At 42.5% G+C, this 72089-nt stretch overlaps 1 protein-coding gene across 1 annotated transcript; it reads left to right on the forward strand.

Moving 5' to 3' along the window:
* The first annotated feature begins 3410 nt into the window (after positions 1-3410).
* On the forward strand, positions 3411-41280 carry GORASP2 (golgi reassembly stacking protein 2). The gene is made up of 10 exons (XM_024209173.1): positions 3411-3566; positions 14888-14968; positions 17663-17866; positions 22755-22841; positions 23452-23582; positions 24657-24789; positions 24913-25036; positions 26029-26115; positions 39216-39326; positions 40260-41280. Exons 1-10 carry the CDS (start codon positions 3504-3506, stop codon positions 40550-40552), a joined length of 1314 nt encoding a protein of 437 aa, XP_024064941.1. The 5' UTR covers positions 3411-3503; the 3' UTR covers positions 40553-41280.
* The last annotated feature ends 30809 nt before the right edge of the window (positions 41281-72089 follow it).

Here is a 72089-nt window from a genome sequence, read left to right on the forward strand (position 1 = left end):
GGGAAGCAAGGGAGGGTCTTCAACTACAATGCAGCTTCTGCCCTGGCCCTTATGCAGCTTTCCTGTGTGCAGGAAAGGTCCCCTCGCCCCTCAAGGCACAGTGGCACGGACATGTTAGCCTGACTGGGACAAGGACCACAGTGGCTCTCTCAAGAAACCTGCGGAAGCACATTGCCCAAATTCTGGCTGAGACCTTTGAAGAGATCACTGAGGCCGATTACTGCGATGTGAGAGAGCACATCAACGCCCTATTTCGCATCTCAGCATGCATGCAGCCCTAACCCTCCTCACCCCAAGAGCCCGCACCGAATAACTTCCTTCCTGAAATAAAAGCCGCTTACCGGGAACATCCTCTGGTGTTTGTCCTTCCCCAAGCACCGGCCTCCATGACTGGCTACCTTCCTCCTGGCTTAAGAACAGCTCCTGGCTGCATGCATCTAGGGATTCTGGGGTGTCTTCCTCTGCCTCAGCACCCTCGCTCCCGCTTTGCTCCTCCTCCTCCTCCTCCTGCCTTGTTGGACTGGGCTCTGAAGTGTCCATGGTGGTACTCAGAGTGGAGGTGGGGTCGCCCCCAAGTATCGTGTCCAGCTCATTGTAGAAACGGCAGGTCGCGGGGGTAGCACAGGAGCGGCGGTTTGCCTCGCGGGCTTTGTGGTAGGCATTCCGCAGCTCCTTCACTTTAACCCTGCAAACCCAGTTTCTGAGCAAAAATTGGATGGTTTACTCCCATGCACTTTGTTGCAACTACTGGTTGATTGTTATAGAGTTCCTCCACATGAGTTATAGATTTAATTGATTTGGATCTGCAAATTTCTTCCTCTGTAAACTTCCGTATGTCTGGATGAACCTTCTGAGCTTGCCCCAAGCGCAAAAATCCTACTTTGAACCTGGCTAACTTCAGCAGGATATTGTCAACAGCAGTCATGGCCCCTTTCCATCATGTCCCTTGATATCTGCCCAAAGGTATCGTAATTCCTATGGCTGGAGCGCAGCTGGGCTGCTTTAATGCGCTCTAACTCGCAAGTGTAGCCATGCCCATAGGGAGGAAAAAATCAAATGCACAAATACAAAATGGGGAATAACTCTCTAGGAAGTAATACTATAGAAAAGGATCTGGCAGATGATAGTGGATCACAAATTGAATATAAGCCAACAATGTGTTGCAGTTGCAAAAAAAGGCTAATATTCTGAATCTAGGATGTATTAACAGGAGTGTGGTGGAGGAAATAATTGTTCTGCTCTACTCAGCACTGGGGAGGCCTCAGCTAGAGTATTCTTTCCAGTTTTGAGTGCCACACTTTAAGAATGATGTGGACAAATTTGAGAGACTCCAGAGAAGAGCAACAGAAATGATACAGAGTTTAGAAAACCTGACCTAAGAGGAAAGGTTAAAAAAGGGTTCAGTCTTGAGAAAAGAAGACTGAGGAGGAACCTGATAACAGTCTTCAAATACATTTAAGTGATGTTATAAAGACAATAGTGATCAATCGTTCTGCATGTCCACTGAATAAGGGGCAAGAAGTAATGGGCTTAATCTCCAGCAAGGCAGGTACAGAGTAGATATTAGGAAAAAGCTTTCTAATTTATAAGGATAGTTTAAGAACTGAAATAGGTTACCAAGAGATGTTGAGGCAGCCCCATCACTGGAGATTTTTAAGAACAGGTTGGACAAACGCCTATCAGGGATGGTTTTAGTATACTTGGTCCTGCCTTAATCCAGGGGGATGGACTGGGTGACATCTTGAGGTGCCTCCGAACCCTACATTTCTATGATTCTATAAGTGAACAATTTATCCCTAACCAATTTCATATTCATGTGCATCTATAGGCCTTACCATCTGAGTTCTACTGTAACTTAATATGTATTAAGTAAATTTCAGACCATGGAAATTTATGATGATGGGTTGACTACATTTTACTTTTATTCTAAATGTCCAAACTTAATTTTTCACTGCAGTTTCGCTAATTAGAATGAACTCCTGACCCCACTGAAGTCAATGGTAAAACTCCCATTTGTTTCAACTAGGCTAATATTTTACCAACATTTATTGCAGATATAATTGTTACCTGAAAATGTTACTAAACTGGGGGATTTTCAGATATTTGGGAGCTCAATCCTTTTCCAATCCTGGCTTGCCAACTCACTACTCCCTTTATTTAGATTACTCCTCAAAACTCTTTTTCACAATACAAGCAAGACATGAGCCAGCATTTTAAAAAACACTTTTAATTTAAACGTCGAGATGAGCACATGTACTTTGTCCTTCCCCATCTCCTCCCTATTAGTTGTTAGACTAGACTGGTCATATCACATCTAAAATTAGATTGTAAAATGTTCTGGGCAAGGCCCACACCTTCTCTTTTTTCCTGTAAGGGCCCTAGCACAATTATGGGTGCTTTAGAAATATGTCTACAGCATGGCTTTTGCTACTGGTGCCACGGTGCCACTCCACTTTGCATTACACAAAGACTCAAAATTCCTGGAACAATAATTCCATTGTCAAAGCCAATGAGGATGAGAACTAGACAGAGCTGCGGCCAGCAAGGGGGCCTTGGAGACTTCGGCGCAGAATGCCAGCGTGGAAGCTGGACTGGAGCGGCTGGGCTAGCACTGGAGAGAGACCGGGCAGGGAGGGCTCGGCATGAGAGCTAGCGATGAAAGGGAGAAAGGAGCTGGGGCGGTAGCTGGAGAGGCAGGTGCGGCCAAGGAGAGCCGGGAGAGCCCAACCGTGTGTGTTGTGCAGACAGAGCCAGAGCGAGGGCTGTCGGGAGAGGGGTTGGGATGGGGTCACTGGGGCAGCTGGGGGCCCGCAAGCGAGCAGAGGCGAACCCTATGCAGCCGGGCCAGGAGGAGAGGTGCGGGGCGGGAAGCCGAGCGCGGCGGCCGGGAAAGGTCATGCCGTATCTCGACGTCACTTTTCTCTCCGCAGCGAGGGGGGCGGTCCCGGGCCGGGGGAGGGGGCGGTGGGATGCGGCGGCCTGAGGGGCCCGGCAACGCGGGCTGGGGGGTGCAGGCAGGTGCCCAAATTCCGTTTCCGCCCCTCTGCCCCTCCCGGCAGTGGCCGGTGAGAGAAGCGGGGGCCACCCACTGCCACGCCAGAGCTGATGCTGCGAGCCTGGGGGGTGCGGGCGGAGACACTCCACCCCGGGGCGGGGCTAGGGGAGGCCGATGTTCAGCCCTGGCAGCCCCTTCCTTCCGGCAGCGCTAGCGGGCGCGCTGCTCCGTGACAGGAATGTCCTGCGACTGCCACCGTAGGTGGGAAGAGGGTGGTGACGCTCCGGCTGTCCAGCAAACCACCGCGCAGCTCGTGCCCACTCCGGGCGCTGCTGCCCGCCAGGCCCAGCAGGTGGCGCTGTCCCGGGAGCCGATGGCTGGTACCTGTGACTCCCAGCATCCCCCGCGCCTCGCCTCCCCGACAGGGGCGGGGCTGAGGGAGAGAGTGCCACGTCCCTAGTGCGGCGCTTTGTGAGGAGCAGGGCCGCCTCCTCCGCCGGCTGGAGCCATGGGCGCCTCGCAGAGCGTGGACATCCCCGGCGGAGGCACCGAGGGCTACCACGTCCTGCGGGTACGCGCCGGGCCGGGGGCAGCCCGCAGGGCCGGGCCCGCCTCCCCAAGGGGCCTAACTGCAGCCGCGCCGCTCGGGCCGGCGGGCTCCGGGCAGGGGTTCGGGCGGGCGTCTGTCACGCGTGGGCCTGGCTTCGCTGGCCCCTTGGGCGGGAGGAGGTGGCCGGAGCTGCAGGGGGAGGGCGGCCCCCCCGTGCCCGGTTCTCTCGGGCGGCCCCGGCGCTGGGCCTGGCTCTGTGAGTTGCTGCCTCGCGCCTCCCCCGCCCGCCTTCGGGCCCAGGTGTGTGGAGCCGCCGGGTCTGGCCAGCTCGCCAGGGGCGGGCAGAGAGGCAGTTGCTGTGCGGTCACTACAGGAGCGACCTGCCTCCCAGACCTTCACGGGGGTCTCCTGGTATCCGAGCCGCACGTTGCAGCTTGAGTTTAAAACACTGCCTATGACTGCGGCACGATTTCGCAAAAACTGCGTTGTGTTTGTTTAAAAGTGGCGATAACTCTGCCCCCCAGCTTAGGGTTTGTTATGGCTTGTCCATGTCCAGCTTCAGCAATATTAAGTGCATCTACCTTTTCTGATATTACAAATGTTCAAAAAGCCATCTGCGGTGACAGACAGTACCCAGTTTTTCATTCTTTGAGAACTCAGTGTCCTTTCTATTACTGCAAAATAAATGGAAGAATAAAACTGTAGTTATACAAGTAAACGATGTCACTTCATAAATTCTGGTGTCTTGATACTGTATCTACGATACATCTGTAGAAGGGGAGGGATAGCTCAGTGGTTTGAGCATTGGCCTGCTAAACCCAGGGTTGTGAGTTCAACCCTTGAGGGGGCCACTTAGGGATCTGGGGCAAAATCAGTACTTGGTCCTGCTAGTGAAATCAGGGGGCTGGACTCGATGACCTTTCAGGGTCCCTTCCAGTTCTAGGAGATAGGTATATTTCCATATATTATTATTATTTATTGGCAGGACAACTAACCACTTACCCCTTGCTTGTCCTTCGTTGTGTAAGCAATGTATGGTGTTATGCTCCATTTGGGGTTGTGTTCAGGGGCATAGACCATGCCTACAACAGGAAAAAAAAGATGTTTTTACTGTGTTAAAATCTTAAACTCTCGTTCTAATATGTTAGCTGGTTGCAGTGAACCCTAGGCTCCCCCGGGCTTTAATTCAACTAGTTAAACTGTACTTTAGAACATGCTAATTTGTCTTGACTAGAGTTTTAGAAGGTGTTCATTAGATCAAGATTGCTAACATCTTGCCTTTAAGACCTATTTGCATTAGGGAACCTTTCTAAGTATTTTTCACTGTTAATAATGTTAGAAGCCTTAGTGTGGATGTGCTACTGGCATTTTTAATGCTGTCACAAAGCCCTATTCAGGCCAGGTCTAATGAACACAATGTTTAAAAACACCAGCAGGTTGGTGTCCAAGAGCTCTCAATGTTGTAAACACCAGTGGAGCTGAAGCAGAATGAGCAATGGCGGAAAACTTTTTTTAAAAGGCCCTGTTTTCATAAGGGAAGAAAACTGTCTATTTTAAACACTCACCCCCAGTACATTGTATTATTTTTCATCAAGTTCCATATTTTAGTTATCACATTTTAGTCGGTGGAGACATATTCTGATATTTATACAGCTTGGAATCTTGGTATATTACTAATTGTTGTTCCCTTAATTCTAGCCTTTTTATAATGTTCTTTTCTTCACAATTTAAGGCTATTCCTTTCTTTAGGCGAGAACAACAGTCTTTATTTTCTCTGTAAAGTAATACGTAAACTAAACAGACGACACGAGAGCATACTATAGTTTGGACAACACATAGTAATTAGAGGTGCCAAATTTACATAGCATAAATAAGGGAAAGGGGGAGGGCAAAGACACACGGTCCACTTATGTATATCTTCAAGGTACCACTGTAAATTGAGGACAGGAATTAATCTCAGAAGATGGAAGGACAAGGAGGGAAAGTTTATAACATAATGCACAACTGCCTGGTCCAAAACATGCCAAATATTAAAACAGAATGTTTCCACTTGGCTCTTCCCTTTTAGGCTAGCTTTTTGCTCCAGTGAGGTTCGTTAGTTGTTGTGACATCAACAACATATTGCATGCTGAATTGTCAAGTAGAAAAGTGCAAATTAGTCACCACAAGGGCTGGATATGCCATGACCACAGGAGGGTAGGGGGGCTGAATATGCTTATTTCTTCTCATAGCCCAGTTGGCATGGGGACAGATGTTCAGTACTTACCCTTAAAGTTGATGTTTTTATTATGTCTATTTGTAGGCACTTGTAAGGATGGTAGTGTTAAAAAGCTTAAGGAGGGTGGGTGGCCTTACTCTGACTTCACTTGTCCTTTCCTGCCATGGTATTGTGCTTGTCTTAATGTTCAAATAATTACGCACAGTTCTAAAGATTAATACATTGAGTTTCTGATAAAGCGGCAAATTTGTGACTTTCTTCCATAATTCTGATCACTGTGTTTTGATTAGCTGTTGTGGTTTAGATTATGCTTGTATGGGTTTATCAGATACTTGGAAATTGACTATGATTTTTAAAATTTAATTGATTTGTTAGTAATATGATTTATATAGGCTCTGGCAGATTAAGGAAAGTGCAGAGAGGAAAATGGTGAGAAAGCAGTACAGGAATTACTTTTATACAATCTGTATCTTCCAGGCAGGGAGGGAAACTCTGGATAACTACAGCTACAGTTGCAGTTTCTTAGTATCCCTTCATATTTCTCTCCTCTTTTTTTCCCCAAAAACCTTTGTTGTTTATATTCATCAGTGTGGTCAAATACAGTCTTCCACTGAACTATTGACACGGTAGAGGGTGTACCAGAAACATGGGGTAGTTCTGAAGATGGCTTTTGAACCATCTACCTGGTACATTGCGCAGCACCTGTATCTGTTTGCTGGAGGAGTTGTGCTATGAACATTGATACAATAAGTAGCTACTATGCACAGGGTGTGAGAAGTTTATCAGGCAAATGCTAGCTAGTGATAGATAAGAAAGCAAACTTGGCTTTTCACTACTAGGATTTTTGGGAAAGCTTACTTTAGAACCCTACCATGGGCAGTAGCAACAGGGGCATCACTTTTGTACACATGGTATGCTTGCTTTTGGTACCATGTCTTAGTAGAATTCCACTCTCTCCATAGAGGGGAGAAATTCAGAGATGCTGAAGGTTACCGGTAATTACTATATGGGAGACTCAGAATTCCTGACTGATATAAAGGGGACTTCCTTGTATTCATTGTACTTGTGGAGTATACCCTTAAAAAAAATCAGAAGGGATTGGAGTATCATCCATTGATATCTTTCACTATATATATGGCCTGCATTTAGCAGCCATACCACATTTAGATATGATCTCATGTAACTTTCCCATATTGCTAACTGACTAGGTCTAACCATACTTAGCTTAGAAGCATCCAAGATAAACTCATCCTACAGGCTGGTGATTTTGTACAGAGCCAGTGACCCAGTACAAAGGAAGTGTTTCTAGAAGTATATATTGAATACTGTGCTGAGCCAGGGTCATCTTGCAGAAGAACTGTGAATCTTCTTTTTCTCGTGAAAATCCCCTGGAAAACCCTGGAGCACTGGCCAGATCTCAATATGGGTAATTGTGTTCTGTGTACCTAAAATTTTCTATGCAGGATTCAAGTGGGTGTATGCTTCATTTCTCCTACTGAAACAATTTAGTATTTCAGTACAGAAAGGCTGCTGTGTTTCATGCCAGAGGTGGTTGGAATTTGAGAGGAGGAAAACTGGTATGTTCAAAATGGAATCATTCTTTAAAAAAAAAAAAAAAGACATGCTTTAGAATCAGCCTAAGTGAAGGGCACAGTATAACTATCAGGCACAATTTAGTACGATACATCTCTAAAACTGCGATCAGTATTAGTTCATAGGTTAATTTACCCTCTGATTAAAGAACACGAACAAATTGTTGACTGTTTGTCATCCATGTGGTATAATCCACTTTGTTATTGGAGTTGCACTCTTGTTTAAGTGTGACATGTTATGTTTTGTTTCTAATCAGGTAGACACCTCTTCATTTTAATTCAATTTTGTTATAGTATCTTCAAACAGCAAAATGTAATGTATGTAATGTTATCTGTAGAGGCATGTCAGAAATTCAGGATAATGAGGTTTGGCATAAATATGGATGTCTCATCACTGTAAATTCAGTTTATAGGCTCAGGCAGACATGATTTTTGTATTTCTCACATTTTTATTCTCGGTTGGTAGCTTCTTCTGAAGACACCATAATATACTTTCTTTGCTACTGTGGTCAAACTTGTATTAAAAAAAAAAAATCTCTTTAAATAGCACGTGACCTCAGGATTGAATGAAACCTCTCTCCATGTTTCTGTGTAGTTGGGAGTTTAAGTTAATGCCGTGTAGGAAAAATAAAATGAAAGCTTTTCACAACAGTAATGGAATGATTTAGTTACAGATGTGTAATATACAGTGACAAGAAATATTGAAGAGCTTTTTCTGTTTGAAATATTTTTTCTAAAATGAATATTTTAAGGCCCATATCCTGCAATGAGCTTTGTGCAGGCATAACCCTATTGACTTCATTGGGTCTGCCTGCATGGACCAGCTTGCAGAGACCTAAAATGTTAAGTGTTTCTTAACTTATCTTCCCTGAGCTCAAATTTTTTTTTTTTTTTTAAATAAAAGAGGGCAAAGTATGAAAAGCTGAACTGTAGGTGCCTTCTGTTATGGATTCAGTTCAGATAGGGCGGGAATACTGCCTCGTGAAACTATATCTGTTTGGCTACTGGACTGTAGACGGCTTTGTCTCAATTAGATGTTGACAAATTGGAGCAAATTCAGAAGAGAGAAACAAAAAATGATTGATAGTGTTGGTGAGAATGATGGAATGAATTTATGAGGGAGGTTCAAAAGAAAGTAAATGTAGTTTGGGTGAATAAAGAGGAAGAAAAGTTAGAAGGATGTTTAAAAAAAACCCAAACAAACCAATGGATTGTTTAGAATGGCCCTAAGGGTTGACTGGAAGTCATGGGAGGAAATTAAGCAAAGATAATATTAAGATTAGTATCCGGGAAAACTGCCTTATGGTGAGACCTATAGACTATGAAATAATCTCCCAAGAAAACTGATAGAAGCACCATTATTCAGGCCATTTCAAACTAGACTGGAAAAGTATTCGGAGTATGCATCCTTGGAAAAGGAATGGCTGGATGATCTAAAATGCCTTTTGTATTTCATTATGGTGGTTCCTGCCGATTCTGCTATATTTAATGTCATATTTTCATTATTTTTTTTAATTAATGGCGATATCCCATTTCCTAGAACTGGAAGGGACCTTGAAAGGTCATCGAGTCCAGCCCCCTGCCTTCACTAGCAGGACCAAATACTGATTTTGCCCCAGATCCCCAAGTGGCCCCCTCAAGGATTGAACTCACAACTCTGGGTTTAGCAGGCCAATGCTCAAACCACTGAGCTATCCCTGGAAAAACCCGGAAAAAGAAATATAGGCTTTGAATATATTGAATACTCAAGCACAAGAGGGGGGAAATGATCTGTTCATATGCATGCTAAGTGGGAAACATTGCCGGGGGTTGTCTTTCTAGGGCTGTCCAGGAATATAAATTTAAAACTAAAAATTATATTGTAACTTTTTCTTTTTGTGGTGAGGAGGAGAGAATCCTCAATTGTGATAAATTTGTTATAATTTAAAGTACCGTATATACTCGTTCATTAGCCGATTTGTTTATAAGCCAACCCCCCAAAATGGATAGGTAAAAATAGCAAAAACTGTATAACCCTTTCATAAGCCGACCCTATATTTCAGGGGTTGGAAAACTTTGACTCCCGGCTCGTCAGGGTGAGCCGCTGGTGGGTCAGGACGTTTTGTTTACTTGGAGCGTCTGCAGGCATGGAGCCCCTTAGCTCCCTGTGGCCGTGGAGGCGCTCCAGGTAAACAAAACTACAATGTGTTAGATCAGGGATCGGCAACCTTTGGCATGCAGCCTGCCAGGGTAAGCACCCTGGTGGGCCGGGCCAGGCCAGTTTTTACCTGCCTCGTCCACAGGTTTGGCCGATCGCGGCTCCCACTGGCCGTGGTTCGCCGCTCCAGGCCAATGGGGGCGGTGGGAAGCGGCGCGGGCCGAGGGATGTGCTGGCCGCCGTTTCCTGCCACCCCCGTTGGCCTGGAGCAGCGAACCGCGGCCAGTGGGAGCCGCGATCGGCCGAACCTGTGGACGCGGCAGGTAAACAAACCGGCCCGGCCCGCCAGGTTGCTTACCCTGGCGGGCCACATGCCAAAGGTTGCCGATCCCTGTATTAGATATTCAATTCAATGATTCCATAGAGGTTAAAATCATCAAATTTTGGTGTAGACATGTTTATAAGCTGACCTCCGCTCTTTGGTGCGTCACATTTTTACCAAAAATATTCAGCTTATGAACGAGTATATACGGTAGTTAACTTTGGGTTAAATTTCCTTGTGTTACCATTAAACTCAGCAATATTTTCCCAAGTATGCTTTATGAACCAACCTTTTGTTGGAAAATTTCTCTTCTCTGGTATGCCCTCTAGGAATGGAAACTTCCTCACATTTGCCATTAGCTTTGTATTTGCTGATTGTATAACATGCTCTTAGATTTATTAATTTATTAACCCCATTCACGTTGACAATATTCAACCTTATTTACCTCTATAACCTCTCCCCAGTAATGTTTGTCTTGTTATTGGAATGCCTACTGTGTCTTTTCCCTGGAAACAGCGTCAGGCTTCTAATTTCTTTCGTGCACTTAGCTAATTAAGGCAACAGTCTTTTCTGTTTTGATTGATTATGTATTCATTTCTGCACTTTCAAGATGAAATGGAGAGTAAATGTCTGAAAATAATATAAAAAGAACAGGAGTACTTGTGGCACCTTAGAGACTAACACATTTATTAGAGCATAAGCTTTCGTGGGCTACAACCCACTTCTGGGTTGTAGCCCACGAAAGCTTATGCTCTAATAAATGTGTTAGTCTCTAAGGTGCCACAAGTACTCCTGTTCTTTTTACGGATACAGACTAACACGGCTGCTACTCTGAAACCTGAAAATAATATATTCTCTCCATTTTATTACAGTTGCTCGGTATCCTTGCACGAGTAATCAATTTGGATATGTGGTTGTATTGATTCAACCAATTTCTTTGTAGCAAATAAAGATATTTAAGTTGGCCTCAAGTGATTTACAGGTTACTATATTAGAGTACTTTTTCCCCTGCCTTAGTGCAAACGGAATCTGAGAATAAATACTCCCAGGGGTTAGGAAGAGCTTTCTATTTTTTTTTTTAACGCTTCTTTGCTTTCTTATAGCAAGGCAACAAATAGATGGTTATAGAAAGTCACTTTTTAAAAGGCCAGTCTATATGAATTGTACTTCGAATGAAATTCAGTGCTGAGTATGGGGATTTATTTTCTTAAAACCTCTAGATCAATTCACTTATGAAGCTTTTTCTCTTGAAAATTAGGTGTTTCATAAAGGAATTCAATAAAAATGTGTACCATGTAAGTAAAAAATGTGTACTATGCAGTAAAAAAGCTGGCAGAGATAAAATTGACTCTATCAGCTCTGAAAAATTGCTTTTAATACAAGCAATACATAATAGTTTTATTACAGCCTACATAGCTACAAAATTTTTTGCTTTACTTTGTGTCTTGCAGGTGATAAACTGGATACTACTTTAGCAGGGTTCCCTGTAAAAGTCAATTCAAACTTTCCGCTACTGAATGTGACTTACAGTCCATGAATTTGAACTAAAATGTTCAAACTTGGGTACATGAAGTTAGGCTCCCAATCCAAAGTTAGGAACCTATATAAATTGCCTGACTTTCAAAGGTGCTGAGTGCCTACAGCTCCCATTGATGTCAGTGACAGCTGTAAGGACTTCACACCTTTGAAAATCAGACTGTTTTAGGTGTAGCTATATGGATTTAGAAGCCTAACATTAAAAATCTAGAACTGAAAATCTTGACCATTCTGTCATACAATACCCTTATAATAAAAAGTTCATCACCATCACAGAGAGGCTTCTGCGTAGTGTGGAGAAATGAGCTCAGCAACTTGAGTAAACTTCTCTAAGGCCTTATCCTTGCTGCTGAAAATAGGTGTGCTTTTTATGTTGGGGTAGCTAACATGTATGAGCTATCTCAAGGTAAGAACAAAATGAAAACAAAGCACTTTAGTTTTACCATGAGGTCAACTTGGTGAATTTAACCCCTGATGTGGGTATAATTCTGACTCCACCTAGTTTAATGTGTGGAAAAACTGAAGTTCCTTGGCTTCACTATGGTTTTTACCTTGGGATAGCTCATGCATATTGGTTACCCCAAGGTAAAGAACAGGCATTTTCTAGCTAGTGAAGACAAGGCCTAAGCCTGCAATGAAATGAGTAATGATGATTGTCTGGAGCAGGGGTCTCAAACTCAGTTTATCTTAGAGCCAGTGCCAGTCCTCAAATCCTCCCATCGGGCCAATGTCACTCATGCCCCCCAAAAAACTCCACCCCCCACCTGCCTAAGGCTCTGGGATGGAGTTTGGGTGGGGGAGGAGGTCTGGGGTAGCGGATTGGGGTGCAGGCTCTGGGAGGGAGTTTGGGTGCAGAAGGGGTGAGAGGTTGGGCTCTGGGAGGGCGTTTGGGTGGGGGAGGGTGTCTGGGGTGCAGGATCTGGGAGAGAGTTTGGGGGCTTGGGGAGGGGGATGCAGGCTCTGGGAGGGAGTTTGGCGGTGGGAGGGGGCGTGGGGATGGGGTGCAGGCTCTGGGAGGGAGTTTGGGAGGGGGTGGGGGTGCAGGCTCTGGAAGAGGGTCAGGGGTGCAGCGCTTACCTGGGACTCCAAGGCAGGGCAGGCGGGGGGCCTCCATGCGCTTCTGCCCCCAGGCACCGCTCCCAGTGTCCCATTGGCTGCAGAGGCACTCGGGGCAGGGCGCAGAGGCACAGCCCCAACCCACCTCTGGGCTGCAGGGAGGGGCCGGCAGCCACTGGAGCGAGCAGGCAGACACTGCCCAGCTCCGCTGCACTGCCAGGGCCCCTGAGGGGGTGAGCCCGGGGGCGGCAGGTGGGGCCAAGGGAGAGACCCAGCCCCGAAACTGCTAGAGCTCCACGGGCCACATTGGGGAGGTTCGCGGGCTGGGAGTTTGAGACCCCTGGTCTGGAGTGAAGAAGTGAGCATATTGGCATTCTGAGGTGGGCCCAGAGTACAATACATTTAAGTGCAGTTCTGCACAGGAGAGGTGGCTAAAGCAGAGGCAATCTGAGACCAGCAAAAGACACAGAAATGCTTCCAGTGGTTCCCATGTACATATCTCTCACAGCCAGTTGTTCAGTGCCTCCTGACATGTTGGCTGTGTTTGTTTTTGCCAACCTGTTGGCTTGCTTATTTCACTATTGAATCATGACTGACAAAGCTCCATGCTCAGCACCCTACTGGTTCGTTGAGTGCTTCCATCTCAACAACAAACCACATTTCTGTGGGCCTGAGGCAGCTGTTACTAAAGGAATAATCTGCCAATTTCCTGTAGTGAGACAATGTTCTTAATGCACTTAGGTGGGGAAAAAATAGTTTCTGATTCCTTTATTTAATAACCTGTTGGCCAGATAAGTATTTCTATTCATAATCTTTATAATAAACAAAATTCTCTCACTACACACGTACTTCAATAGGTCTACATAGTGTACATTATACAGGCATACTGTAAGTTCATAAGTTAAAATGTGTGCTTTAGACAAGCCACTAGCTACTAAGTTGCTATATTGTGCAATTCAAATAATAAATGGTGAAACCTGATTGCAATTGAAAACAAATTATTAGTTTTTGATTAAGCTTGTTGAGATGCTGCTTTGATGCTCAGTGATTTTTCTAGTCAAGGTTGTGTGAAGAATAACCACTTTTTGGCAGAGCATGGTGAGGTCTAACACTCTACCCAATGGCAATTTGGTTTGTACATAAGAACTTTTGATGGCCACATTTGATCAATTCAAAAATTTAAGGGAGTGTTCTAGGGCTCAGTGGCCAGAACCCTATTGATTTTGGTGGAAATCAGGAAAACTGAAAAGGGATGGTGAGGATACAGCCTCTGGCATCTGGTTAGTAATGGGAGCCGTTTCAAATACCTCTGTAATTGTCTGTAGATCAAAGAACTGGCTGCTGACAGCCATAACCACGTTCCTGCATAATTGCCCCCACCACAATCACCCCCAGTATCATCTCTGCTGATCCTCCCAATAGTTTTTAAAAAGTTGACATCCTGAAAGAGAGGACAAAATATGAGACTGGAGGAAGTGGAGAATGGGAGTGCACCCAAAGCCCCTGGCATGGGGGGAAGAAGAACTGGGGGCACTCAGAATCCCTGGTTGTTGGGAGAATGGGAGACGACCATGGTGTGGAGGAGGAGGGAATGGTAGCCATGGGGGAATGAGGGGCTACACAGCTCCTGGCAGGGGGAGATTGGGGTCCTCTGGTATGGAGTGCAGTGAAGGGTATGCATAGCTATTGGCATGGGAGACCCAGAACTACTGGGGGGGGGGGGGAAGGGAGTATGGGAGACCCATTACCCTGGTATGAGGGAACATGGAACCCCTAACAAGGTAGGAGAATGGGAACCCTGGTATGTTGGGGAATAGAAGGGTCATTCAGAGTCCCTGGCATACTATGGGGGGTGCATGAGGGAGGCAGTGGAATGTTGCAGGGAGTCCCTGAATTAGTATTTTTACTTCCCTAAAGCGAGACTCATAGGTTATATTATAAACTATTAAAACTAGGGCTGTCAAGCGATTAATCAATAATAGAATACCATTTACTTAAATATTTTTGTATGTTTTCTACATTTTCAAATATATTGATTTCAATTAGAACACAGAATACAAAGTGTACAGTGCTCACTTTATTTTTATTACAAATATTTGCACTGTAAAAAAGAAAAAGAAATAGTATTTTTCAATTCACCTAATACAAGTACTGCAGTGCAATCTCTTTATCATGAACATTGAATTTACAAATGTAGAGTTATATAGAAAAAATGCACTCAGAAATAAAACAATGTAAAACTTTAGAGCTTACAAGTTCACTTAGTCCTACTTCTTGTTCAGCCAATCACTCAGACAAACAAGTTTGGTTACAATTTGCAGGAGATAATGCTGCCTGCTTCTTGTTTACAATGTCACCTGAAAGGGAGAACAGGCATTTGCATGCCACTTTTGTAGCCAGCGTTGCAAGATATTTAATTTTAATACCCATAGAATTGTAATTTTTCCACTAAATCCCCTTCTATTATAACTTTTTTGATAGGTACAAGAAAATTCACCAGGACATAGGGCTGGACTGGAGCCATTCTTTGATTTTATTGTTTCTATTAATGGTTCGAGATTGGTAAGTTCATTGCATATTGTAGCAGTCTAGTTGCATGTAAACAATAAGTTTTTGTTGTGAGAATCTGTTTTTGCTAAACTTTGAGTTCATATTTTACTTGAATTGTTTTATCTAAATTGGCAAATCTAAATATTTAAAAAGTTAGTGTTGAATCACTTACCCAGTAGCTTGACTTTCAGCAAAACTTACACTGGAGAACAGCATTTGTCTTGATCAAAACCAGGGTGGATCGTTTTAAATCGCTAAGTAGAAAGCCTCCATCTAAATCATCCATTTAATCATCCATTTGTACTTCAGTTATTTTCTAAAGAAAGGTGCATTCTTGTTGATTGACATAACCTTTGAAACATTGTTTATTTACAGCTAAATAGAGCCTTTACACTAGATTTGGTACATCTTTGTGATACTGGGGAGGGTGCATAATAACAATATACATTTATTTAAACAACTATATAGCTTATTATTTTCACATTCCTATTAATTGTACATTTTAGTATGTTAGATTTTTCCAATCACCATTTTATGATTTATATATATTTTTTAATTATTTTTTGGAAAACACTGATTTTTATCCACCCTGATCAAAGCTGCTGAACTTTGGTGTCTTGACATGCAAATATTATCGAACAGGAATGAAGGAGAATTCAGTGATCCAAGCTCTCTCTCTCTCTCTCTTCCTCCCTCAGAGGGCAGGGTCCCTTCCCATTTTAACAGATCCTGAATCTTCTGTGGAGAGGAGAATAGGTGAAACATACATTAGAGTCCCTCTGGCACTGGATTTTGGCAGGGTGGAAGAGGAAGGCCTGTCTACATCTCACTGAGACTCCTCAAACTCTGCCAGAGCAGAGTTTAACTAGGGGGGAAATAAGAATACTTGGTGTACCTGAACTCACTTTTTCAGATCTGTAATTTGATCCTGGCACCTCCCATGTGGTACAGGCCACTTGCCAGAGAGGGTAACAGGTCCTGTGGGACACGCTGGGTAAATGGAACTTTCCACAGAAAAGATCGCATGCATTCTGCAATCACTGAAGTGAATCTTGTGCACTGTTTTGATGCTGCTGCCATAACTAAAGAAGAACTGCACAGGTGCTTCTCTCTGACTTTGAGATAGCAGGTGATTGAAGATCAGAACTTCTAAAAGGAGAGATAGGGCAGCCTTAGTAGAGCCACATCTTCCAGGGTTTGTAATGCAGGATAGTGTAACTGCATCTACACAGGCTTTTCAGCGCAGAAGACTTCTAAGCCTATGGGGGAAATAACAAGGAGCTTCTTTGATCAAAGTGCAGTTCTGGTTGCATTCTTTGTAGGTCCAATGCAAGCAAAGAAAATAGGCACTTGAAGTCAAAGTAAACTGGAAATATAATTCAGAAAGTTTTCTGAACCACAAGGCTTGTTTTTGCAAAGGGACACCATGTGCTAACATTGTATTGTAAATGTAAACATTTTACAGCCTTGAACTAAATGTCTGGAATAGTTACTTTGCATATTTGGATTATTGTTTACATCTGGAAGGGCTAGCTTTTGGCTATTGAATTGCTATTTGCAATACCCTGTTGTTAATTATGGAACAACTCTTTTCCCAAAAACTTTAAAAACATTTGTTTTAAGCTAAGTCATTTTGGATTCCAATGCTTTTATTTTGCAACTAAATAAGAGCTAAAATTTGGAGCTAGATTTGGGCTCAGTAGTGTGTTCTATATGGTTTTTGAATAAACAAATTAATGTAAGATTACTTGGACTGTTTCAGATCCTATAGCAGTGATACTCAGACCTAAGTGGTTTAGGAGCCAAATTAGCAATCCGCATTACCCAAAAGAGTCACAGTAATGTGAATATGTTTAATTTATTATGCTATATATATTCATATTTAAACAGTATGATGGGGAAATAGTTTTTATTTATATATAAATACTTGGTCAGTCATTATGCTGTGAGAATAATTATATATATTATAAATGCAATTATATATAATTATTCTCACAGCAAAATGACTGACCAAGTATTATTTTATCAACTACAATTTGTTAATAACATTAAAACATTCTGACTGGTTAATAATTAAATCAGTGTTTTAATATCATGTGCTACAAAAAGCCACAGGAGACACATTAAAAAGCCACTTGTGGCTTGAAAGCCTCACTCTGAATATCACTATCCTATAGGAACATTAGTCTATCTAGAAAATGTCTATTGTGAAAGCTTGCTTACTTTCTCAAGTCCAGAAGAAACTCACTCTGCACTTCTGGAGCAAACAAAAAGTAACCCTACAGTTAAAGACTTTTGTATACAAAGTGATTGGAAACTTAATAATTACTTACCATGTTATGTTTATGTACTGCATAAGACAAATCATTGCTTACCAATGCTAGATTCCTACCACATTAAAGCGCAAAGAATTAATTTCCTTAATGTTGAATTGCTTATGTTTGGGTGATTTGTGTGTGTGAAAATCAAGACAAAACTTTAGGTATATTTCTTACTGTGAATATAGAAGTTAAGGAAATTACTTGATAGGAAACTCTGAGGAATTGAAAAATTTTAATATGAAAGCTACTGTAGAGAAATCCAATAAATTCTTCCTAATCTCGGTGTTCTCTGTATGACCTTTGAAATGCAAACTTGGTGCTATAAAATTGAACGCTTCTTTTGTTAAACACTATAAACCACAGTAATTTGTATGTATACTTTCAGAATAAAGACAATGACACACTCAAGGATCTGTTGAAAGCAAATGTTGAAAAGCCTGTAAAAATGCAAGTGTACAGTAGCAAAACGCTGGAACTGAGAGAAACATCAGTAACTCCCAGTAATATGTGGGGTGGACAGGGCCTGCTGGGAGTGAGTATTCGTTTCTGCAGTTTCGATGGAGCCAACGAAAATGTATGGCATGTATTGGTACGTACAATCTTTTCAAGGCTTCTCTACTGTAAAAAGTCATTGCCTACAACTTATCATATTGCATTTATTGTTAATTTTTAGCTGAAAATAAATAACAAACATGCCCCGTGGAGTGGGAAGGCTAGCTATTCAGTGCCAAGTAATTTATCTCCAAAATTACTAAAAAAGGTTGTCTAGAGAAACAAGAAATGGTAAGCCAATTTAGGGATGTGGCTCCCACTATTTTAGTCACAGGGGTTCTTCTGCATACCTTAGTAGTCACCGCAATTACAAGTAAGCAGAGTCACAGAATCAGAAATGTAGGACTTCCAGATGTCATCTCATCAATCCCCCTGCACTTAGGCAGGACCAAATATACCTAGACTTTACCTAATATACCTAAACCCCCTGATAGGGGTTTGTCTAACCTGCTCTTAAAAACCTCCAATGACAGGGATTCCACAACCTCCCATTGGTGACTTATTCCAGTACTTAACTATCCTTACAATTAGGGTATGTCTACACTACCCACGTTACAGCATGGCCGTGGCAGCGCTGTGACATGGGCAATGTAGACACGCTTTATCACTGGGGGAGAGCTCTCCTGGCGATTAAAAAACAAAACAAAACCCACCCCGAATGAGCGGTGGTACCTTTATCGCTCCTGGCGATAAAGTGCTGTCTATACTGGTGTTTTTCAGCACTAAAACTTTTGTTGCTCGGGTGTGTTTTTTCACACCACTGAACGACAAAAGTTTTAGCGCTGAAAGTGGCACAGCCTTAGAAAGATTTTCCTAATATCTTACCTAAATCTCCCTTGCTGCAGGTTGATCCAATTACTACTTTTTTGTCCGTCCTTAAGTGATCCTGGAAAACAGTTGATCAACATCTTCTTTATAATAGCCCTTAATATATTTGAAGACAGTTATCAGGTCCCCCCTCAGTCTCCTTTTCTCAAGACTAAACATGCCCAGCATTTTTAACCTTTCTTCATAGCTCAGGTTTCCTAATCTTTATTTTATAGTTTTATACCTCTCCTCCAGTTTGTTCATATCCTGAGAGTGGTGCCCAAACTGAACACAGTACTCCATTTGAGTCCTCATGAGTGCTTTGTAGATCAGGACAGTTATTTCCTGTATCTTGTGTGACATTCCTGTTAATGCATCTTAGAGTATTAGCTTTCTTCACAACTGTATCACATTGTTGACTGATATAAAAGTTGTGATCTACTATACCATTATTTTATTAAAGAAAGGAAAAGAAACATGAATGTGAAACAGTTATTCTGTTATCTCTTCGTGGAAAGCTTTAAACTAAGGCTGTCTATACTGCCACTTTCAGTGCTAAAACTTTTGTCGTTCAGGGATGTGAAAAAAACACACCCCATGCGCAACAAACTCTCCCCCGGCGATAATGCATGACTACACTGCCTACGTCACAGCACTGCCATGGCCACGCTGTAACATGGGTAGTGGAGACATATCCAAAGATCATACCTTTGAGCTAAAACTATTTCTGGAGTGCTTTTATTCTTGGAAAGTTAAGACCACCATATTATGTCCCAAAATTATTGGGAGTCCAGTCTTGGTATATTTTTAAATTACTAAAACATTTTATAAATGGGCAAAATAATGTTCTTAAGGGCAGTTACTTCCTGTCTGGTTATTGATTGCCAATTTATAAATCATTTTAGGTTAAGTAAGCAATTTTAACCAAACTCTAGGAAGTCAAATTTTTAAATCTCTTGCTTTCAAGAAGCTATTTTAAGGAGCTGCCTTAATACAGGACAACTAACGAATATTAATCTTAAATCAAAATTTAAAACTCTGTTTCTCTATTTACCAACATTTAGCTCTTGTCCTGAAATACATGGTCTAAACTATGGGGCTTGCAGGAGAAATTGTTAATGTCTTAAGTGACAATAGTATTTCAATATCTCAATCAAATCCTTACAGGAGTTTTAAATCTAACTATTTGGGCAGTGCTTTAACTTCCTTGTTGAAGTCTTGGGGATGTTGTCAGAGGCTTCTCTTTTGTTCTTGTTAGGTTTGTGGCAGTTTGCTTGTAGAGACAAGGTGTTTGAATGTGTGCGTTTTAGATGAGCAGAGAAGAGTTTTATACCCTTCTCCTGTCATAGCTTTACTGGAGGCCAAGGTGCACCTTTTTAGGACTGAGTTGGACTAAAATATATTGACTCAATGGCTTCATGAGTTGGTTTTGTTGACAGCCTCAGCTCCTGAACATTCAGTCCCTTTAATGAATATGTAGCACACTTCTAAGTGCTTGTGGTTTTTTTGTGGCAGGAATCTCTTAGATAACCTTTCATGTTAGAGGTTTTATTTATTTTTTTTAATTCTATTTCTGAGATTTCTTCAGTTTCATTAGGGTTCAACAGGAATTGAAATTCTGTTTTTAAAAAGTTCAATGCGCCTGGTCTTAAAAAGCTTTTAAAGTGGTCTTAACATTTCGAGATTACACAGAGCTCTTCTTCGGGTCTGGTTCTGTGTAAGCTCAAAAGCTTATCTCTTCCACCAGTGGCAGTCGATCTAATAAAAGATATCACCTCTTCCACCTTGTCCTCAAACTAGAAGAGTTACTAAGTTGCTGTCCTTTCTCCACAGTCTTTGAAGAGGTGATTCTTGGTTTGTGAGGAGTTGCTGAAATACTGCATCAATATAAATTTCTATTTTAAAATAGTTTCTTAGATAGGTAATTAAGCATTAATTGACCTTGCTGTGTTGGTGTGTAACCATTTCCTATTCACATAACAATTGCATTAGGAAGTTATGACATTAGATGCTTACTTTAGAGAAAATATTTGTGAATATACATCTGAAAGAGGCTCATGGACTCTAATCATCTAAAGAATTACAAGATTTTTTATTTTGGAGTGGAAACGTGTTATAAGTAACATTTTCTGTAAAATATTTCCCAACCATAAATGTTCTTTTACATTTGAAAAATGAAGATGTTAGTGTGTTTATGAAAGAAACCCACTTTACTCCTATTTATGACTGGGATAACACATCCCTATTCATGACCTTTTTGTTTTTTGCTCTTAACACCATTTTGAAGTTAGGACCAACTATTTGCAAGAAATGTCATTAGGGATAAAACTTTCTTTGCCCATTGATGATTTATACCAAAAAAGTATCCTGCTCTGTGGTAAGGTTTGCCTATTCAAGTAAATGGTGTTTTCCCAGTTGCAACAATTACTACTTGAATTCAAAGATGCCTGTGGAAAATTCCATACAACACACAACTACCATTTGACACCTATACACATCCTTCAATTCATAAAACAAAGGCAAATAGACCGGACTGTCAGGCTGCAGTCCAAGGGTCATAAACAAGTTATCTCACTTGGCTTGTATCCAGTAACGTTTTCTCAAGTATCATAGTATAACATAAAAACAACGAGGAGGGCCAATTCAATCAGGGTGGATGTAGTCCATTCCCAATAATTGATGAGGAGGTGTCAATGCCAGGAGACAAGTATTGAGGGTAGCCGAGTTAGTCTGTATCCATAAAAACAATGGGTCCGGTGGCACCTTAAAGACTAACAGGTTTATTTGGGCATAAGCTTTCGTGGGTAAAAAAAAAAAAACCACTTCTTCAGATGCATGGAGTGAAAATACCAGGAGAGGGAAAGTTGCTTTTGTAGTGAGCCAGCCACTTCCAGACCCTATTCAAGCCCATATTAATGGTGTTAAATTAGCAAATGAATTTGCTGTTTCTCTTTGAAGTCTGTTTTTGACTTCAAATTTAACACCGTTAATTTGGGCTTGAATAGGGACTTGGAGTGGCTTGCTCACTACAAAAGCAACTTTCCCTCTCCTGGCATTGACACCTCATCAATTATTGGGTGTGGACTACATCCAGGGCCGGCTCCAGGCACCAAGCTTGTGCTTGGGGCGGCACCTGGAGGGGGGCGGCGCTCCGGCTCCGGCCACCGGGGAGAGTGGAGCCGCAGCGGGCTCGCCGCCCTCCCCCAGCGCTCTGGCCGCCACTGGACTAGTCGCCCTCCCTGTGGCGCTCCGGCCGCTGGGGAGAGCGGAGCCGCAGCGGGCTGGCCGCCGGGGAGAGCGGAGCCCCGGCCAGGCTCTTCGCCCTCCTCCCGGGGCTCTGGCCGCCAGCGGAGCCGCGGCGGGCTCGCCGCCCTCCCCCTGGCGCTCCGGCTGGTCGGGGAGAGCGGCCTGCGGCCGGGCTCGGCGCCCTCCCCTGCCGCACTCGGGGAAAAAAGCCAGAGCCAGCCCTGACTACATCTATCCTGATTGAATTGGCCCTGTCAGCACTGGTAAGGTAACTCCCTTCTCTTCATGTGTCAGTATAATAATGCCTGCATCTGTAATTTTCACTCCATGCATCTGAAGAAGTGGGTTTTTATAAATAAATCTGTTAGCCTTTAAGGTGCCACCGGACTCCTCGTTGTTTTTGTGGATACAAACTAACACTGCTACCCCCGATAGTATAACATAGTTGTAACTACATCCTAAAATTCAATAAAGGTGCAATCTAGTTTGTAATGACCTAACATTGTAAGACTACATTATAATTAATACTCATTTTTGCATAAATATTGAGGTCTCTCCACCACATCCTCCAGCTTGAAGACTGGAGTCAAAGCATTGTGTGTGGCAGGGGAAAATAGTGACAAAACAGAGATCCATATGTCTGTGGGTTATCTTATCAAATCTTATATTTGTATATGTACTGTTGTAGTAGGAATTTTGAATATCTTACAGTATCTTTTAAAATGGGACTAAATGTAGAATAAGTATTTGGAACATTTTACATTTTGTGTGTGTTAATTCCTTTAAACTCAAAGTTTGGGAAGGGGCTTATTACTGTGTTTGCTAATACTTTGAGGATATTTAACTTTTGTAATTTTATATCTTGAAACTAGGAAGTCGAATCAAATTCTCCTGCTGCACTAGCAGGTCTTAGACCACATAGTGACTATGTCATCGGAGCAGATACTGTCATGAATGAGGTAATATAACTTTGAATTTCATTTACAAGAAGCAGAGTACCAGAGCAATATTAATATTAACCCCAACTTTCTCAGTGTCCTCTGCTAATAGAAGTTCTTTGCCACTTAGTTGAAGGAGCTCTGGCACAGCAAGTCTACATTTCTGAGTACACAAATATAACTTTAGAGTTAAAAAATGCTGTTTAAAATGCCTTCATATAATAAGATGGGATTAGTGTACACTTTTTAAAAATATTATTTTTAAAAATAATTTGAAATATTTATTAGAAATTTAAACTAGTAAAATATGATTTAAACTTTCATTTTTTAATTTTGATTTGAAATCTGAGTTATCATCCCAAATGTAGTAGTTTGTCTTCTCAGTTTTTCAGTCTGAAAATATAGATAAACTATTTTATTTGTGGAGTACATTGAAATTTTATTTTTACAGACACACAGACACAGACACACACAGACACACCAGTCCTGCAATAAATACCTCAGAGGTGCCAGGCTCTGCTAGTTCTGCATTGGAGCCTATGAGATACTAATTTCCATGGTTTTTTAGATTCTAAAATTAAAATACTATTTAAAAAAATTAACCAATTTGCAATGTTCCTATTTTTTTCAGTCCGAAGATCTGTTCTCTCTTATTGAAACACACGAAGGAAAACCATTAAAACTTTATGTGTACAACACAGACACGGATAATTGTCGAGAGGTGATTATTACCCCCAATTCTGCATGGGGTGGAGAAGGCAGGTAAGCTAATTCAACATACCAAATAGTTGTTTTGCAGCAGCACCTAGCCCATTCAGAGTTAGGTCCCCACTATGCTTGATGCTGTAGAAACAGAGGAAAAGGTAATTCCTGCTGCAAAGAGTATTACCGTTAATAAGAAACTGTGCAGTGGTGATTTACATACAAATTAGTTTGTAAGAGGCCCCATGTTTTTTGTAGTTACTCACATTAGCTCGTTTAAAAGTTCATAAAACTTTATGAATGCTTAGTGCATTAGACTTGAAATCTTGATACCGTATAGTATGCTAAAGCATATAGTGTCTAGAACAGAAGACTGCAGCTGACATACCTGGGTTGTATTTTCAGCTGTATCTCTGACTTACTCTGATTTTGGGCAGGTAACTAAGTTCTGTACCTTATTTCCCCATCTGTAAATCTATTTTACAAGGGTGTGGTTGAGGCTTAGCTATGTTTCTAATAGTTTTTAAATCTTTTGAACACCTGTGGTGTTGTGTAGTGATATTAGTGGTTGAAAGAAGCTATAGAGGTTCAAAGTAATAAGTATAATCTACTAGTGAGAGTGTTTCTCTCCTCAGAAAAATGACTATGTACACTCTAGTACTTTTCCCTATAACAATGGGCACATAGTGATTTATAAGGCTTTATTCTATCTTGAGATTTATTATGACATCTTGAGCCATTTGCAGGTAATTGGCTATGTTTTCTAATAGCTATTTGCTTATGGTATATTGTAAACCAGTCCCCCAAAGGAAGTTATAGAAGCCTCATTAGTTGTCACTTAAAACTGGATTACACAAAGGAAGCCCTTGGGGGAAAAAATACTGTACGGGGAACTGTCCTGTGGTTGCTGAGTGCCTGCAGCTCTATTGGTGGACACATTTCTGTGTCTCGCTGTAGTTCAAGACACCATTCTTGTGTTTTTTGGGAATCCGAGAACTGAGTCCTTTTCATGTTAGGCAAGGTTGCTCTGTGCTGTTTGTTTAGTGTAGGGTCTATGGTGATGGTGGCTTATGCATGTACCAAGTTCAGACTGGTCTGTCTCTGTCTAACCTTTAAATGTTCATATTTTAAAAGCCTAGGATGTGGTATTGGCTATGGGTATTTACATCGGATACCTACACGTCCATTTGAAGAGGGAAAGAAAATTTCTCTCCCTGGGCAATTGCATAGTGCACCCATCAGTCCACTCAAAGATGGATTTACAGAGGTAAGTTGTAATCTCTTTTGTGCTTGATAAAATCATAACTGTGAAAGTATAACTAACATTTTTCATTTTTGTGGATTCCAGTGAAACAAAAAACTGTTAACACTAACTTCTCATTTTTGTAAGGTTCAACTGTCTTCAGTTAATCCCCCATCCACGTTACCGCCTGGAACAACAGGAATTGAACAGGGTCTGTCAGGACTGTCCATTAGTTCAACCCCTACCACAGTCAGTAGTGTTCTCAGTACAGGTATGTATTAAAAAACCTCACTTGTGAAATGCATTCATAATTTATTGACTTCTGTAATTCAGAAAAATGGATTTGTCAGTTAACTTCACAAAGAGAAAACATGTTTGTAGAAATGCATATGATTTCCAGAGTTCACTTCTTCCCTTTGCGTCTCCCAAAACCATTTCCCAAAAAATAGGGCTTAGTATATTTCACATCATAGTCCAATGGTAAAATGTACTTTCACTGTAAGGTGTGTGTCTTCAAACCTGCTAACACCAGGGTTCAAAATTACTCATAGTAAAACCTTATAAACATGGCATAAAATGCTAATGCAGAAACATTGAATCCCTATAATTCATGGCTATGAAAAAAAAATCACGGGCCATGAAATCTGGTCTTGTGCGCTTTTACCGTATACTATACAGATTTCACAGGGGAGACCAAAGTTTCTCAAATTGAGGGTTCTAACTTAAAAGTGAGTTTCATGGGGGTCATGGTATTGCCACCCTTACTTCTGTGCTGCCTTCAGAGCTGGATGGCCAGAGTGGCGGCTGTTGGCCGGGTGCCCAGCTCTGAAGGCATCGCCCTGCCAGTAGCAGTGCAGAAGTAAGGGTGGCAATACCGTACCATGCTATCCTTACTTCTGCACTGCTGCTGGTGGCAGCTCTGCCTTCAGAGCTGGGATCCCAGCCAGCAGCCACTACTCTTCAGCTGCCCAGCTCTGAAGACAGTGCCACTGCCAGCAACAGCGCAGAAGTAAGGGTAGCAGTACCACAGTGCCCCCCCCATAGCCTTGTGACACACACCCGCCCCCAAATACTGTGAAATTTAAGATTTAAATAGCTAAAATCATGAAATTTATGATTTTTTTAAAATCCTATGACCATGAATTTGGTAGGGCCCTACCTATAAGCTCTTCTTAGAGATACTGTGTGAGGAAGCGGGTTGGAATGTTGCATACTTGGACATATTTGAAATGATGGTATATACTTTCATGTATCTTTCATTAGGTGTCCCAACAGTACCATTATTGCCACCACAAGTAAATCAGTCCCTCAGTTCAGTGCCACCAGTTAACCCAGCAACTACATTACCAGGTGAGTAGTGAAAATTTGAGCAAGCTCAAACGTTTTAGAAACAAAATAATTCAAGATAGTATAGAATGATGGGGAGAAAGAGGTGGTTTGTATTTTTTGGCCCCATTCTTAAGAAAATTATCTATTTTATGTCAGTTTCTGTCATTTTGTCTAACTGGAATATAGGAGTAATTTGTCCCTTTCATTGTCATAATGTGTTCTAACAGCATTAAGGTGTAATGCTGTTCTAAGGATAGTTAAGTACTGGAATAGGGTACCCAGGGAGGTTGTGGAATTTCTGTCATTGGAGGTTTTAAGGACAGGTTAGACAAACACCTGTCAGGGATGATCTAGGTTTGCTTGGTCCTGCCTCAGCATGAGTGGATGGATGAAATGATGTCTTGATGTCCCTTCCAGCCCTACATTTCTATATCTAGATAAACCATACTTGCTGTTCACTTAGATTTTTACTTCTGCGCTTATAATTGTGCTAGACCCTTAATGGAGGGAGGGGGGGATTGTATGGCCTTTGCCTTGAACACCGTACAATCAAATTTTAGACATGTGACCAATGAGGCTGACATCCAGTAGGGAAGAGAGGGGATGAGGGAGGACAAGGTACATGTGCTAAATTTGATGTTTCAATTAAGTTTTTTAAATGTTGACTCTCTTGAACTGTGTGTAAAAGGGCTGCCTTGGTCCTGCCTTTGCATAATTTGTGGACTGAGACAGAGACCTTTTTGCTGGTTCAGTACCCTGTGCAGTTTATATACAGTTGCATCCCACCACCCTCACAGCATACATAAGACCTTTCCCAACCAGAGAAGCGCAATCTCTCTCTCCCTCTTACTGCCTGCTTCCCCCCTGTGCTCTTCCTTCCTGTGCCTAGTTGTGGGCTCTTGCCTAATAGCTTAATTGGCCTTTCTGCCCTGCCGGGCCCACAAATTAGGCTTTGCCTAATTGGGGCTGCTGTGAAGAGTGCTGACTCAGGCCTTTGTACCTAGCACTCTGTGTCACTGTGGAACAGAGTTTTGAGGCGTAATCTAAATAAAGAGGGAGTAGTGGGTTGGCAAACTGGGACTGGACTCTCAAATACCTGAAAATCCCCCAATTTGTTAGTATCTGCATTTTCAGAGAACAGTTGTATCTACAATAAATGTTGATGAAATCCTAGCCTTGTTGAAACAAACGAGTTTTGCCATTGAGTTCAGTGGGGTCAGGAGTTCATCCTATCTTTTTTTTTTTTAACTGCAGTTTGACATTAGGAGTAAAAGTAAAATGTAACCAACCCATCACTAAATTTCTGTGGTCTGAAATGTACTTAATGCATATTAAGTTACAGTGGAACTGAGATCTTAAGGCCTATACATGCACATGAATATGAAATTGGTTAGGGATGAAACATACAGAATCACAGAAATGTAGGGCTGGAAGGGACCTCGAGAGGTCGCCTAGTCCATCCCTCTGCACTGATGCAGGACCAAGTATACTAAAACCATCCCTGATAGGTGTTTTGTCTAACCTGTTCTTAAAAATCTCCAGTGATGGGGATTCCACAACCTTCCTTAGGCCTGGTCTACACTACGAGTTTAGGTCGACTTTAGCAGCATTAAATCGAATTAAGCCTGGACACGTTCACACGACGAAGCCCTTTCTTTCGACTTAAAGGGCCCTTTAAACCGGTTTCTTTACTCCATCTCCGAGCGGATTAGTGATAAAATTGGCCTTAGCGGGTCGTGTGGATGGAATTTGACGTTATTGGCCTCCGGGAGCTATCCCACAGTGCTTCATTGTGACCGCTCTGGACAGCACTCTCAACTCAGATGCACTGACCAGGTAGACAGGAATTTCATTTCCTGTTTGCTCAGCGTAGAGAGCACAGGTGACCACGCAGAGCTCATCAGCACAGGTAACCGTGATGGAGTCCCAGGATCGCAAAAGAGCTCCAGCATGGACCGAACGGGAGGTACGGGATCTGCTCGCCATATGGGGAGATGAATCAGTGCTAGCTGAACTCCGTAGCAGTAAAGGAAATGGCAAAATATTAGAAAAGGTCTCCAAGGCCATGAAGGACAGAGGCCATAACAGGGACGCACAGCAGTGCCGTGTGAAAATTAAGGAGCTAAGGCAAGCCTTCCACAAAGCCAGAGAGGCAAACGGAAGGTTCGGGGCAGAGCCGCAAACATGCCGCTTCTACGCGGAGCTGCATGCCATGCTAGGGGGTGCAGCCACCACTACCCCAACCGTGTGCTATGACTCCTTCACTGGAGAAACATACAGGGAAGCGGGTTCGCGGTACGAGGAAGATGAGGATGAAGATAATGTAGATAGCTCACAGCAGCAAGGAAGCGGAGAAACCGGTTTCCCCAACAGCCAGGATATGTTTATCACCCTGGACCTGGAACCAGTAACCCCTGAACTCACCCAAAGCGTGCTCCCAGACCCTGAGGGCACACAGGGGACCTCTGGTGAGTGTACCTTTGTAAATATTACACATGGTTTAAAAGCAAGCGTGTTTAATGATTAATGATTAATTTGCCCTGGCAATCGCGGCCAGTACAGCTACTGGAAAAGTCTGTTAACGTGTATGGGGATGGAGCGGAAATCCTCCAGGGACATCTCCAGAAAGCTCTCCTTCATGTACTCCCAAAGCCTTTGCAAAAGGTTTCTGGGGAGGGCTGCCTTATCCCGTCCGCCATGGTAGGACACTTTACCACGCCAGGCCAGTAGCACGTAGTCTGGAATCATTGCATAACAAAGCATGGCAGCGTATGGTCCCGGTGTTTGCTGGCATGCAGACAACATCCATTCCTTATCACTCTTTGTTATCCTCAGGAAAGTGATATCATTCACGTTCACCTGGTTGAAATGGGGCGATTTTATTAAGGGGACATTCAGAGGTGCCCCTTCCTGCTCTGCTGAACAGAAATGTTCCCCGCTGTTAGCCACGCGGTGGGGGGGGAGGGGTGAAGTGATCATCCCCAATAATTGGGGAGGGGGGTTAGTTGGGTTTGTGCTGCATGTTAACCTGGAAACCGCAGCCCCTCCTTTTACATTGCAAACCCATTTTAAATAGCCAACCCAACGGGTGCTTTGTATGGGAAATGAAGGCGCTACTGTTTGAAACCATTCCCACATGTTAAGAAGGTTAAAAAAGCCAAAAGACTGTGGCTTACCATGGCTGCCTGCAAGCCGAATTCTGTTGCCTGGCACTGCGTGAGTGATCTCTCACACCAAACCGGCAGGCCCTCAATATAAGAGGAAAAATGCGACCTTGTAACGAAAGCACACGTGCTGTGTAATGTGAACAGCAAAATTTAACATGAAAGAGTGTACCCATTGTTCTCTAAAATGTGTCTTTTTTTAACCACCTCTCCCTTCTCCTCCACCAGCTGCAAATGTTTCTCCTTCGCAGAGGCTAGTGAAGATTAGAAGGAGAAAACGGCGGACTTGGGATGATATGTTCACGGAGCTCCAGATGTCCTCCCACGCTGAAAGAGCACAGCAGAATGCGTGGAGGCAGTCAATGTCAGACTACAGAAAAGCACAGTATGAACGAGAGGAGAGGTGGCGGGCTGAATCGCGGGATGAACAGAGCAAGTGGCGGGCTGAAGATGATAGGTGGCGTCAGCTTGCAGACAGAAGGCAAGAGTCAATGCTCCGGCTGCTGGAGCATCAAACTGATATGCTCAAGCGTATGGTTGAGCTGCAGGAAAGGCAGCAGAAGCAGAGACCGCTGCTACAGCCCCTCTGTAACCAACAGCCCTCCTCCCCAAGTTCCATAGCCTCCTCACCCAGACGCCCAAGAACACGGTGGGGGGGCCTCCGGCCACCCAACCCCAGATGATTGCCCGAGCATCAGAAGGCTGGCCTTCAATAAGAGTTAGTTTTAAACTGCAGTGTGTCCTTTTCCTTCCCTCCTCCCCCACCCATCCTGGGCTACCTTGGCAATTATCCCCCTAGTTGTGTGATGAATTAATAAAGAATGCATGAATGTGAAGTAACAATTACTTTATTGCCTCTGCAAGCGGTGCTCGAAGGGGGGAGGGGAGGGTGGGGTGGTTGGTTTACAGGGAAGTAGAGTGAACCGGGGTGGGGCGGAGGGTTCATCAAGGAGAAACAAACAGAAGTTTCACACCGTAGCCTAGCTAGTCACAAAACTCGTTTTCAAAGCTTCTCTGATGCACATCGCGCCCTGCTGTGCTCTTCTAACCGCCCTGGTGTCTGGCTGCGCGTAATCAGCAGCCAGGCGATTTGCCTCAACCTCCCACCCCGCCATAAATGTCTCCCCCTTATTCTCACAGATATTGTGGAGCGCACAGCAAGCAGCAACAACAATGGGGATATTCTTTTCGCTGAGGTCTGAGCGAGTCAGTAAGCTGCACCAGCACGCTTTTAAACATCCAAATGCACATTCCACCACCATTCGGCACTTGCTCAGCCTGTAGTTGAACAGGTCCTGACTCCTGTCCAGGCTGCCTGTGTACGGCTTCATGAGCCATGGCATTAAGGGGTAGGCTGGGTCCCCAAGGATCACGATAGGCATTTCAACATCCCCAACGGTTATTTTCTGGTCCGGGAAGAAAGTCCCTTCCTCCAGCTTTTGAAACAGACCAGAGTGCCTGAAGACGCCAGCATCATGTACCTTTCCCGGCCATCCCACGTTGATGTTGGTGAAACGTCCCTTGTGATCCACCAGGGCTTACAGCAGCATTGAAAAGTACCCCTTGCGGTTTATGTACTCGGTGGCTTGGTGCTCCGGTGACAAGATAGGGATATGGGTTCCGTCTATTGCCCCACCACAGTTTGGGAATCCCATTGCAGCAAAGCCATCCACTATGGCCTGCACGTTTCCCAGAGTCACTACCCTTGATATCACCAGGTCTTTGATTGCCCTGGCAACTTGGATCACAGCAGCCTCCACAGTAGATTTGCCCACTCCAAATTGATTCCCCACTGACTGGTAGCTGTCTGGCGTTGCAAGCTTCCACAGGGCTATCCCCACTCGCTTCTCAACTGTGAGGGCTGCTCTCGTCCTGGTATTCTGGCGCTTCAGGGCAGGGGAAAGCAAGTCACAAAGTTCCATGAAAGTGCCCTTACGCATGCGAAAGTTTCGCAGCCACTGGGAATCGTCCCACACCTGCAACACGATGCGATCCCACCAGTCTGTGCTTGTTTCCCGGGCCCAGAATCGGCGTTCCACGGCATGAACCTGCCCCAGTAACACCATGATTTCCACATTGCTGGGGCCTGTGCCTTGTGTGAGGTCTATGTCCATGTCAATTTCCTCATCACTCTCGTCGCTGCGCTGCAATCGCCTCCTCGGCTGGTCCTGGTTTTGCTTTGGCATGTCCTGGCTCTGCATATACTTCAGGACAATGCGCGTGGTGTTCATAGTGCTCGTAATTGCCGCGGTGATCTGAGCGGGCTCCACGATCCCAGTGCTATGGCGTCTTGTCTGAAAAAAGGCGCGAAACTAGTATCTGACGGACGGAGGGAGGGAGGGGCGAGTGACGACATGGCTTACAGGTACAGGGAATTAAAATCAACAAAGGTGGCTGTGCATCAGGGAGAAACACAAACAACTGTCACACAGAATGGCCCCCCCAAAGATTGAACTCGAACTCAAAACCCTGGGTTTAGCAGGCTGTTGATTTCACGGAGGGAGGGGGAAGCAAATGAATACAGAACAAATTATTTTTTACATCTTAAGCTGGAAGACGACGGTGCAGCATGACTGATAGCCCTCGGCATCTTCTGGGTGCTTGGCAGAAAATAGCATACTACGACTGATAGCCATCATCGTCAAGACAGTTCGATAGGACTGAGCATGTCTGCCCAGGTGCCCATGATTGACAGCCACTGCAGTACGATGACGACGGATACCAGTCATAATATACTATCTTCTACCAAAAGGCATGGGGCTGCCGCTGTGTGCAATGCAGCCCCACGTCTGCCAGCACCCAGATCGCCGATGAAGACTACCAGTCATACTGCACCATCTACTGCCAAAAGGCAATTAGCTGCTGCTGTGTAGCAATGCAGTACTACGTTTGCTGGCACCCAGAGGACATATGGTGACGGTGAGCTGAGCTGAGCGGGCTCCATGCTTGGCGTGGTATGTTGTCTACACAGGTAACCCAGGTAAAAAGGCGCGAATCGACTGTCTGCAGTTGCTCTGACGGAGGAGGAGGTGCCTGACGACATGTACCCAGAATCTCCCGCGACACTGTTTTGCATCATTCAGGCATTGGGATCTCAACCCAGAATTCCAATGGGCGGCAGATACTGCGGGAACTGTGGGATAGCTACCCACAGTGCAACGCTCCAGAAGTTCACGCTAGCCTTGGTACTGTGGACGCGGTCCGCCGACTTAATGCACTTAGAGCATTTTATGTGGGGACACACACAATCGGCTGCATACAACCGATTTCTATAAAACCGGCTTCTATAAATTCGACCTAATTTCGTAGTGTAGACATATCCTTAGTAACCTGTTCCAGTGCTTAAACCTTAAACTATCCTTACAGTTAGAAAGTTTTTTCTAACATCTACCGTAAACCTACCTGTGGCAGATTAAGCCCTTTCTACTCATACTGTTTTCAGTGGACATACAGAACAATTGATAGTTATCTTTATAGCATCCCTTAAACATATTGGAAGACGTATCAGGCCTCCACTTCTTTTCTCAAGACTTAACAAGCCCAGTGTTGTTTTCTTTTTTAAACCCTTTCCTCTTGGGTCAGGTTTTCTTAACCTTGTATCATTTTTGTTGCTGTCCTCTGGACTCTCAAATTTGTCTACATCTTTTTTAGTGTGGCCTCCAAAACTGGACTCAGTACTCCAGCTGAGGCCTCCCCAGTGCTGAGCAGTGGGGGACAATTACCTCCTATACTCCACTTCTGTTAATACACTCTAGAATATTAGCCTTTTTTTGCAACTGCAACATGGTGTTGGCTCATTCAGTTTGCAATCCTCTGTAATCCCCCAGATCCTTTTTCTGCAATATTACTGCCTAGACAGTTATTCCCAATTTTGTACTTGTACATTTGATTTTTTTTTAAGTGTAACACTTTATTGAATTTCATCTTGATGATTTCAGACCAGTTCTCCAGTTTATCAAGGTTATTTTGAATTATAATCCTGTCATCCACAAACTTTTATAAGCATACCACCCACCTCATTATCCAATTGATGAAAATATTAAATAGTACTGAACCTAGGACAGGCCTCTGCAGGACTCCACTAGATATATCCTCCCAATTTGATAATAAACCATTGACAAATACTTTTTAATATTTTTTTCCAAACAATTGTGCACCTGCCTTATAGCAATTTAATCTAGGTCACTTTTCTTTAGTTTGCTTGAATGTCTTGTGGAACTGGGTCAGAACCCTTACTAAAAATCAAGATATCCCATCCACTGCTTCCTCCCACCCACTAGGCCAATAACCCTGTCAAAGAAGGAAATCAGATTGGTTTAGCATGATTTGTTGACAAATCCATGTAGGCTATTACTTATCACTCTATTATCCTCTAGGTTCTCATAAATTGATTAACAATTGGTTCTATTATCTTTCCAAATATCGAAGCTAAGTGGACTAGTCTATAATTCTCTAGGCCCTCTTTGTTCCCCCTTTTTAAAGATAGGTACTATTTGCCCTTCTCCAGCCCTCTGGGACTTCACCTGTCTTCCATGAGTTCTCAAAGATAATTGCTAATGGCTCCATGATGGCTTCAACTAGTTCCTTAGGTACCCTAGGGTGAATTTCATCAAGCCCAGGCAATTTGAATACATCTAAATATTGTTTAACTTGTGTTTTCCCTATTCTGATTTGTGTTCCTTCCTTCTTGCTGTTATTACATAATTGTAACCAGAAACTTAAACTTCTTTTGTGAAGACTGAAGCAAAATAGATACTCAATACCTCAGCCTTATTGATGTCATTGGACCTACACTTTCCTTTGTCCTTCTTACTCCTAATGCATTTGTAGAACATCTTCTTATTGTTCTTTGCTAGATATAACTCATTTTGGGCCTTGGCCTTTCTGATTTTGTCCCCATAAGCGCGCATACACACGAGGCATAGATCTGGAGGCCATCTTGATGTAAAAATAGCTATGTCTATTTGAATGTGTATGCAATACAAGAAAGAACATGGAAATAAATAGAGGTTCATTGCCAAGTCATTTAGTCCATCCCCTGCTAATGAAGGATTAATTCCTAATGTATATCTGGTAGTGTATTGTCCAGTCTAGTCTCAAGCAATGGGATTTTCACAGCCTAATAGAGCTCACTGCCAGAAAAAAAATTTAGGAGATATCAGGAAAGGATATCTATCTTAATTTCTTCTCAATTTATACCTCATGTCCCAACTAAATGATTCTCTCTCTCTCTCCCCCTCCTTGATATTTACATCCTTCAAATATTTTTGGACTAAAATCACACTATATTTTAGCTATCACTTAATTAACCTATATACATTTAATTCTTAATATTTGAATCAATCTTTCAGCCGCTAATCTTTTTGGTCAACTCTCAGTACATCTTGGAGGTCTGCAGGACTAGTTCCTGCAAGACTCAAAAACTGAGGGTTCTACTTCCCTTGGGTATTTAGATGGCCACTGAATAGCTAGTGGAGCTGGAAGCTGCTCTCAGCAGACTTCATTTCTCCCCACAACAAACAGTGCTGCATGACTGTCTTAGCTACATTTCAGGGAAAAGGGGAAGAGCAAGAGGCCCTTGCCCAGGAAGGAGACAGCTACCCTATAGCCCAGTGGGGTTCTCCTTTTTGGAGAGAAGCAAATATATGGGGTGGGTTTAAGAATTCTCCTGTGACTGCTATGTTCCACTGGCTTAGGTGTCAGATATGTTTGACACATTAACTGCACTATTTTGCAACACAATATGTATGGTTAGACTAAAGTTACATATGTATATTTACACTGGATTAATTTAGTATTCATATTAATACTCTGCATATTGATAATCTTATGATAAGCTATCTAGAACAATGGGTGATAGCCAGCTATTTTTGCATTTGGATCAGTTTAAAGTTACGAACAGCAGTTTAGATAATAGCCTAATAAATTTTGCTAAAAGATGGCATTGTCAATCTGCCATAAAATGTTTAGTGATGATTCCATTATCTCTAAAGTATTGAGAGTTCCTATATTGCACAGGCTTACTAGCTCAGTTTCCATAATGTATTATTTTAGACTGGTGTGGAAACTCTTGCTACATACTTTATTCACAGGGTAATGTTTTATTCACTGAGATTAATGGAACACTGAATCCTCAGGTGCCAAAATCATTCTATTGTAGGTTTGACAGACAATGCAAGTCTTATGTAGAATTTCTCAATATATTCCCTATTAAATGGTATAGGATACATAGGATTACTTAACGTACTTTGCATGCTAATACAACTGAAATATTGGAAATGTAGTAAAGTTTTTAAAAAATTAACCCAAAACTCTTAGAGGCAGATTTGCCAGTGTGGGAAGAAAATACAGTAGAGCTAAGTATGTGTGTGCAGTGGTAATGTCAGGAAATTCTAAATTCCTATACCACAACGTTAAAATGTCAAACCACTAAGAAGTTCACTTTTAATTAAAGTGTGAACATTTCCCTGCCAACTCTGGGCAATATGAATGTGGTTTTGAAATCCCCAGGAAAAAACTGTTCACTACTTCTATACTTGTAGTAGTGAAACTGTAAATCAAAGATGTTTAAAGCCTTTATAGTAGCTAAAGGTGGGCTTCTGTGTACAGTTGAGTTTCCCAGATAAATATTTATACTAGTCTTAGCTTTCAGTCTAAAGACAAGCTTTCTTTGTGAATCAGTCTATTATTTTACTGCTGACCTACTTATTAATCGTAACTATTGGGCTGGTTCTGTTTTGAATCTGTTGATTTTTGTTTTTAAATAAATAACTTTTTTGTTGGATCTTATCTTACAGTATTCTATTAATGTTGACACAAAAGGGTTATTTCAGGATTAGTCCTCATTAACCTAAACCCTGTGTACACACTTAGGAAGAAAGAGGTAGTCCTTGCTCCATAGAGGATCCATTTAAAAAAAAAAAAAAAAAAAAAAAAAGGAAAGTGGAGGACAAAACAGGATATACCTGTTGGCAGGCAGAATGATGGCAAGCACATGCCATCTTAATTCCACACTTGTATTGCATTTTATAGCCCTTGCCTAACTTTGAAAATTACTTTAAAACTTGCCCTTATTTCTGTCCTTAACCATAGCCTTTTCTATTTGTGTTTATAGATTCAGAGATTCTAGGACTGGAAGGGACCTCGAGAGGTCATCGAGTCCAGTCCCCTGCTCTCATGGCAGGACCAAATACTGTCTAGACCATCCCTGATAGACATTTATCTAACCTACTCTTAAATATCTCCAGAGATGGAGATTCCACAACCTCCCTAGGCAATTTATTCCAGTGTTTAACCACCCTGACAGTTAGGAACTTTTTCCTAATGTCCAACCTAAACCTCCCTTGCTGCAGTTGAAGCCCATTGCTTCTTGTTCTATCCTTAGAGGCTAAGGTGAACAAGTTTTCTCCCTCCTCCTTATGACACCCTTTTAAATACCTGAAAACTGCTATCCTGTCCCCTCTGTCTTCTCTTTTCCAAACTAAACAAACCCAATTCTTTCAGCCTTCCTTCATAGGTCATGTTCTCAAGACCTTTAATCATTCTTGTTGCTCTTCTCTGGACCCTCTCCAATTTCTCCACATCTTTCTTGAAATGCGGTGCCCAGAACTGGACTCAATACTCCAGTTGAGGCCTAACCAGCACAGAGTAGAGCGGAAGAATGACTTCTCGTGTCTTGCTCACAACACACCTGTTAATACATCCCAGAATCATGTTTGCTTTTTTTGCAACAGCATCACACTGACTCTCATTTAGCTTGTGGTCCACTATAACCCTTAGATCCCTTTCTGCCGTACTCCTTCCTAGACAATCTCTTCCCGTTCTGTATGTGTGAATCTGATTTTTCCTTCCTAAGTGGAGCACTTTGCATTTGTCTTTGTTAAACTTCATCCTGTTTACCTCAGACCATTTCTCCAATTTGTCCAGATAATTTTGAATTATGACCCTGTCCTCCAAAGCAGTTGCAATCCCTCCCATTTTGGTATCATCTGCACACTTAATAAGCATACTTTCTATGCCAATATCTAAGTCGTTAATGAAGATATTGAACAGAGCCGGTCCCAAAACAGACCTCTGCGGAACCCCACTTGTTATGCCTTTCCAGCAGGATTGGGAACCATTAATAACAACTCTCTGAGTACGGTTATCCAGCCAGTTATGCACCCACCTTATAGTAGCCCCATCTAAATTGTATTTGCCTAGTTTATCGATAAGAATATCATGCGAGACCATATCAAATGCCTTACTAAAGTCTAGGTATACCACATCCACAGCTTCTCCCTTATCCACAAGACTCGTTATCTGTTCCTGTTACTGTTTCTCCCTCTTCACTGAGCAGTGGGCCTACCCTGTCTTTGGTCTTCCTCTTGCTTCTAATGTATTGATAAAAAATCGTCTTGTTTCCCTTTATTCCTGTAGCTAGTTTGAGCTCATTTTGTGCCTTTGCCTTTCTAATCTTGCCCCTGCATTTCTGTGTTGTTTGCCTATATTCATCCTTTGTAATCTGTCCTAGTTTCCATTTTTTAGATCATGCAAGATCTCGTGGATAAGCCAAGGTGGTCTTTTGCCACATTTTCTATCTTTCCTAACCAGCGGTATAGCTTGCTTTTGGGCCCTTAATAGTGTCCCTTTGAAAAACTGCCAACTCTCCTCAGTTGTTTTTCCCTCTCAGTCTTGATTTCCATGGGACCTTATCTATCAGATCTCTGAGATTACCAAAATCCACCTTCCTGAAATCCATTCTTTATTTTGCTGCACTCCCTTCTACCCTTCCTTAGAATTGCAAACTCTGATTTCATGATCACTTTCACCCAAGCAGCCTTCTACTTTCAAATTCTCAATGAGTTCCTCCCTATTTGTTAAAATCAAGCCTAGAACAGCTTCCCCCCAGTAGCTTTTTCAACCTTCTGAAATAAAAAGTTGTCTGCAATGCAGTGCAAGAATTTGTTGGATAGTCTGTGCCCCGCTGTGTTATTTTCCCAACATATATTTGAATAGTTGAAGTCCCCCATCACCACCAAATCTTGGGCTTTGGATGATTTTCTTAGTTGTTTAAAAAAAGCCTCATCCACCTGGTTAGGTGGCCTGTAGTAGACTCCTAGCATGACATCACCCTTGTTTTTTACCCCTTTTAGCCTAACCCAGAGACTCTCAACACTTCCGTCTCCTAGGTCCATCTCCACCTCAGTCCAAGTGTGTACATTTTTAATATATAAGGCAACACCTCCTCCCTTTTTCCCCTGTCTATCCTTCCTGAGCAAGCTGTACCCATCCACACCAACATTCCAATCGTGTATTATCCGACCAAGTTTCAGTGATGCCAACAATGTCATAGTTGTATTTATTTATTAGCACTTCCAGTTCTTCCTGCTTATTACCCATACTTCTCGCATTTGTATATAGGCATCTAAGATACTGGTTTGATCTTGCCTCCCAGTTTTGCCCTGACCCTCCTTTCTCTCTGCCATTATGGCCCACGCTCCCTCTTGTTTCCGAGCCATCTCCCAGGTCTCCATATTCCCCACTTACCTGTGGGCTTTGCTCACCTGTCCCCATCGAACCTAGTTTAAAGCCCTCCTCTAACACTTTCACTTGTTTTTGTTTTAGCCTTGATTTTCCTGTTTTTATTTGTCACTTTAAAAAAAAAAAATCTTTCCCTTTCTTTTCCATTATCCTATGGAAGATGCTCTATTACTACGACAGTAAAAATAGAATTAGTTGGGAAGTGGGATTTTTCTAGCCCTAAATCTTGCTACTACAGCATCTAGGTGAATCCCTTTCATCACAGGATTTTAAGATCAAAAGAGAGGCTTATTCACTTTCCCATTTGTAAAAAGAACCACCAACTGGAAGTATAGTGTGAGCCAGTGATATGCAAGTTCTGTCTGGAACAGTTTTTCAAATGGCTAGGTGTAGCTCTTGAAATTGAGGTTTGTATCTTTCGTATTTGTTTTTTAGGTCTGATGTCATTACCAACTGGACTTCCTAACCTGACCAGTCTATCCAGTCTGAATTTACCTGCACCACCCATCATTCCTGGTGCTGGATTATCAGATATCATACATCCTGGTATGTTTACAAATGTAAATATTACAGTAACTGGTTTCTGAAGACCTTAGATCACACTATTTCCTTGATATACCATCCATTCATTACTAATTCCAAGTTGTGCTCTAAGGGTCAGTCATGCAGAGGATGGTTGAGTCTGTTGCCAAAGCTGCAATGGAATGATGCTCTCATTGGTGACCTCTTCTGGTCACTCAAGGAATGTGTGTCAAAATAATCCTATCTAGTCCTCCCTGCCTTAGGTTTATGTTGTTTCCTTATTACCCCAATCAGATTTAGGGTTTCATAAAGACTTTCAAAAGATGTTCCTTTGTGCTAAAAATTAGAGGAAGTATATAGTTTTTTGGGGAGGTTAGTGAAATGCACAGTTCATATTTTCTGTGTGCCAGCCAAGAAGATTAAGTTAGAATAAGTGTCAGAAATACTAAATTTATGGTACTAAATACAACTACTGAAAAATACACATGGAGCAAGCAAAATGTGGAACAAGGCTTCCCTGGGCATTGGCAGTTTCAGGATGTGCTGGAAAAATCCAGGCAGTAGTACAAATAAGTACATTAAAAGCATTGTCTCGAGGCTGGTAGTTGCCTCTTGTACATGTCAGCAGGCCAACACAAGTTCCATTATTGTTAACCTTTAAGGAATGTTTGATGATCTAGTTGAGGAGGATTGTTTGGCTTTCAAAATATTTAAAGCTTTAAAACTAGCTATTTGAGTTTATTGCTGCTCAAAAGTCCTGATCATGTTCCTATTGAACTCAATAGGAGCAGAAGAAATCCCATAGTGGCTAGGGGAACAAACAGATACCAAGAGGCTTGGCAGACTCATAGTTCTAGTATAGATCAAACTGATCACATGTCATCCTGGGGAAAACTTTAAAAAGTAGAATGGTGTGTGATTTGGTGCCTTTTTTTTTTTTTTTTTTTTAATTTCTAGGTTTGCCACCGCTTCCTTCCTTGCCACCTCTAAATCTATCTGGAATCACACCTCTCTCAATGCCACCTGAGTTTCTTGCACAATTTCCTTTGGTCACAGAGGTATCTACTCCACCTGCAGATCTGCTTCCCCATAGCACTACTGTAAGTGTAGAACAAATCTCTGCACTCACCTTGGATACTGCTATCCCCACTTCTAAGGCAACTCCTGTTGATGACAGATCAAATGAATCTACTACAGTAAATGAAAAAACATCCGCAGTCACAGCTGTACATACTTCAGAATCATCATAACTTCAAATCATTCTGTTGGAGTGTCTTGGTAAATTTAGCCATGGGATGCATATTTGAAGATGCAAACTACCATTAATTTCATATTAGTTTGTACTTTATCCGTAGGAGTCCTGTAAATAATACTGAGGATAAATAAATATAAGGAAATGGGATTTATACTGTGTGTTGAATGGGAGGGGAAGAAAAAGGCTTGTATTTAAAACAACCAAAAAGAAGCATCATGGTAGTAAAATAGACTTCCATTGCCCAACTTGCAGGTTTAACAGGCTGACAGCCTCCACAACTTTTGCTTCTGTTAGAAATGAAGCAGGTTTGTGAGACAATTACATACCATATTTCTTGTTCTTTTCAAGTATAGAAACCTTGTGGCTACAGTGGGGGGAGGGGGGATAGGGAGGAGTGTTTACTTTTGTTTTAGTTGTAAATTTTAACATTACAAAACTTCCAACTAAAGATGTTTTATTAAAGTTCCTGAATGATCTATCAATTGAGCATCTTTTCATTCAGCTTGTATGCAGATCTTTATCTTAAACTTTTAAGAAAAAATAGTCGGGCAACATTTTGTAACTGCTGCTGAATTGCTTTACACCCCCACTGTATAATGGTCTTTGGAAGAAAATGAATGTTAAATGTTGCACAGTTTTAAACCAGAAGGTGGCACTTTGACTATTGTAAGATAAGTTACATAGAGGAAAACATACATACAGCAATAAAGTCCTGGAATTTTATTCTGAGACCAAAATAGCACAATATTTTTGTTCAGTGGGTAAGACGTGACAACTTTCTGTTCACTTTTCAGTGACTTGTTTTTTCTCTACCCTAGAGAAAATAGGGTTTCTTTGTCACACAAAAGGATGGGAGGCATGACCTAGTACTAGTGATGCATTTAGCACTGGTAAGTCTCATATCAGAATGATCTTTGTGGCACAGACTTGCATTTCAGTTGCTTCTCAGGATGAAGGGGCTTGTTTTGACTCTGTTACATCAATAAAGTGCTTTACAAAATGTAGCAGGGTTGCTTCATCTACTGTTGAAGTGCAAATCTCTCCTTGTCATTGTGCAATAGCTGCATCTTCAGTTTCCTTTTTATATTCATATTGCTCAAAGGTGGTTCTCAATTTTAGTGCCTCGGGGGTGGGGGGGGGGAATATTTTTGCCTGATTTGCACTTGAACAGGATGCATTGAAACTCTGCCTGATCTAATCAGGCAGCCCAGGACTGAAAATCACCTTATCACACCCTTCCCAACCACCAGCAAGAGAAGACTTGCTGATGCTTAACTGGGTGCCAGCTCCCTGCCATAACCACCTCAACAATCTTCTCAGACCTATGGCAACTCCCTTAGCAGTGCAGGTTAAAAAATAGATGCACCCTGAGCCCTGTTGAAGGATCACTATGACAACCTTTTATTAGAGACTTTTGTAGTATTTATCCATAAACAATATCATGTAAGCAGTGTGCTAAGTGTAGTCAGTTTGTCTGGCCTGCTAAGAGTTACTGTTACAACAGAGTAAACTCTTTGCCAGTTGGCATTGAAGGGGTTTTAGTGGTCGCAAGCCAGGTTCACTAAGAGCTGTGTTAAAGTGCACCCAAACACACTTTTGCAGCAGGAATTGGGATCTCAGCTCTTGTGCTTATAGTTTCCTTTGTGATGAGCTAATCACTGTATCTGCTCACAAAATTTTTTTAAAATATCAAGGAAAAATTCTTTCAAATGGAAGCCACCTTTGTCAAGCTGATGCAAGTAAAGCCTTAAACTAACATACCTTGGCCTGTCTCCTCCACTTTGGTAGTGAAGATTACTGCACACTTGCAGTACTTCCCATTCCATCTCCTTGCACTGAAGTTGAGGCTCCTCCCACACTGTCTGAAATGCTAGAGTTAACATTTTTCCTTATCCCCACTCATATGTACAAAAGGTGAAACTGGGGGGAGATCAGAAAACTAGAACATCACTGCAGTTCTTCCTTTCTATGTCTTTGCAGCAGGGCACAGCACCATTCATGACTAAAAAAACCCTAAGCAAACTAGTCTATAGGAGCTGGATCTACAAAAGGACTTCAGCTAAAGTAGCAGTTCAGCACTTAAGACCAACATTTAGGTACCACAGATCCCCCCAAACCCTTGCTAAGCTGCTGCCTAACTTTCTGCCACTGTTTCAGAGTAGCAGCCGTGTTAGTCTGTATCCGCAAAAAGAACAGGAGTACTTGTGGCACCTTAGAGACTAAAATTTATTAGAGCATAAGCTTTTGTGGGCTACAACCCACTTCTTCGGATGCATATAAAGTGAAACATATATTGAGAAGATATATATACACACACATACAGAGAGCATGAACAGGTGGGAGTTGTCTTACCAACTCTGAGAGGCCAATTAAGTAAGAGAAAAAAAACTTTTGAAGTGATAATCAAGATAGCTCAGTACAGACAGTTTGATAAGAAGCAAGTGTGAAAATACTTACAAGGGGAGATAGATTCAATGTTTGTAATGGCTCAGCCATTCTGCCACCTCCAACCTCAGCAGGATCCTCAATTTAGGTTGCCCTTATGCGAGGGCTTAATCCTGTGGCCCATGTTCTCAGACTACACTTAACCCCCCCTCCAAAAAAAAAAAAAAAAAAAAACAGCTGGAGGAACAGGCAGCACCCCCTTAAACTTAACTCAGTGGTTAGAACACTCATCTAAGATGTGGGAGAATCTTGGTTCAATTCCCCCTTCTGCCTGATGTGGAGACCAGGTGCTCTCTTGTCTTAATTTTGATAGAATAAATGGGCCCAAAGAGTCAAACATGCTAACATGACCCTGTCACATGTCCACCATTAAATAGTGTTGAACTAGGTTCAGGGTTTGGTATACAGGGACCTCAGCTGCTTTGGACCCTGACAAACACCATGAAAAACTTTTTACTAAATGTAGGGAAAAGCAATAACATTTCACCTGCTTCAAGTAAATCTTTCGTTTTAACAATATGTCTGGCTCCCCTGAGCTGGAGAGAGATTTCTGAAGAAACTGCTGTCCACCCCCACTTGGATAGTCTCCTGGACAGTAATAACTTACAGGCCTCCCCCTAGATGGTGGACCAGTGTTCCACAAAACCAAAGCCCTATACCCTTCACCACTTATCTAATCAGCAAGTTGCTTCCAGAACCCTTTGCTTATGGGACAGGAAGTACCGTGGAGAAGTTTGCTTGGATGGTCTTTCTCAGCATGCTCCCTGAAGTCATCTACTTTCTGCAAGATACTGCATAGCAGGGTGTCAGCGGTGCAGGCATGAACCATCACCAGTGTCTCCTTGCCTGTAGAGTTCAGCTAGCTGAGCCAAGACTGGAACCCACATATCAGCTAATTGTAGCTCACCATCCCATGTATTCAGCTATCTGTATCTGAGTAGTTACTCCATGTGTAATTGGAGCTAATAATACATTTATTTTTTTATAATTTGTAATGCACATTGAGCTCTACAGCTGAAGGACTAGATAAATGCAATATACTAGTCCCATTTTGCATATAGAAGAAATGGAGACCAGTTGGGTGGTTTGTCTGGGAGGCACTTTGTATTAGAAGATTAGCTAAAAGTCATATGATCATGCAATTAAAGTTTATCAGAAGTCACATACATAGAGCTAAGATTAATATTTAATGTGGAATTGGTAGCGTTTCTCACTATCCCCTGCTAATGTAGCTTTGAAAAGCTAATTGCTCAACATGCCCAGGGAGGTCAAACACGCTACATCTAGTCACTTTTTCTGTAAGCACAGGGCAAGAGCTAAGGTGCTCAGTAGCTGGGAATTGGGGTTATTTTTAATTGCTGGTGAGCTCAAGAAACTTATTACCTACTAAAAGATGATACACATACAAGATGAGTACCAAGTCTTCATTTCCACTCCAGCACCAGCTGCTTACATTGCAAAGGAGCTGTAGAAATTTGGATGCTCACTCTGAAGGCTGAAAATCTCACTGAGGTATTTCCTGGCCTGATACATAAAGCTACTCCCAATCCTATCATATGCAAACTTTTTAATAGATGGAGTAAAATATTCCTGTACCGTGAGTCAATTAAAATAACTGGAGTCCTTTTTAGTTACACCTGTAGAATCTCTTGCTGTTGCCTTCCCGGGGTGGGGGAGAGAAAGCTATGTTGTTCCACTAGATGGTGCTGTGTCATTTCTCTTTGCCTTAACTGGCAAGGAAGTGCCCAATAAAGGCACTGGTCTGTGTTTTTTCTCAGAAACTAACCACATTTGAATCTGTGCCAACTGGACACTAGCACAACATTTTAAGGAATTATGAATAACCTCTGACCAGCTATAATTTGGAGGCAGAGAAGACCAGTAGGGGAACTGTCCTGGCTCACTGTTGCTAGACTCCAATAACCCACTGGCAATTTTTTGAAGAATTAAAAAGCCAAGCTAATTAAGGCATGTGAGTTTTGAAGCTTGCCTTGAAAACTGCATTACAGGCAGAGGCCTGTTTGGGGCTTATGTAACCACCTGGGAGAACAGCCCAGCCTAATCTTTCCAGTCTAGGCGTGAGTTGGGTTTGTGGCAGTGTGCATAGGCCAGGGTGTGCGTAGGCCAGGGGCAGATTGCAGCACAGAAAAGGGCAACATTAGAACCTGAGATTTTTTCTTCTTCAATTAGGAAAGACCCCTCTCCCCCAAGAGTATGTGAAACTGACAGGTGCACGGGTGCTATTGCTGCATCTGAGTGTGCATGCTGAGCAAAGGTGTTGCTGGAGTATTTGGTAGGGGGCCAGGGCTGTAGCTGGCTCTAGGCAGAAGTGCTCGCTAATGGATTATTCCCAGCAAATTTAATAGGGTAGGGTTTTGACTTCTCTGGCACTAACTCAGACTTCAGTTGTAGCTATTTTTTCCCCACTTTTGACTATTCAAGGTAAATTCTCAACTCAAGCCTTTTGCCTTCTCTATCCACCAGCATGCCAAGGAGCTACGGCAGGCCAATTAGTAGTGGTTTATTTTAACCAGCATTGGTCCAAATGTACATAGGAAGCACCACAATCCTGTTGCTCAGTGACACCCCCCCCCCCCAATATTACAATTCCTTATATGCTGTCTTTGGGTAGCCTCTCTTTTTTTAAATAAAAATAGGCAAGGTAAGTTTTTTGACCTGGGCTTTGAGAAGTGCTGTATTTTAGCAAGGTTTTGGTTTATTGCTCTTTGTCCTCCCTTCTCCTCCTTTGGTTTCTTAGCTAGTGAAAGCTTTAATAAGCTGCTTGTTACACTTTAGGTTTCCCTCTTCCCCACCCCCCCCAACTTATTAGGTGCCCTCCCCTATTTTTAAACTATCTGTTGCTTGAACTGACCAACACCTCATGCACTGCTCTGAACATGTTTTAAACACCGCTATACCCAGTATATATTCCCACTAGCACATTCAGAAGCAGTCAAGTTATATAGAAATCCCCATTTACATTTTTGACTAAATTATTCATAGTCCAATAATTTAAATCACATTATCACTGTGCCTGCAGCAGCCAGCACAACTGTGTTTGTAGACATTTTAATTGGGAAGGGCCCATTCCCTTCAGAAAAGCTGTACAGCTTCTTGGGGGGAAAAGCACCTAGGGGTGGTAGTTACCACCACCTGACCTCCCCTTTGCATAATTTGTTTTTTTTACTAAGGGTTTCACCAGGTATCACTGAACTAAATTATACTGCCATCACTGGGTTTTAAACTAAGCACTCTTTAAAGAAGAAAACAAAAACCACCTCTAGCATTCTCTTTAGCACTTACACTTTTTAGTATTTTTACAACCCCCAACTATTTAATTCCCTTCAAACTCTTCAGTGTTTATTTGTACAAAACTCCTTTTAACTTCTCATTCTCTTTCCTTAAATTACTCACTAATTCTCCTCAAGAGACAGGATGGTTCAGGGACCCTCCGATTGGCTGCCTTCCTCTCTCTTCCCATGTGCATCTCACCTTCACAAAAGATCGAATTTTGCTCTAAGAGAGCGGCATCTGGTTGAGAATGTTATTCACTGCGCCGTGGGAAGGGGCGGGGGGAAATCAGAGCACAGCACTGGTACAGCACAGCATAGCACACACTAACGGTGGTAAGTTAGCCTTGTTCGGAGGCCAGGCTGCTTTCTGGCAAACAAGTTGGTTAGAAAAAAAAGATTTCTGAAGTTCATAATACAATTTTTTTTTTACTCATTAGCACAGAACAATTATCATTTCTGTCCATTATTTGTATGGAGAGTTTGCCTCAAATGGACCATCTGACATTGCCACAGCTCTCCAGAAGAAAGAGACCAGACCTAGCAGACCCAGAAGAAAGGGACTCCCCTGTGCTGCTCTCACCTCAGGAACTTTGGATGCTACTTTTGCCAGTACAGCAACCCATACTAACAACAGTCCCCTAGTTTGAGAGCTGTGCCACTAATAGCGAGCACAATAGTTGAAGATAGATGTGCTTTGTTCATTGAGGAAGGAACTCCCAGCTAAGTTTCTTTGGATCATTTAGATTTTGTTACAGTAGTAACAAAACCAGAACAGCAGGCAGGTGTATTCAGACTGCAAAGACTCCAGTTTACACAGGATCTCTAGATCTACAGGCAAATCCTATAATTAAACACGTTTCCTGATGTATGTCATTAAAGGGGCCCCTGCTAGGATGTGTGTATAAACATTCAAAGTAATCAAAACAGGAGTATGAGCTTGGATCTCCTACCCCCAGCTGTGTACTCTAACTGCCATGCTATAGACTAGTGGCCCCCAACGTGGTGCCCGCAAGTGCTATGGCGCCCACCAGAGCATCTACGTACGCCCGTGTACTGGCCGGCGGAGAAGCATCCGCCGAAATGCCGCCAAGAAGCGGCAACGTCAAGAGGCGTCGCCGCCAAAATGCCACTGATCTTTGGCAGCATTTCAGCGGCAACGCCTCTCAATGATGCTGCTTCTCGGCAATGACGCCTCTTGACGTTGCCGCTTCTCGGCAGCATTTCGGCGGATGCCTCTCCGCCGGCCACAGTCCTCGGTGGCTCGTCGTCCGGCACCCGCCACACCAAAAAGGTTGGCAACCACTGCTATAGACTTATTCTCAATCTCTGGCCCAATGCATATTTATCTATCAGAAGTGGAACAGCTTCAAACAGGAAAGTTCATAGATTCGAAGGCCAGAAGGGACCACTGTGATCATCTAGTCTGACCTGTATAGCCCAGGCCGCAGAACTTCCCAAAATAAGTCCTAGAGCAGATCTTTTAGAATAACATCCAATCTTGATTTTAAAATTGCCAGCGATGGCGAGAATCCACCATGACCCTTGATAAATTGTTCCAATGCTTAATTACTCACCATTAAGAATGTACACCTTGTTTCCAGTCTGAATGGGTCTTGCTTCAACTTCCAGCTGTTGGATCGTGTTACACCCTTGGCTGCTAGATTGAAAAAGCCATTATTGAATATTTGTTCCCAAGGTAGGTTGAGCGCGCCCCACCCTAGAATATCCCATTGCCTGCATCTCCTACATCCTGGGTGAGTGCCTACCACTGGGCTAAAAATATAAAGGTGGGGAAGTAACACCACATCCCCCTCTGGCTGTGTTTTGTGCAGGACCTGATCTGTTAGGCAGCATCTGAAATGGATTACCAGATGGTGCCCCCACAAGCAAGACAAGCTTGTGGCCTAGATTGAGGATCCCACCAGGGCTTAGGCATGAGATGGGCACAGGATTTAGGAAGCTGTGCACGTGCTCACTGGCAGATTTTGAAGGGCCATGGGACTTTATGGGGGACATCTAGGGAATTTAGGCACCTACAGGGTTAGGCAGGATCTGAGCAGGTATTTGGGGGATCTGAAGTGCCTAAAGTGGCACCCTTTGTGGCTCTAGCCCAGGGGTCGGCAACCTTTCAGAAGTGGTGTGCCGAGTCTTCATTTATTCACTCTAATTTAAGGTTTCGCGTGCCAGTAATACAGTTTGTTTTTAGAAGGTCTCTTTCTGAGTCTATAATATATAACTAAACTATTGTTGTATGTAAAGTAAATAAGGTTTTTAAAATGTTTAAGAAGCTTCATTTAAAATTAAATTAAAATGCAGAGCCCCCCGGACTGGAGGCCAGGACCTGGGCAGTGTGAGTGCCGCTGAAAATTAGCTCCCGTGTCGCCTTCGGCACGAGTGCCATAGGTTGCCTACCCCTGCTCTAGCCCTTAGTTTCCAGCACAGAGCCTATGCTAATAGCAAGTCTCTTCCTTGCCCTTGTTTTAGTGTGTGTTAACTTTCATGAAACAGATGGTCCATTTCAGATTTCTTACTCTTGTATAAATGAACATTAGCCAGAAATGGCTGATTGTCTCAGCACTGAATCTGAACTGCTACATATTTGCACTGAGACACAAGGTAGCATCTTTTATTGGACCAACTTCAGATAAAACAATCTCACTCACCTTGTTTCTCCAATATCCTACAGCTATACCACCACTACATGCATATTTGCACATACAGTCTCAACAAAGAGGAGTCAAGCAGATGCAAAGATATTCCACTTCTTCCACACCCTGCAGTATGTGTGGATAGGACAGGTTCGTTGATTCCTTACTACCAGCGTTACCATATTTCTGAGACTGATCCTGTAAACATCGGCCTAAAACATACAGGAATGAGGAGGTAAATTATAATAAATTTAATTCTCATTTATGTCAATAGGAGCAAAGTTATGCCACTGGTGAGTGCTTCTGAAAATCCCACCCTATGTAGAAAAAATTTCCCAACAGACCAATTCTTAAATCTTGACAACGTTCTTAAGATACTGAGTCTTTAGTTTGATTTTATTAAGTACAGAACTTGACATCCATACACACAAACACACACACGTATTAATATTTATTATTACGCAAAGTCTAAAGAGCTTGGAGAAGGGATGTAGGAAACCACATGAACAGTAATGGTTGAGACAAACAATAAGAACGTTAAAGTAAATCTGCTCAGAAGCTAGGGTGGAAACTTGTACAGCTGCAGATCATTTTTAGTATTTACTGGGCACAAGTCAAATTGAAGAACGCTTGAATAAATAGAATGTTAAATGCTAGAATTGCAGGGAAGGAAAGCTGTGAAATCAGTCCCATTTGTTTATGTCCTAACATGTATTCGTGTTCAGAAGACATTGAAAACAGAATGAAAATGATCCCAGGTAGTGACAGTTCCAGCAAGCCCAAAAATCTAACATTAGGGGATTTGAGTGATTTTGTAAATTTGAACAGTGCTCAGATAAAATCATTTTGGAGAGCAACTGCAATTGCTAAGAAAACAGAAACCAACTGGAAGCCAAGCATTGCCAAATGGCATGCTGTGTAGTGTGGATAACTGAAACTGGAAAAAAATTACCTTTTGCTTAGAGGTTAAATGTTTATAAAACAGATTCTTTTACCAGTCTTATCAGTAAAGCTTCGAGAGAGAAAACTTCCAAAATTATAATTTTCCTTCTTTATGCGGATTTCTGTTTTTCTTGGCTCAGATGATGAAAAGAGACTAGTCAGTTTCATTATTGTTTCTAATCCTTTTCCCTTTCAGGGTGGGCTGAAACTTGAACAAACACTAATGTGGTGTTGAGAATAGCTGTGTGACAGCTCACAGTAACAGAATACAATAATTAATCTGGGGAGGGTATAAGGGGCAAAAAAAACCACAATAGAAAATTAGATTTAAGAAGGCAGAGTACAATCACCTGATTTTAACTTTGAAAGATCTCATGGCTCTTCATAGATTTGGTCATCACCATAAGTAGTCAGAGCCTCCATTCAACCTCTGATTCCAAAGTTAGCTCCAGCAGCACAGTACTCGCCCAACACCTGCTGTGGCATTGGTTCAGTACTGAATCACTAAGGAAGTGCCAACTTCTGAATCCATAACACCCTTTCCTGCAAGGCCAAGGTGTTGCCAGGATTGATCTGGCCCATCTTTTTGTAGCAAATGAGACTTCAAGGGATCACATTACAAAACGGTGCATGCAGGGATATTATAAAAAGAAGCACCTAGTGTAATTTAGATTGGAGAAGTAAGAAGAGTCACAAGAATGTTTTCCATTTCTTAGCTGGCCTGCCATGGTGGAGCAGGAGAAATTGGTTTAGGAAGACGGACTATGTGTCACTATGGAGATGGACCTAATCCACTGCCTATCCCCTCACTCTGGAGAGGGCAGCAACAACCTCTGATTCCAAGCCCCGAGCTCAAGAGATGGCTCAGTTTATACATTAACAGATTTTTAAGGCCAGAAGGGACAATTATGGTCATCTAGTCTGACTTCTTGCTTAACACAGGCTATACAATTCACTCATAATTCCTGTACCAAACCCATAACTTATGATTGAGCTGGAGCATATCTTTTAGAAAGATATGAAATCTTAATAGACTTAAGTCAGAGAGTATTGACTATATCCCTAGGTAAATTGTTCCAATTATTAGTTACCATCGCTTAAAAAGTTGCCCCTTAGTTCTAGTCTGAATGTATCTAGCTTGAGTTTCCACCATTGGATTTTGTTTTGTTCTGGAGTCTGCTAGATTAAAGAACCCTGTGTGGTCAGAAATCTTCTCACAGTGTAGGTACCTATAGACCAAGTCACCTCTTTGCCCTCTTTTTGTTACACTAAATAGACTGAGCTGCTTTAATTTCTCACTGTAAGAGAAATCCAGACACTGAATTGTTCTTGTGGCTCAGCAAGGAGCTCTTTCCAATTTTTCAACACCCTTTTTGAAGTGTGGGCACAAGAACAGTATTCCACTAATGGTCTCACTAATACTTTATACAGCGGAATCTTCCCAAGTCTTCACTAAATGGGTAGGGAGAGGAGCCTTGTTGGGCCCTGGTGAGATGTACAACACGTTTGAGTTTGAGTTACATGAGTTTATCAGCAGTTATTGCCGGGAGGAGAGTTACGCTCTTAAAAACGTTTCCAACCTACCTATGAATCTCAACTCTGAGCCAAATATATTTCAGGGAAAATGTAACTTTTGCCAATCACCTCACTGGAATGAGTGGGCTTTAAAACTACAAATGAAGAAATCAGTAATGCCAATTATTTTCCAAATGAAAATAAGTGCCTCTGTCTCATTAGCACAGTGTAATGATGCTTAGATTTAGCTAACAAAGATAGTTCATAAGAATTCAACAAGGGCAAGTGTTTACTTCCACAATTTTAATCCTCTCCATACCCCGTTCCTACCCTTGATACTTCTCGCTTCTAGAAAGTCATCTGCTTCAGGGGCCATGTCTGCTTACAATGAGCAAACAAGGTGCTGACACTACCATCTTTCCTTAGAACATTGGAAATCGACACATAGGCTTAGTAATGGCTTATTGTTATTTGCATTACAATACTGTGCCCAGAAGTCCCCAAGGATATCGCAGCTTCATTGAGCTAGGCACTGTACAAAAACATAATAAGAAACAGCGCCTGCCCCAAAGTCTTACAATCTATACCCACAAGACAGGCAAATGGTGGCATAACATTCCTGCCTCCCATATTTTGCAGGACATCCCGCATCTGGCCCCTGTTTTTAAACCTAGTCCAGCATTGCCCATCAATTGTTGGGCTGATCAGCAGCAGAGGGAGGCGGCACCTGCCGTTGCAGTCTGTTTGGCAGGTGGGTTTTCAGGAGGCAGAGTCCTTGCCAGCCCATCCATAGGCTCTGAGGGCAGAGCAGAGGGTGAGCCTGCTGCAGAGGAGAGCACGAGCCCCCAGCTCCAGCTCCTCCATCAAAAAACTAAAGGCTAAAATCGGGAAAGAACAAGTTAAAAATTATTTAGATAAGTTGGATGTCTTCAAGTCACCATGGCCTGATGAAATGCATCCTAAAATACCCAAGGCGCTGACTGAGGAGATATCTGAGCCATTAGCAACTATCTTTGAAAAGTCATGGAAGACAGGGGAGATTCTAGAGGACTAGAAAAGGGTAATATAGTGCCCATCTATAAAAAGGGAAATAAGGACAACCCAGGGAATTACAGACCAGTCAGCTTAACTTCACCTTATTATCTTTCTTGGTACTGATAAGTAACAGTCAGCATGGATTTGTCAAGAACAAATCATGTCAAACCAACCTGATAGCTTTCTTTGACAGGGTAACTGTTATGCTTATACAAAGCACACGGGATCTTTATAGAGGAAGGTAAATACACAGCATTTATTGAGAATACCACAGTTAGCATATGCTTTTTAGAGAGACACACACACACACACAGAGTTCTGCAGTGATGTTTATAGTTACCAGTCCAGAGTCTGGATCAATCTAGTGGCCAGCCAGATTGGTCGCAGAGGGGAGCGGGGTTCTATCGGTCGCGATCCGATGCTCCTGGAGTGTGGCAAGACGAACCCAAAGTCCTATGGCAAAGCACCCTGTTCTTATAGGTTTTCTTCTCTGTTGAAGCCTATGGATTTTGCTGTGTCACTTTGTGACCGGTTACTTCTTAATTGGTGTAAACATTCCAATACACCTCCGAGAGGGTCATCCTGTCCTTTGTTCCCGATTTAATCAATTGTCTTTAGGGGTGCCAGCCTTTACCTCAGGGTCGTCAATCTGCCCTTCATTATGGATGCGCGTTGATGATTCTTTGATGTTCTTTAAGTTTCTTCACTCCTCCTTCCTTGACTCTGGCTATAACAATGGCCTTCACACCTTATCTTTTCCTGATGCATACATTCCTCATTCACACAAACAGATTGAGAATACAAACAGTAGTATTTTATATTGAGCAAAAGGGCATTGCAAATTAAACCTTGCTAAGTTTTACAATCAATAACCAAGACAATTTACATTGAGACCCAGGCCTTCAATGTTCCTCTAATCTACTTAACATAGACACAATAGAGAATCCTGTCTCTTACTTCCTAATTTGTAATACATATAGGAAACCATAGTAGCTTTATAACTTATTCTAAAACAAAAGGATGACCATAATTAGTCATAAGGATTGTTCTGGTCTGTCATTCCTTTCTGCTATTCAAAAAGGGTGGCTGACAAGATGAAATCAAATCATACATTAATTCTCATAGTACATTATAAAATCCAGCTCCTACATATCAAGCCTTGTGGTTGGTGGGAAGTGGTAAACGTGGTATATCTTGACTTTAGTAAAGCTTTTGATACTGTCTCACATGACCATCTTATAAACAAACTAGGGAAATACAACCTAGATGGAGCTACTATAAGGTGGGTGCATAACTGGTTGGAAAACCATTCCCAGAGAGTAGTTATCAGTGTTTTGCAGTTAAGTTGGAAGGGCACATTGAGTGGGGTCCCGCAGGGATCAGTTCTGGGTCTGGTTCTGTTCAGTATCTTCATCACTGATTTAGATAATGGCATAGAGAGTACACTGATAACGTTTGCGGACAATACCAAGTTGGGAGGGGTTGCAAGTGCTTTGGACAATAGGATTAAAATTCAAAATGGTCTGAAGTAACTAGGATGAAATTCAATAAGGACAAATGCAAAGTACTCCACTTAGGAAGGAACAATCAGTTGCACACAGGGGCGGCTCCAGGCACCAGCACACCAAGCGCGTGACTAGAGCGGCAAGCCGCGGGGGGCGGCCTGCCGGTCGCCATGAGGGCGGCAGTCAGGCTGCCTTTGGCGGCATGCCTGAGGGAGATCCACCAGTCCTGCGGTTTCGGCGGCAATTCGGTGGCGGGTACGGCGAAGGTGCGGGACCGGCGGACCTCCCGCAGGCATGCTGCTGAATCCGCATTACCAGCGGACCTTCCACAGGCATGCCGCCAAAGGCTACCTGACTGCCGTGCTTGGGGCAGCAAAATACATAGAGCCGCCCCTGGTTGCACACATACAAAATGGGAAATGACTGCCTAGGAAAGAGTACTGCAGAAAGTGATCTGGGGGTCATAGTGGACCACAAGCTCAATATGAATCAACAGCGTAACATTGTTGCAAAAAAACCCAACACACCACAATCATCATTATAGGATGTATTCGCAAAAGTGTTGTAAAGTTGTAAAGCAAGACCAAAAAATAAATCTTCCACTCTACTCTGATTAGGCCTCAACTGGAGCATTCTGTCCAGTTCTGGGCTCCACATTTTAGGAAAGATGTGGACAAAATGGAGAAAGTCCAGAGAAGAGCAACAAAAATGATTAAAGGTCTAGAAAACATGACCTCTGAGGAAAGATTGAAAAAACTGGGTTTGTTTAGCCTGGAGAAGAGAAGACTGAGAGGGAACACTATAACAGCTTTCAAGTACGGTAGAACCTCAGAGTTATGAACACCTCAGGAATGGAGGCTGTTCATAACTCAAATGTTTGTAACTCTAAACAAAACATTATGGTTGTTCTTTCAAAAGTTTACAACTGAACATTGACTTAATACAGCTTTGAAACTTCATTATGTAGAAGAAAAATGCTGCTTTTAACCGTCCTAATTACCTTGTCAATTTTTTAGCCCCCCCCCCCCGTTTTTTTTTAAAGTAGTTTACGTTTAACATTGTACTGTACTCTATTTGCATGGGGGAGGGGGTGTCTCTGCTGCTGCCTGATTGTGTACTTCTGATTCCAAATGAGGTGTGTGGTGGACCAGTCATTCTAAGGTTCGTAATTCTGAGGTTGTACTGTACATAAAAGGTTGTTACAAGGAGAAGGGAGAAAAAATGTTCTCCTTAACCTCTGAGAATAACAAGCAGCCATGGACTTAAATAGCAGAAAGGGCAGTTAAGGTTGGACTTTAGGAAAAACTTGCTGTCAGGGTGGTTAAGCACTGGAATAAATTGCCTAGGGAGGTTGTGGAATTTCCATCACTGGAGATTTTAAAGAGCAGGTTAGACAAACACCTTTCAGGGATGGTCTAGAGAATATTTAGTCCAGCCCCCTGCATTCCTGGCAGGACCAGATGACCTCTTAAGGTTCCTTCCACTCAGGGGCACTGGAACAGTTTGTATCAGGGAGGAGCTGAGAGCCACTGAACCAAACTGTAAACCATGTATATAATGGAAACCATTTCAAGCCACAGGGTGCAGCAGCACCCCCAGGTTCCCCTACTTCCAGCACCTCTGCTTCCAGCTCTACAATTCTATGATCATCCAAGTGAAGGAGGTTGAGCTGTGGGGGAGACAGGTTCAGGAGGATCCAGGCGTGGAGAGGAGCTGGGGGGCGGGAGAGACACACTGACTCAGAGCAGTCTTTGTGGGGCGGGAGGGAAACAGGTTTGGAGGGAGCCTGGGAAGGGAAGGAGGCGGTCTGTTATGGGAGACTGGGCCGGTGTGTTTGGTGGGGCAAGGGAACTGGCAATTAGGAAGGAGCGGGGGGGGGGGAGAGGGAGAATGTTTGGGGTGGGGGCATTTAGAGGCTCAGTGGTAAGGGGGCTGTAGGGAAGGAGCAGGAAGCGTATGCCCCTAGGGATGGGCAGTAACAAATTTGAAGTCCTTCATTTCAAAGCATATTGTCCCTCATTTTGAGGGTCACTGTCCCTCCTTTGAGAGCCTGGGAGCTGAGAGGTGGGAGGGAGGGAGCATTGTTGTTATCCCATTTTTAAAAAAACAATGAAGTGAGAGACAGACGAAGTGAGGCACCCAAGCTTACACAGGAAGTCTGTGGCAGAACTGGGCACTGAACGCACATCTCCTGTGTTCCCAATCTACTTGATCACAAGCTCATCCTTCCTCAGACTTCTCTTTCACCTCGATTATTAGTTCAAAGCTGGCAATAAAATTATTCCTAGCCATTGGCCTGGATTAAATTGACTGTTTGGGATAGTCCTATTTCCAGTGAACATATGCAAAATTTTAAAAAGCCACCATAACAACCAGCACTCCAGCTGACAGCCCCAACAAAGAGGTCCATGACTGAATGGCGGCTGGCCTACTCTCTTACGCCCTAGAGGAGACTCCCTCCAGGTCAAAGTGACAACACCGTGTGAGGAAGCTTGCCTCTGAGGTTGCAAGTGCTGTGCCTATTATGTGGGTAACTAGGGGACCTCTGTCTCCAGGATTGTCAAGCTGACATTTTTCATGAGTGTTAAAATTAATTGGCTTTAAGAAGCCCCATCTACAAAGAAAAATGAATGATTTCTAAAGTAACTTCAGTGTCTTTGAAAGCATATTGATGGCCGATATGCTGGACTTTGCTTAGCATCAATCTTTGCTAATCTTTTAGCAAATTTAATTTGAGTTAGAAGTGCTATTAATCAGTTTAACAGCATACAGACTATTGATTCAGTCAGAGTGAATCTCTCTGGCCAAAAAAATATTGCAAGTTTATTGCATGGATGAAAATACTTTATATTTGTAGCATGGCTTGGTGCACATCTGCCAAGAGCAATTTCAATAACATCCTAAGAGTGGGCACCCAAAGAGGTTCAAAGCCTTGCATAGGCTCAGCTTCGTGTCCATGAATGAGAATGAGCAACAGATGAAATGCTAGACGTATGCTTAGCACACAGTTAATGCAAAAATTAAAGGTATAATTGAATTAAAGTATATTACACAGGGGTTAGTTAGAACACCAGGTTCTTGCTTCCATCGTATTGGCTAGAAGAGCCAGGGAACATTTAAAAAACTATATACATTCTTGTAATAATGCTCTCTAAAGACAGAGCCGTGCAGAAATGGCTCTGAGCAGACAAGTGCAGGTAGATTCTGGAAGATGGTTGAGACAGTTGTGTCGATCTTCGTTGCCCTTTGGAAAGTTCAGTTCTTTGTGATTCACTAGGTCAGACATACCAGCTTGAGCTGTGCTCTAGGCTTCTCTCATACACTAAGCAGGATCACGCTTGGTCAGTACTTGCATGAAAAACAAAGGAAACAAAACGAGCCAGCCAAACCAACCAACTCAGGGTGCTGCAGGAAATGGGGTTGGCTCAGCTGGGGATACTCTTCCTGCTGAGGTAGCTCTTCCCCAGTTGCTCAGCATACTGGTCACTGCTTGGTATCTATCAGGTGAGAGATAAAGTCCCCACACCATGACCATCTGTGGTCATTAAAAGAAGCCAATGCACTTCTCACCAGAGTAGGAGTTAATTCTTGTATGGAGGGACTGCAAAGCTGCAGTTGCAGATGTTGCCCTCCATAAAGGAATGCAGGGCTCTGTGACTTGTCAACAGAGCAGAAAATGGCAGGCTACCACTAAGCACCGACTGGGTTTTGTCAGGTTAGATGCATGTAAAGTACAAATGAAAAAAAAATAGCTATTGAATACGAGTTCACCTTCCTTTAGTGAGAAGAACAGCATATCCTTGGTGTTGGGCAAATAAGATTCCAGATGCATTATTGTAGTGTGTATGAAATTTCCTATAGTTTCAGCTGGATAAGGCATACTTTGCTAGACCATAATTGAAGAGGGAAGTTATCTGTGCAGATAGGAGAAGGGAGGTGTCCACAAAAGAGAAGCTCTCTAGTAAGATGTGGTCCACACTATGAAAAGTCTGCAAGCCTCTAAACTGTGCAGCTGGCTATGAGTATGCAGGGTTATTTTCACCTTTTTTGAAGCATAAGTGGCTGAAACCAGCAGTTTCAGGGAGGCCAGTCTGTTGGCATTTTACCCAGTCCTTGGCAGGGCGGACACCATGCTCTAGCTCCAGCTCCAGGCTGGCATCGGGTATAATTCAGGGTAGTCACTAAAGATGACCATACAATGCCACCTGGCCACACAGTGCCCTGCCACATCACCAAACCACACACTCAAACTTCTAATTAAAGAGATTACGCTTTAATGAGATTGCTGAGATCTCATATCTAGTACAAGCTTTATCCCAGAGCAAATTTTTAACCACAGTTTTAAATTGACGAACAAAGACACGTGAACGTCAGGGCTGTCACATCCTTAATTATCCCTTGTGGATAGTGGTACCATAGCAGCTATTAGACCAGAGCATTTTCTTCTTTGTTATGCCAGTGAATTACAACATAATATTGAATAAAAAAAGACAAGATTAAAGCACTATCAGAAAGCCATGTAACCAACTGATGTGAAGCACTCAGTCTGTTATCACGTGGAAATATTTGTGTGGGACAAAGATCTAACAAAAGCTGTAATGGTAAAATGTATTTTAATGTAGTTTTTAATTTCTAAAAAATGCAATTGCTTTGCTATTAAGAATGCAAACTAGTACATTATAATTTTTAAATAGAGTACAAAACTCCCTTTTATAGGCTATATTGTAATCAGATACGCTATTTCTTGCCTGAATGCCACACTACAAATCAAACTGAAAACTATGCCCCATCATTAATTCATCTTTATCACTTCTCATGTTCCAGGATTACTCTGTTGGGAATTTTAAGTAGTGACCATCACAAGGAAACGTATGACTTGAAAGTGATAAATGTGATACTTAAAAAGCTTCTGAGTTGCAATTTTGTCATTTCAGCTGTCAAGATGGCAATAAGAAGAATAAAAGCCAGAGTTAAATAGAGCTGAATTACAATATTGCCAGCCAGTTTCATTGGAAAATCATCTCTGTGAAAATCTTGCCTCAGACTATTAGGTATATCTATCTAGGTATTTATAGGGAGCCACCGCTGTAATATCAGAGCACCTGGGAGCGCTCTAGCAGGGTAAGAATTACACAACAATGAGATGGACAGAAATTCAATTATAATAAACAACAATAAGGATAAGCTACTTTTACGATCCATCTAGCATACACTGCAACTCACACGGTGTTAGCCAGAGCCCTGCTTCAGCCAGATTCTTGCTAATCACTGTTCTAGAACTCATGCTCTGGATCAAATGGTCTTGCTGACCTAGTAAGTCTTTTCCATTGTTAGCCTCAGACTTTTCTCCAAGTTTACATCTAAGGAGAAAAATACAATAAAAGGGAATATGATCATTAAGTAGTATGTGCTGAATTCAAAGCTAGCCAAGCAAAGACCAAGTCAACTGCTTTCGTCACACAGACTAGCGAGTACCTGACATCCAGTGCCAACTAGTAGAAGAATTCGAGAACTGCTGATCTCTAGATTCTTGTGAACGATGTGAGCAGTGCCAGAAAGTCCTGTGCTTAGCCGCATACCAGTATCCCAAGGATGATAAAAGTACAGATTGCTTGATGCACAAAGCCCACTTTTCTTATCACATGCATCAGTCCCATGCAGGGCCGGCTCTGGCTTTTTTGCCGCCCCAGGCAAAAAAGCCTCTGCCCCCCCCCCCCCCCCCCGGGGGGGGGGGGGAGGGCAGCCGGAGCCCCGGGGGGAGGGCGGCAAGCCCCGGCGGGGGCTCCGCTCTCCCCCCGGCGGCCGGGGGGAGGGCGCCGGGGGGGAGGGCGGCCAGAGTGCCGGGGGGAGGGCGGCGAGCCCAGCCGTGGCCCCGCTCTCCCTGGCGGCCGGAGCACCGCGCCGCCCCCCCTCCAGGTGCCGCCCCAAGCACAAGCTTGGTGGGCTGGTGCCTGGAGCCGGCCCTGGTCCCATGAATGAAAAGTGTAACTAAGGTAAGTTGAAAGCAGGTTTTTGACAATCAGAATATTGCAACTTGCTGCACCATCTAGTGGACATTGGGAAAATCTGCACTCTCTCTTCAACTTTGGGATTTAGCAAATTGCAATTAATTTATTGCAGAACTCCACTACAGAGCCAGGGGCAGCTGAGCTGTGATTCAGATCAAACTTTCCTAAGATTAAAGGGGTGTGCAGAAATGAAGTTTGGTTTGGGCTGCTCCTTATTTAAAACACTAGTGCCTAGAGCAGTTATTCTCTAGGCCGGGGTAGGCAACCTATGGCACATGTGCCAAAGGCAGCACGGGAGCTGATTTTCAGTGGCACTCACACTGCCCGGGTCCTGGCCTCCGGTCCGGGGGGCTCTGCATTTTAATTTAATTTTAAATGAAGCTTCTTAAACATTTTAAAAACCTTATTTACTTTACATACAATAATAGTTTAGTTATATATTATAGACTTATAGAAAGACCTTCTAAAAACATTAAAATGTATGACTGGCACACGAAACCTTAAATCAGAGTGAATAAATGAAGACTCTGCACACTTCTGAAAGGTTGCTGACCCCTGCTCCAGCCTCACCACACAGGGGAAGGGCAGCATTGCTGACCTCTGGTGGCTGGCATGTCATGGCTGCATTTGGATTTCTTTACACTCAAGAGCTGGGATCAGCGTGGGAGCCCCTAAATCCAATTCTAGTGTCCTCCTTCGGGGAGCTGTGGAATTGTTGCCTCCTAAAGTGAAGGGGGACCTTTGGACCCTGGCATTTTACAGCCTTCATCCCCTCATGCCATGGATATCTGGAATTCTGACTGGGGGGGGGGGTCTGCAGAGGAAGGGGAGATCTGGACATACATAACCATTCAACTCAGAGTCCAGCTATAACAAGCTGGGTTCAGACCCAAGTCTTCAAAGGTGACACAAAAAGACCCCCTTTAAAGTACAAATCCATGAGCATTGGAGGTGATGACCCCCTCCATGGGCTCCCAGCATCCTCTCCCCCTACTTCCTATCTCCCTACAACTCTGCTGAAATGGGCCCATTCCACTGGATTTGGATCCTACAGGTGCTTGTGAACTCAGAACTAAATTGTTCACTGCACTGATGTTAGCACCTAGATACTGCACTGAGAGGCAGGCCCATTGTTCTGAAGAGATAGAGAGAGAGAGAGAAATAGAATAGCTTGATCTAGATCAGCACGACGGGCTGTGGCTTGGACTGCCATGGGCCAAATACCCACAAATACCACATAGGAGAATCACTCCTCACTAATAGCTCCCAATACCCCAAGGAGAAATCATTCAGATAAGGCTAGTGGCCAACAGGTTCTCTCTCTTCAATTAATCTAATTTTAAAAGTGTAGAAATTGTGAGTCTCGGGAGATGGGCTATTTCCATTCAGTTAACTTCAAAGGGCAAACCAGGAGTTAAAAGACACATCTTTCAGATCCCAGAGAGAGAAGCAGGGGCCATTACAGACAGTGAGAGGCTGCCTGAAAGTGAATTAGATTCGGCTAATCATTTCCTAAGAAATATTTCTTTTTCCATAACTTAAGCATATTGCTCTTAGGTGACGTATACTTTTCAAATCAGCCCGTGCTGCCATTAAACGTTCAGCTTGCCTTTTCTAAATGCATCTCTGCTGCAAAGTTGCCTAGCAGCAAAATATTCTTATAGAACTAATAAGACACTGGGATTTAATTAAAAAAAAAACAACCTCAGTTAATTTATAACAAGACAGTGTTGCTTCCATGGTGCCCAAGTCTTGCAGTTCTTAATGAAAGATAGAGTAATTATAGAGTCAAATATACATAATCTGAACCACTACCATATTTACAAATGCACTATATCAGGAAATCAATATTTATACGCTGTTCATATGGGGCCATCTCCAAAGCCCACTGAAGTCAAAGGACAGGCTCCCACTGATGGATGTCAATGGGCTGTGGAGTGGGCCCCATTGACACATCTGAAGGTGAGAGGTAGGTACCCTAAGTCACGGATAACCTAGCCATTTAGAATGATGGGACAAGTCTGTTTATTCGCAGATAGGTTTCAGGAGATGTGGAAACAATAGAGGAATCATTCTGTTGGACTGGAGCCTGGAGTTTGTTGAGTGTCGATGTTGCCACATACTTTTGGTTTTCATTATAGAGCAACCATATCTCATGGTGTATTATATCACACACCATCAGGAGAAAACATTCACTAATTTCAAGTAAAGAGTTAAACTTTTGCTTTCTAACCTGGGTTTTACATTTTTATCCATAAATTCAACAATATCTTGACAAGAAATAAATGAATACAAGTTTAAAAATCAAGTCAACATCTTCCCATTTACAAACCTTAACAGTGGGATGAATTAAAAAACAAAACAAAACACACAATTTTGATACAAATATCTTAATTATCCTTAATAGTTTTCTCATGATTCACAGTGCAAGAGAGTAAAGGGAACTTATCAATGCTTTAATAAAGAAAGATCTAGTCTGAAGATACATAAAGAATATTTTCTGCCCTCAACTATACATTTTTGCTAAATTTGTGGAAAAAAAAAAATCTTACAGACAGCCCCCCAACTTGAAGCAAATACTCATCAGCAACCACACACCACACAACAGAAACACTAACCCAGGAACCAATCCCTGCAACAAACCCCATTGCCAACTCTGTCCGCATATCTAGACAAGGGACACCATCAGGGGCTCATTCACCTGCACATCTACCAATGTGATATAGGCCATCATGTGCCAGCAATGCCCCTCTGCCATTGGCCGGACAGTCTTTACACAAAAGAATAAATGGACACAAAGCAGACATCAAGAATTGTAACATTCAAAAACCAATAGGAGAGCACTTCAATCTCCTTGGACAATCAACAACAGACTTAAAAGTGGCCATTCTTCAACAAAAAAACCTTCAAAAACAGACTTCAATGAGAAACTGCAGAACTGGAATTAATTTGCAAACTTGACACCATCAAATTAGGCCTGAATAAAGACTGGGAGTGGCTGAGTCACTATAAAAAGTAATATTCCCTCTGTTGATACTCACCCCTTCTTGTCAACTATTGGGAATGAGTGACATCCACTCTGATTGAATTGGCCTCATTAGCATTGAGCCCCCACTTGGTAAGGCAACTCCCATCTTTTCATGTGCTGTAATATATATACTTACCTACTGTATTTTTCACTCCATGCAGCTGATGAAGTGAGTTTTAGCCCACTAAAGCTTGTGCCCAAATACATTAGTTAGTCTATAAGGTGCCACAAGGATTCCCTGTTTGTTTTTTAAATCTAGACACTGATTCAGCAAGGTACTTAAGCAAATACCTACTTCTAAGCACTGGTATGCTGGAAGGTATTAATAGCTGCTATCAAGCAGGTCTTTGATGACAATCGCAGACCTCATTAAAGCTGATGGGTGTGCTAAGCACCTTTATTTCAAGCTAAATGGAAGAGCAATTAAAATGTAGCAACAACTGAAAACAATAGGAAGCCACTGCCCAAGGCTATGAGCCGCATGGCAAGGTCCATCAGAATCCAAGCCACATGGGTTAAGTGGTTTTCCCTGGGACTAATTGCAAACACAGTGGCAACCAATCAATCTCCTGTTTTCCCCCGTGCATTATGGAGACAGAAAGCCAGTAGTCAGGAGAGAGGCCCTGAGAGGGAACAGAAGGCACAGGACTTGCTGGAGAGGCAGGCTTGGAAGTTGTGAACAAGGAAACTGCCTACTGCTTGTTTCTATTGTGTTCAGGGAAACAGGACTTTGGGAACATTCTTTGTACACAGACAGGCTTGCACCAAAATATACCTCATCTGTGTCATCAATTTCTCCTTCTAACAGAAACAGCCCAGCCAGGCTTAGGCTTGTCCTACCGCTTAGGACAAAAGAGGCAACAGCATATTTTTAGTCCTATTGAAACAAATCAGGCTGTTCATGTACTTAAAGTGAGGCACATGCTTTTGTACTTTGCTAAATCAGGCCCATAAACTTGTTATCTGAGAAACAAATAGTTTTAATTCCTTTGAGACCCCTTTCCTTCGTGGTAGGTGAAGCTAGTCCCATTAGTGGAAACCTAGTTGGCAGACAAAGTTCTACCTTCCATAACATCCTCATTCTATGCCAGTTTTGCAAAGAGATAGCTAGGACAAGGTTGAGTCTGCCAGTAGCCTGAGCACTAACAAGTAGTTACTATTTAGTACAAGAGGCTAGTGTGCTTGATTTACCAGGGAAGCTCATGTGGTGTTGGATGGTATGCCATGCTGGGCAGGGGTGACTGGGAATCAAACTGTTATTATTCTAATGGAAGTTATGCAACATCCATCTGGGAGGAATCAAACCTTCTGTTTCCTTCGATAAGAACAGCTAAAAATATTACCTCATTTGGTCTTTAAAGGTTATTTTTACAAAGCATTTGTTTAATGGCTTTGTCTTAAGAGGGGTTGGTAATGGGGCTAAAACTTTAAAAATTTGAAAAGGAGCATCTTAGGTGAATATTTGTTTTAAAAAGACATCTAAGACCTCAGAGAAGAATATGGAGATTTTGCCATTTAGCTAAATCCACTTTTGGGGAGTGAGGTGTTAATTAAGAGTGATGCATTTTTCTTGCCAAAAAAGAGCTTTAGTCAAGGATATTTAAAGCCCATTTTATAACTGGAAATTCACAGTACGTTTTGTTTTCTTTAATGGATTTAAGGCTGATAGCCACTGATTTGTGTAAAACTGATTCTGAAGTCTCTACCTCTTGTAATCGCTTTTTAAATGATCTTTAACTCCAGACGTTGATTTACTCAGGCATGACACTGACATTTGCTGGTGACGATATTTTCCTAAGTTTGACACAGAACTTGAATAGCTTTCAGGAAGCATTCGGTTCAGTTGCTAAAAAGATCACAAGATAACCTGGGGCCATCTCACACAAACAGAGCCAGAATCACTGCGCAATGGAGAAATTCATTAATAAAACTTTCCATAACACTCGTTTTCCGAGTCAGAATTGGTGAGATGAATAGCATAAGTGAGAACCCCAGTTTTGTGCAAGATGGAGAACATAATGCAAAGGACACAAGAAAAAATTGCGTTGAAATGGAAATAAAAATGGGAAGGCTGCAGAAGAAAACAAACCTGACACTTCACACAAATGTAGGGTTCAAAAGAACCTCAATAGGTCATCAATCCAGCCCCCTGCACTGAAGCAGGATCAAGCAAACCTAGACTATGCCTGACAGGTGTTTGTTCTTAAAAATCTCCAGTCGTGGGAATTCCACAACCTCCTTTTGGAAGCATATTCCAGAGCTTAACTACCTTTATAGTTAGAAAGTTTTTCCTAATATCTAACCTAAACCTCCTTTCCTGTAAATTAAGCTCATTACTTCTTGTCCTACCTTCAGTGGACATGGAGAACAATTGATCACAATCCTCTTTATAGCAGCCCTTAACATATTTGAAGATTTATCAGTTCCTCCCTCAGACTTCTTTTCTCAAGACTAAACATGCCCATTTTTTTAAACCTTTCCTCATAGGTCAGGTTTTTTAAAAACTTTTATCATTTTGGATGGTCTCCTTTGGTCTGTCTCCAATTGGTCCGCATCTTTCCTAAAGTGTGGCCCCTAGAATTGGACACAGTACTCCAGCTGAGGCCTCACCAGTGCCAAGTAGAGACAATTACCTCCTGTGTCTTGCATACAACATTTCAGTTAATACACCCCAGAATTATATTTGCCGGTTTTTTTTTTTTAACACTACTGCATCACACTGTTGACTCATTCAATTTGTGATTCACCATAACCCCTGATCCTTATCAGCAGTACTACCATCTAGCCAGTTATTCCCTGTTCTATAGTTGTGCATTTGATTTTTCCTTCCTAAGTGAAGTACTTAGGACTTATCTTTATTGAAGCTCATCTTGTTGAATACAGACCAATTCTCAAAGTCATTTTGAATTCTAATCCTGGCCTCCAAAGTGCTTGCAACACCTCCCAGCTTGGTGTCTTCTGCAAATTTTATAAGCACACTCTCCATTCCATTATTCAAGTCATTATGAAGATATTGACTAGTACCAGACCCAGAAAGACCCCACTAGATACACCCGCCCAGTCTGACAGCAAACTATAGATAACTACTCTGAGTATGCCTCTCTGATGGGCTGCAACCTTGTCATAGCAGAGAGGCTTGCATGGCTAAAGACCCTCAGAGCTACATCGTCCAGAGCTTTTATACGCCTGGAAGGGTCACCTTTGGTAACCAGGTCTGAGGCAAGGCTCCTGACTAACCGTGGCCCAAACTTCACAAGATCCCAATGGTGGATTGGGCACATAAGAGGACCTTCCAGTACTCTGTGGCTGTAAAGGTGGATGAGCTGCAGCAGGAGGGAGGCCCCTGGTTGTCTTGGATGACCTTGCCACTGGGTCAGGGTTTTCCTCCTGTCTGGTCTCATGTGGTTACCGACTGCGCACCGGTTTCCCCATGTTAAAAGATTTCATGCGCAGGCCTCTGCCAAAGGGCTCACACCCGTAAAACCCATCAATGAACCCCTTTGGCAGACAACATCCTCGCATCAAGGGATAGCCAAAGAGAAGACAACGACTTGGAGTATGGTCTTTCAACCAGTTGTGCACCCACCTTACAGTAATTTCCTCTAGACTACATTTCCCTAGTACGCTTATGAGAATGTCATGTGGCACAGTGTCAAAAACCTTACTAAAAATCAAGATATATGATGTTTATTGCTTCCCCCAGCCACTAGGCCAGTAACCCTGTCAAAAAAAGGATATTATGGTACCCTGTGTCCTTTGACTCCATAGAAAAGCAATGTAGGGAAAGCAGAGCGTGACAATTTACTTAAACAAGAAACAGAAAAGTTGTGCCCTAGCTGTGAAAACCAGCCAAGGGAAGCTGCAACCGTCCTATGGACTTTGAACGAAAAGAGAAGCAGAGCCAGGAAGAAGCAGGACCCAGCCACTAAATGTTTCATTGAGGGAGGAGACTAGGAGAACTCCGAAACCAAAGCCTCAATTAAGTTACAATTAAGGTAGCTAAATGCAGTGCAAGAGAAGATGAGTGCTACAGAGCAAGTTATTAAAAAGCCCCTGATTATTAAAAATATGGAAATCACAAGCAGAAACAAATCTGACACCAAGGTTAATATTCAATTCATATCCCTACTGTAGCTTAGGATTTCCATTTATTTTAATCTTTAAGGATTTTTCCTCACCTCTAGTGCATTCAGTAGGGACCATTTTTCTTTAATTGCACTTAGCAATCTTAAACAATAACAAAATTATTTGTTTCAGAATTCCACCCCTCACACCCCTCAATTATCTCTGATTTAAGGATACGAGGTCCTGCTGATTTACATGTACAACTCTGGAAAAAGCTTGAGCATCAATTAAACTTCTCTCTACCCAGGTGTGCAAAGTCCTTTCCAGAGCAGTTAGAGTTACAGCTAGTCTCCAGCACAAGTTCTTCAGCCCATCCTTGCTACCTGACTCCAGCCTCAGTAATCTACACTGCTATTTATTTCAGATGACCAAGGTTTCAAATGCTCTCTTCCCCTCTACTCCATTTTTGCGTCATTTTTTCCTTTCTCCCAGTATGACAATAACTGCACCCAAGTGAGTCTTCTCCTGGGAAAGTGTTTGTGGTACTCTTCATATGAAAAGTATCAATTTAGAACTTATTCTGCTACTGGAAAGTTCATCCTTCTGGGGCATGAGGGGACCCAATTCTCCTTCCCCTCACATTACTCCTAAAGGCATTCCCCAACTCATGTCAAACCTGTCAATGCAACAGCAATATCTGTTCCTAACTCATGATGCTGGGAGCTCTCTTAGCCCAGCAGGAGATTTCATTTGTGTCAATAAAAATAGCAAGCCCACCTCATTTACTTTTCATTATATTTCCAGGCTGTAAGTTTGCCATGCAGTGTATATGGAAAGTAGCAATGATCACGGAAACTGTGGAACAAAGGCATTAAAGTGAAATCCATTATAAGAGAGGTGCCTGCAACCCCTCTGACAAATGGCAGCACCAATTCAACCTTTATGTTTATATATTTTATAATACTCTTCAATTGGTAATAAAAGCTAGAAAAACAATCCAGGGTGTGTCGTCCTCTTGGCAATCATGTGAAAACTCCACTAGCAGTACAGGATGCAAATTAAGTAGTGAATATGCCACTTAGCCTCTCACACTTACATCCAACACTTCCCAGCCACACACTAGCGATGTCTATGGACCCCCGAATGGGGGTGGGGGTGGAAGGAGGAAGAGAGAGAGAGAAGAGCTGAGCCTGGGCTGGAAAAGGGGTCTGGCCTGTGAAAGAAATGCCTAAAACATTTAGGGTGAGAAATTACTACTTGTAACCAATTTTTTTAATGTATTGATCTTTGTTTGTTTTATTTGCTCAGTAATCTGCTTTTAGCCGTTTGCTATCCCTTATAATCTATCCTTTGTAGTTAATAAACTTGTTTATGTTTTCTATAAACCAGTTTGTGCAATTCATAACTGGCGGGGCAAAAAGCTGTGCATATCATCCTCCACATTGAGGGAGAGCGCGAATTTCATGAGCTTACGCTGTACAGTTTTCTGTGTAGCGCCAGACAGTGCAATTTTGCGTTTGCACCCCAGAAGGGGTGTGCACTTGAGTGCTGGGCAATCCCCCAGCTGATTCTTCCCATGCAGAGCTGATTTCAGTGTCTGTCTTTCTGCAGCGGGCGTGTCCCTACCTCTGCGGGTGCGCACGCTAGAGGAGGCTGGAGGGCCTGGCACAGCAGGAAAGGGTGAGGGAGCACAGGCTGGTGGAACGGGCAGACTCAGTGGGACTCCAGTACATCAGGTGGCATCCGGGGGGGGGTAACCCGTCACAATATATGCTGCCTCTAACAGCACCCCTAAGGTGATGTGGTTTTGCAGACTGATAATGAGCTACTTTATCCTTTCAAATGGATAAAGCCTGTTACCAGACTAATTTCTTGGCATAGAATTCTCACATATCAAATACATACATGATGAATCCAAGAAACAAAACTCAAAGATTCATCCACTTTAAGGTCAGAAGGGACTATCATGATAATCTAGATAATCACATTGCAGGGCACAGAACCTCACCCACTCACTCCTGTAATAGACCCCTAAGCTCTGGCTGAGTTACTGAAGTCCTCAAATCATGATTGAAAAAGACTTCAGGTTACAGACAATCCACTATTTACACCAGTTTAAACCTGCAAGTCACCCATGCTGCAAAGGGAAGTGAACACCTCCCTCCCCCGAGGGTCTCTGCCAATATGACCTGGGGGGAAATTCCTTCCTGACCCCAAATATGGCAATCAGTTAGATCCCGAGCATGTGGACAACAAGACCCAGCAGCCAGACACCTAGGAAATAATTCTCTATATTAACTCAGAGTCCTCTCCATTTAGCATGCCATCGGCAGCAATTGGAGATATTTGCTGCTAGAAGTTACAGATTGCCTACAATGGCATGTAGGCAGTCTCATACCATCCCCTGCATAAACTTATTGAGCCAGTTACATTTTTTGCCCCTACTGCTCCCCTTGGAAGGCTGTTCCAAAACTTCACTCCTCTGATAGTTAGAAACCTTCATCTAATTTCAAGCATAAACTTATTGATGACCAGTTTATACCCATTTGTTCTTGTGCCAACATTGATGCTTACCGTAAATAACTCCTCTCCCTCCCTGGTATTTATCCCTCTGATGTATTTATAGAGGGCAATCATATCTCCCCTCAGCCTTCTTTCGGTTAGGCTAAACAAGCCAAGCTCAAGGTAGGTTTTCCATTCCTCAGATCATCCTAGTAGCCCTTCTCTGCACCTGTTCCAGTTTGAATTCAACTTTCTTAAACATGGGAGTCCAAAACTGCACACAGTATTCCAGATGAGGTCTCACCAGAGTCTTGTATAATGACACTAACACTTTCCTGTCTGTACTGGAAATAACTCGGCTGATGCATTCTAGAACTGCATCAGCCTTTTTCCAAGGCTGCATCACATTGGTGGCTCATAGTCATCCTGTGATCAAACAATACAACCCAGGTCTTTCTCCTCCTCCTGTCACTTCCAACTAATATGTCCCCAGCTTATAGCAAAAAAATCTTGTTGTTAGTTCCTAAGTGCATGACTTTGCATTTACACTATTAAATTTCATCGAATTTCTATTACTCCAGTTTTCAAGGTTATTCAGATCATCTTGTATGATATTCCGGTCCTCCTCTGTATTGGCAATATCAGCCAATTTTGTGTCATTCACAAATTTTATTAGCACACTCCCACTTTTTGTGCCAAGATCATTAATAAAAATATTAATGAAGATTGGTCCCAAAACCGATCTCTGAGGAACTCCTCTAGTAACCGCTCTCCAGCCTGACAGTTCACCTTTCAGTATGACCTGTTTTAGTCTCCTTTTAACCTGTTCCTTATCCACCTTTCAATTCTCATATTAATCCCCATCTTCTCCAATTTAACTAATTTCGCAAGTGGAACTGAAAGAAATACTTTACTGAAATACAGGTAGATTAGATCGACTGCATTTCCTTTGTCTTAAAAAAACCAAACAGTTATTTTCTCAAAGAAGAAGATCAGATTAGTCTGGCACAATCTACCTTTTGTAAAACCATGTTGTATTTTATCCCAGTTACTGTTCACCTCTACGTCCTTAACTATTTTCTCTTTCAAAATTTGTTCCAAGACCTTGCATACAATTGAGGTCACAGTAATGGGCCTATAGTTTCCAAGATCACTTTTTCCCTTTCTTAAAAATAGGAACTATATTAGCAGGCATAGGGTACAACCCCTCAGTTTACAGACTCATTAAAAATCTTTGCTATTGGGCTTGCAATTTCCATGTGACAGTTCCTTTAATATTTTTGGATGGAGATTATTAGTGCTTTCCCCCCTCCCAAATTTAGTCCCATTAAGCTGTTTGAGTTTGACTTTCACCTCAGATATGGTAATTTCTACCTACATATCCTCATTAGCCACCCTGCCACTACCCCTAAGATCTTCATTAGTCTTATTAAAAACTGAGGCCAAGTATTTGTTTAGGTGTTGGGCCATGCCTAGATCTTTAATCTCCACCCCATCCTCAGTGCTGAGTGGTCCCACTTCTTTCCTTTTTAATTTATATGGCTACCAAACCTTTTACTATGGTTTTTAATTTTCTTTGCAAGGTCCAGCTCTGCTTGGTTTTTAGCAGTTCTCACTTTATTCCTACACTTTCTGATCCCCAAGAGGTAGCTTTCCTTCCTAATTCATCATATCTTCCATTCCTTTCTGCTTTCTCTCAATCACCTGCTTGAGATGTTTGCTTATCCAGCTTGGTTTGCAATCTTTCCCTATGATTCTCCACCCTTGCTTGGGATGCAGGCTTCAGATTGTTTCTGAAACTTTGACTTCAAGTAATTCTTTGGTCCACTTCCCTAACTAATTCCCTTAATTTTTTAAAGTTTGCCCTTTTGAAATCCAGGACCCTAATTGCAAATCTATTTGTGTTTATCCTTCCATTTAGTTTAAACTGAATTAACTCATGATCACTCAAACCAAGGTTGCCCCCTACAACCAGTTCTTCTACTAGGTCCTCACTACTTACCAATACCAAACCTAAAACGGCATCACCTCTCATTGGTTTAGTGACTATTTGGTGAAGAAATCTATCAGCTATCACATCCAGGAAAATCTGGACCCTACTATTATTAGTAGCACTTGTCCCTACAATCTATAGCTGGGAAGTTAAGTCTCCCATAATCACACAGTTCCCAGTAGTAGTAATTTCATTAAAAACATTAAAGAGGTCTCTATCCATATCCAAACTGGATCCTAGGGGTCTGTTGCTCACCCCAAGCACTATCCAGGGGAACCCCCAAAATGATTTTGGCACAGACAGACTCTCTCTTATCCATTCCATCACATCTGATTTCTTTACAGTCTACTTCATCATTAATATACAATGCTACTCCACCCCCTTTAACTGGTTACTTCTTTTAATCCATACAAATTACAATAATCAGCCTAGTAAAGGGTGAAGAAAGCTCAAATTGCTGTACTGGAACCGATTAATGAGACATCTAGTCTAGATCCCCATGCTGACAGCAGCCAAGAGTGTCACAGGAAAGTGCTAAATACTCATAATTAAT

Source organism: Terrapene carolina, unplaced genomic scaffold (genome assembly GCF_002925995.2).
Source record: "Terrapene carolina triunguis isolate 2854851 unplaced genomic scaffold, T_m_triunguis-2.0 Scaffold62, whole genome shotgun sequence".
Taxonomy (NCBI): Eukaryota; Metazoa; Chordata; order Testudines; family Emydidae; genus Terrapene; species Terrapene triunguis.

What these genes read in the sequence shown, in the direction of transcription:
- GORASP2 (XM_024209173.1), top strand. Translation starts at nt 3,504, where the DNA reads ATGGGCGCCTCGCAGAGCGTGGACATCCCCGGCGGAGGCACCGAGGGC. An exon ending in CTATTAATGGTTCGAGATTG is followed by an intron (nt 14,969 to 17,662) that starts GTAAGTTCATTG and finishes GTATACTTTCAG; the next exon opens with AATAAAGACAATGACACACT. An exon ending in TCAAAGATGGATTTACAGAG is followed by an intron (nt 24,790 to 24,912) that starts GTAAGTTGTAAT and finishes CATTTTTGTAAG; the next exon opens with GTTCAACTGTCTTCAGTTAA.